The sequence below is a fragment of the Camelina sativa genome, chromosome 14 (assembly GCF_030686135.1).
Source record: "Camelina sativa cultivar CO46 ecotype springtype chromosome 14, ASM3068613v1".
Classification (NCBI taxonomy): Eukaryota; Viridiplantae; Streptophyta; class Magnoliopsida; order Brassicales; family Brassicaceae; genus Camelina; species Camelina sativa.
Window position 1 is genome coordinate 11,770,983 of NC_141893.1, and position 61,642 is coordinate 11,832,624.

General features: G+C 34.7%; 6 protein-coding genes and 1 pseudogene across 10 annotated transcripts in view; 3 read left to right on the forward strand and 4 right to left on the reverse strand.

Annotated features, from left to right (window-relative positions):
- The window catches only part of LOC104741263 (tetraketide alpha-pyrone reductase 2), a 1,771-nt gene extending 1,110 nt beyond the window's left edge, over positions 1-661 (reverse strand). Inside the window, exons 1-2 of one of the 3 annotated variants that reach the window (XM_010462073.3) lie at positions 354-661; positions 40-218 (exon numbers count right to left, since the gene is read on the reverse strand). In XM_010462073.3, the coding sequence (XP_010460375.2) occupies positions 40-218; positions 354-504 (330 nt within the window). In that variant the 5' untranslated portion in view covers positions 505-661. Of the gene's footprint in view, positions 1-28; positions 219-353 lie in introns of all 3 variants that reach the window. The other 2 variants (XM_010462072.3, XM_019235696.2) reach the window with 2 other exon arrangements.
- A 3,030-nt stretch (positions 662-3,691) lies between these two features.
- LOC104741265 (3-ketoacyl-CoA synthase 5-like) lies at positions 3,692-5,730 on the forward strand. The gene is made up of 2 exons (XM_087483447.1): positions 3,692-4,897; positions 5,095-5,730. Exons 1-2 carry the CDS (start codon positions 3,868-3,870, stop codon positions 5,541-5,543), a joined length of 1,479 nt encoding a protein of 492 aa, XP_087339573.1. The 5' UTR covers positions 3,692-3,867; the 3' UTR covers positions 5,544-5,730.
- Positions 5,731-18,738: 13,008 nt separating this feature from the next.
- Positions 18,739-20,803, forward strand: LOC104741266 (zinc finger protein CONSTANS-LIKE 16). The gene is made up of 2 exons (XM_087483448.1): positions 18,739-20,230; positions 20,327-20,803. Exons 1-2 carry the CDS (start codon positions 19,232-19,234, stop codon positions 20,585-20,587), a joined length of 1,260 nt encoding a protein of 419 aa, XP_087339574.1. The 5' UTR covers positions 18,739-19,231; the 3' UTR covers positions 20,588-20,803.
- An 11,021-nt stretch (positions 20,804-31,824) lies between these two features.
- On the reverse strand, positions 31,825-32,648 carry LOC104741267 (CLAVATA3/ESR (CLE)-related protein 43). The gene has a single exon (XM_010462080.3). It carries the CDS (start codon positions 32,388-32,390, stop codon positions 32,097-32,099), a length of 294 nt encoding a protein of 97 aa, XP_010460382.2. The 5' UTR covers positions 32,391-32,648; the 3' UTR covers positions 31,825-32,096.
- A 4,698-nt stretch (positions 32,649-37,346) lies between these two features.
- Positions 37,347-38,221, reverse strand: LOC104741268 (uncharacterized). Its single transcript, XM_010462081.3, has one exon. It carries the CDS (start codon positions 38,015-38,017, stop codon positions 37,673-37,675), a length of 345 nt encoding a protein of 114 aa, XP_010460383.1. The 5' UTR covers positions 38,018-38,221; the 3' UTR covers positions 37,347-37,672.
- Positions 38,222-40,801: 2,580 nt separating this feature from the next.
- Positions 40,802-43,161, reverse strand: LOC104776702 (uncharacterized). Of its 2 annotated transcripts, none has more exons than XR_015580085.1 (6): positions 42,936-43,161; positions 42,620-42,752; positions 42,424-42,527; positions 42,273-42,329; positions 41,886-42,026; positions 40,802-41,487 (listed from the first exon to the last, which is right to left on the reverse strand). XR_015580085.1 is itself a non-coding variant. In XM_010500811.3 (6 exons), exons 1-6 carry the CDS (start codon positions 42,983-42,985, stop codon positions 41,125-41,127), a joined length of 963 nt encoding a protein of 320 aa, XP_010499113.2. In that variant the 5' UTR covers positions 42,986-43,102; the 3' UTR covers positions 40,802-41,124. The 2 variants fall into 2 exon arrangements, 1 of the variants encoding a protein (XP_010499113.2); XM_010500811.3 differs by having other exon boundaries at positions 42,158-42,329; positions 42,936-43,102.
- A 1,570-nt stretch (positions 43,162-44,731) lies between these two features.
- LOC104741270 (adenylate isopentenyltransferase 6, chloroplastic pseudogene) lies at positions 44,732-48,804 on the forward strand (annotated as a pseudogene). Its single transcript, XR_015579305.1, has one exon. The product of XR_015579305.1 is annotated as an adenylate isopentenyltransferase 6, chloroplastic pseudogene (transcript).
- The last annotated feature ends 12,838 nt before the right edge of the window (positions 48,805-61,642 follow it).

The following is a 61,642-nucleotide window of genomic DNA, read 5'->3' on the forward strand; positions in this document are numbered from 1 at the left end:
AAAAAAAAATCAAGCAAGTTTCAAAAACCTGAGTCTGACCATATTGTTGTTGTCTAGACCAACGGTGGCAACAGAAACTCGGGATGCGATGTGAAAGACTCCATCAACACCGTTGACAGCTTCGTCAAAGCTTCCTTCTACCGTTAGATCGGCTTCAAAGATCTTCAACTGTTCTTTTGCTCCTTTTAACTCCCACAAGAAACCAACCATTTCTTCATCTTCTTGACCGCAAGATACAAAAATATATATATATATATATATATATATATATATATTCAAGAATCCATAAGGAAAAGAAAAAGAAAAAACTGTTGGAGCAAAAACCTGAGAATCTTTGTCAAAAAAATTAGTACCTGAGTCTCTAACAGTTGTTCTTACGGAATGACCCGATTCGAGAAGTGCCTTGGTGACGTGAGAGGCTATAAAGCTTGTTCCTCCAGTTACCAAGTACTCTGCCATTTTTTTTATTAGGCTCTGATTTGGTGTATTGACAGACAAGATCATGCGATTATATGCTCTAATTTTATATTTTGGATTTCAGATGATGTCCAATCCGGGATAATCTAGTTTATGTTTGTCCTTTTTTTGTAGTCTTTGAATAATACTTAGCTTTGGGCTTGAAGTAAAGCTAATGAACTAACTTTGGGCTTTTCTAAGTCTCAAAAGAAGTTTATGAAATATGATAATTGTGAATGGTCTTTGTATCTCCTGAAAGTTGGTCTCTTAGACACACAAAAAAAAAATATGTGCGCAGACCTTTGATTAGATGATCAACAGCGAAGGAGGGATTACCAATTCAAGTACAGTCACAAAATGATTAAGCATCTTGCCAAATTGGGGAATCTTGATGCAGCCATGAAGACTTTGATCAAGTATTTTTTTTTTTTTTTTTTTTTTTGTGCAAAGAAGACTTTAATCAAATATAGTTTGATTTTCACACCATACATTAATTTTATCCGAACAAATATTTAACTAAAGAAGCATATTGGACTGCATATTTGTTAGGGCAACAAAAAAAGAGAGAATCGAATATATATCTTCTTAGTAGTAAAATATTTAAACAAATAATTTGAACTGATATAATTTGAGAAAGACAATGAACAAAATTAGGAAAACACAAGCTATTGAAAAGAAAATCTACATATACATTTTTTAAGTTCATTTTGGGTTCTACCCTTTTATTTGTACTTATTTAAAAATTTATTTACAAAGTTAATCCTATAAAAATTTTCAAAAATAGCATCACTTCAGATTTTGTTTTCTAAATATTTTAAATCTCATTCAAACTAAGAAAAATACAGCATAATCAATATGGAAACAGAAAATATGATATATTTAATCACACTTTCTATTGTGTATTGAAGATATTCTATCTCTGAATTCTTTGCAAACAAAAAAAAAAAAACAGTTTGATTCCTATTTTGTTTTCCAAAACATATGAGCTTTGATTTTTGACGTAAGAAGAACTTCGATTCACATTTATTTAAATATTATAATTAATATATATAAACTTAACAAAATTTTAAAATATCATGAATATATAGAATTAAAAAAAATACTATATAATATGGTTATATAATAGATAAGTTATAAAGAAGACACGTTAGAATTAATAAAAATCATTTTATTTGTGCTAACATAGGTTAAATCCTCATTTTATTATTTGTCAACACTATTAATATTAAAATATTTGACATATAAAAATTAAGTTGATTTAACTAAGTATGTGTAAAATAATTAAATCATTAGGAAAAATGTGACTTAATCATAGCGTATAAATGACTTAATGTGTATTTAGATCTTTTAATTTTTATTATAATAATTAAAAATCTAAATAGAATCTCAAACACTAAACAAAAAAACTAAATATAACAAACAAATAGTCATGATTGCGGGTTAACAAATTAATATAAACATTTAGCCGCACAAACGATCGGAAAATTTAGTTATTCCTTTATTTGAAAAACATCCAATATTTAACAAACAAATATAATATAAAATAATAAAATTATATGCACGTGGTGTACGTGAGTTAAAATCTAGTTGTACTAAAAATGTGAGTAACCTATCTGAAATATACTATTAAATTATATTTAGTGTATTTCATATTGATATAACACTATTTATAACGTTTTATGATTCAATCTGAGTAAATTATTTTCTTAGGCAAAAAATTAACAATAACATATCGAAGATGTTTTCTTTTACGAGTCTTGATTACAAGATGGTTTAGTTTATGGGAAACAGAGACAAAGATCGATATGAATAAAAAAAAAGAACGAAAATATAGTCTCTTTCTTGTCCAACATTTTCTTTAGGCAGAGCTTTGTTGAGTGAATCCAAAGTTAACACAAAGGAAAGTTGAAGGAAAAATAAAGGAAAGTTGAAGGAAAAATGTGATGCTTGTCCTCCGTTGGAACATATATATATTCTTCCTAACAAGTTGCAATGTATCTAGTATGTCATTTTGTGGTAAGTTGTTTATCAAGTTACTACTACAAGGAACAAAAGTGCCAGTGCTGAAAGTAGAAATAACAATCGTCAACATCCCCAACCGCCTTAACATTAAAAACCAACAAATAAGAATAAACAACCCAACAGCAAGCAATCCTGCAGGAAGATTAGTTTATGTGAATGAAAGATAATACCAAACTGTCACGTAGTTAAAAAGTTGCCGTGTATATATATTAACTTTAATTCAAAAATATATGGTTAGCGGCTGGTTGGTCCGACACCCCATTGATTTAGTTATGTATTATTTATCCATTATCCGTATGAAGTTATGAAGGACCATTGATTCATATTAGAATCGTCTACACGTGGATGGTATCTATAGTCCACACCAAGAATACTATCGTCTCTGACTTTGGTGGAGAGTTTAACATAAATGATTAGACGATGATACGTCAATGTAATACCAATCAATATCATTGCTATTGTATCCCACATTCCCACTAACGATATTCAGGCAGTGATATGAGGCGGTTTTGGAGATATCGCCTTCGGATGCAATAATTTTTCAAGCCATAAAAAACAGCTAAACATTAATTCCCACAAGAAAACCATACGTAGCTCCACTCTCTACTAGGAGTACTACAAAACTTGGATACATTGAATCGAGTTTTATTGAGTAGACATAAATGTGACAGAATTCACGTGAACAACTGCTCGAGAGTGAGAAGTTTTTATTTGCTCTTCAATTTGGTGATCTTTAACATCGCCAAGTTTAGGTTGCGCATTTATTTATTTTATTTTATTTAAATTTGAGTTTAAATGCATAAGCGTAAAATTATAACTAAACAAAAAAATAAAAAATTTCCATATGTTAAATTTCTTTGTTAACATTAAATATGTGTGGTGGTGGTGGCATTACATCTTAAACATGAAAACATCAATAAACCAATATTATTGATCAACATCCACTGTTATACATTTTGTATTAAAACTTTCTCTACTGTTAAATTTTGGTAACCTTTGAACTTATTACAAAACCGAACATGCATGTAAACTACTGAGTCACACATCTCTAGCTTTTTCTCTCCTTTAAGTTTTTACGTATTCTTTCTAGGCTCGATGAGATGAATTTAAAGAGCAAAGGTGGGTAAAAGTCTTACCGCCCATAATCATTTGCTCCATAAATGACGTTTGTCTGGCCACAACTGGAACAAAAGAAAAAAAAGCAAAATTGAATAGAAAGACGAAGCGAGAGAAAAAGAGCGTTGAGTGGCATGAGAGTTTGAGTCCTAACATTAACTCCTCTCATCTGCCCAACTTTCCTCTGTTTCTACTTTATATTACAACCCTGTTCTCTCTTTCCTGTCTCCCTCCAAACCTCATCATAGCTATACCAAGAAGACTCTTTCCAAAATGTCTGATATCTCGAGCTCCGTGAAGCTTAAATATGTAAAACTCGGTTACCAATACCTAGTCAACCACTTCCTCACTCTCCTTTTGATTCCATTCATAGCAACCGTCGCCATTGAGCTTCTCCGAATGGGTTCCCAAGAGATTTTTACTGTCTTGTACTCACTCCACTTCGAGGTTCTTCATATCCTTTGTTCCTCTTTCCTTATTATCTTCGTTTCAACCGTTTACTTCATGTCCAAGCCACGCACCGTCTACCTTGTAGACTACTCTTGCTACAAGCCTCCCGTCACGTGCCGTGTCCCGTTCTCTTCGTTCATGGAACACTCTCGCCTCATCCTCAAAGACAATCCCAAGAGCGTCGAGTTCCAAATGAGAATCCTCGAGCGATCAGGACTAGGGGAAGAGACTTGTCTCCCTCCAGCTATTCATTACCTCCCTCCAGCTCCAACCATGGAAGCCGCAAGAAACGAGGCCCAAATGGTCATATTCACCGCCATGGAAGATCTCTTCAAGAAAACAGGTCTTAAACCTAAAGACATCGACATCCTCATTGTTAACTGCTCTCTGTTCTCACGAACGCCTTCTCTCTCCGCCATGATTATCAACAAATACAAGCTCCGAAGTAACATCAAAAGCTATAACCTTTCCGGTATGGGATGCAGTGCCGGCCTTATCTCCGTCGATGTAGCCCGTGATTTGTTACAAGTCCATCCTAATTCCAACGCAGTCATAATTAGCACTGAGATCATTACTCCTAATTACTACAAGGGTAATGAGAGAGCCATGTTGCTCCCAAATTGCCTATTCCGCATGGGAGGCGCCGCCGTTCTTCTCTCTAACCGCAAATCCGACAGGTGGCGAGCTAAGTACAAGCTCTGTCACCTTGTCAGGACTCACCAGGGTGCTGATGACAAGGCGTACTACTGTGTTATGGAGGAGGAAGATAAGGAAGGTAACGTTGGGATCAACTTGTCTAAAGATCTCATGACAATCGCCGGAGAAGCCCTGAAGGCTAACATCACTACCATAGGTAACTAACAATACTATATCGTATAACTTAATTTATTCTATATATGAATCATGAGTCTAAATGTCTAATGCTTGGATTAGTTTAAACTTCAAACTCAATGCGTTTACATGAAAAATAAAATATAAAATCATTTTAGTTTTAAATAAAATATTTTTACAAAATGCTAAACATAATGGGAAGAAATTTTTCTTAACTAGGTCCTCTGGTTCTACCCGCATCGGAGCAGCTTCTCTTCCTCTCATCTCTTATTGGACGTAAGATCTTCAATCCAAAGTGGAAGCCGTACATACCAGACTTCAAGCAGGCCTTCGAGCATTTCTGTATCCACGCAGGAGGAAGAGCAGTGATCGACGAGCTTCAAAAGAGTCTGCAGTTGTCAGGAGAACACGTGGAAGCTTCGAGGATGACACTACATAGGTTTGGTAATACGTCGTCGTCTTCATTGTGGTATGAGCTTAGCTACATTGAGGCTCAAGGGAGGATGAAGAGAAGCGATAGGGTTTGGCAGATCGCGTTCGGAAGTGGATTCAAGTGTAACTCCGCTGTGTGGAAATGTATCCGTACGATCAAGACACCAACGGATGGACCATGGTCGGATTGTATCGAACGATACCCCGTCTTTATCCCTGAAGTTGTCAAACTATGAATATAAATAGTTTATAAAAAAGGTATCGGAAAACAGAGAAAAGAAAAAAAGCAAAAAGATACGACGAATCAATTCATATCTGCGTTTACTTTTTCATTTTGAGAGTTTTTTTATTTATTGTACTATTTAGTTTTCAATGATGTGAGTTGTGATTTATCAAATACTACGATTTTATTGCGGTGAGAAATACTATGAAACAAACGGAACAGAGGAAGCAGATTTTAAAGTATTTGGATTGGAGTTCTCAAAAAATATAAAAAGTGTCTTTGAGATTGACCAACAAGGGATTTGTAATAAATATGGGTGTAGCGAGGCCATGTGGTCATAAAGTTGACATAATTGAAAGCTTACTTAAATCCTTGTTGACTTTACGCACGAGAATTCTGATGAGAACCTTTAAAGTGAATCGTTTTACAGTTTAACTCTGTTTTGGTTTTGATCATATCCGTATTTTTTTTTCTTTTTTCTTACGAACTTATGACTGTGTGTGGTACACGAATGCAACAGGTTAAATGAGCTCAATCCTAAAAAAAATACTACTACATCACATTCAAATTTAAGTCATAGAATCCAAAATAGAAGAACGAAAACTGAAAGTGGAGAACTTTTAAGTCAGGAGTACCCATCTTCAGGTTAGGCAAATTTTTACTACACAAAGAATAAACGTCTAATTTGTAAGTTTAGACCTTTATTTCATTTGTTTTCAATTAAAAAAAAAAACTTTATGAGCAGCAATTTCGCTGCCTATGTAGGTTAGCACCGCCAGAAAAATTGGTTCTCGGCTACAAACTCTCTGTTATGAAACCCTTTCTAAGGCTACTAAATGAGAATATTAACTGCTCTAAAATGGGGCGGTATTGCACATGTAACCCACAAAGTTACGTATATATTTTAAATGAAATGTTGTTTAGGCTTCAAGAAAATTTTAGTTATGCTAAATTAGCATTGCTAATCCATTCCCTATATGACTGTATACTTACATCGTATCATTAGTTCAATGTAGAGTTAATATAATTTCTCCAACATTCTTCTTTTTTCCTCCACCAACTCTCATTATTTGATGGAAAGCAAAACTGGCATATTAAATTAGTCCATTATTCTAGGACAGACATGAACTAACATGGAATTGTCTTCCCTAAAAAACGTTGAATGTGTGAGCGAAATACTGAATAATATTAGACTACATAGTATATATACAGCTAAGTAGTAGGGTTTAGCTTAATACTAATTACAATTATAGCCTCACTATATACATCTCCTAATAGAATGAACACTTGTGGGAAGGCGTAAGAGAAATACGGTGTCAGTCTCACACCACAATTTAGAGTGGGATAGGCAAATTGCAACAGGCTTCGGCGGTTCTTTAAATTTTGTAATAACTAGAATGCAGCAATTTGTTGTTACGTAGCCTGTACGTAGTCGTAGTCTATGCATGTGGTTCATGCTTTTACTCTCTCTACCCAATGCTTTTATTTTAGTTTCTGCAGCTGCTTATTACCCCATGCCCATTCCTATATGAATCCGGTGAATAAACTTATCGAATACTTTCGATGGATGGTAATCCGTGAAATTTAACGGTGACGTACGTACAACTATTTTTTTTCTTTCTAAAACTTCGTATTTTTAAAGTTCGGTAAATTTCAATGAATCGAATACAAAAAAGCAAAGAAAATTAAAATAAAATAAAATTATGTGGTTAATACGAATAAAACTCACATAACTACATTTGACCGGGAAATCAAAAGAGACGGTTTAAAGTGGAAAAAAACGGATTTCTTTATTTATAATGAACGATTTAGGGCACTTCCATCGGGGAGTGCTCATCAAAAGACTTATCAATAAAAAATTAATATAGAAATGAGAGAAAAAAAGAATAGAGAAAAAGCGATATTCAGATTGTTTGAGGAGAAATCGTTTCTCAAAAAAAACTGACAGATGTCGTTCAGGTTAATGGTTACTTATAATAAATATATAAATATAATTAAAATAATTAATATATTTTTTAAAAGCAACCCTCTAACGTTGCTGCTGCTGGCGATGATGGTCTTAGAGATTCCAAGAAATTGACCCGCTTGAGTGATTTGCAAGTTAAGTTTCTCTAGAATAAACTTGAGCCAAGGATTTTTGTGTGTCTTCTTAAGTGTCGTCACTACATGAAAACAAGTAAATAGTGTCTGCACTATTAGTCACTATTTAGTAGTTAAACGGTGTGTTACGACTAAATAACGACTAAATCCAGTAGTCGTAAATTGAGAGTTTCTAAAATAAATAGTCGTAAAATTAGTCGCTAAATAGCGACTATATTACGATTATTTTGCATAGTCGTAAATTTAGTCATAATGTAGTCACCAAATTAGTCATAATGTAGTCACCAAATTTAGTGACTAATTGATGACTAATTTACGATTATGTATTTAAATAATATTGTATTTATACAGCATTATATATATATATATATATATTCTATTTTAATAATAATATATTTATATTTATTATTTATTTTAAATATATATATATATATATGTATAAGCTATTGAATAATGGTTTGTTTTTGGAATGAATTGATATTAAAAATAAAAATACTATATTTATTATTATGAAACCATGATATAAAAAAAACTATATTACAAAATAAACCTAAAAACATAATTTAAAATAAGAATACATCCTACTACTAAAGAAAGAAAGTAAATATTGGAGGTATCTTGGAGTAAATGCAGAAAAATCAAGGGTTAATGGCTGAGCTTGAAGCGAGGGAAAAGGAGGTTGCTTTGCTTTCCCCATATGAGAAGTCTTTTGCTTTTGAGATGAATGTTAAAGATTTTGACCTGAAGCAAACTGTAGAGACCGAGAGAAAAAGAAAGGAAGCTGAGCTGATGGAAGCATCTGTTAAGGAACATAAGGCGAGGGAGAATGAGCTCAGGTTGCTTAATGACACCATCAGAGAGAAATCAGCTGAACTAGAGAAGAAAGAAGTTTGCTTACATATACCTAAACTGGATTTAACAAACAGAAACGAGGGAGAATGAGCTCAGGCTGCTTACATATACCTTGAAGCGAGGGAGAATGAGCTCAGGTTGCTCACTTATACCTCCTAAACTGGATTTAACAAAACTAAACAACTTTGGTTAACAACTTTGAGTCGATATTGTAGAAAGGTGAAACTCCGTAGAGATCCTTGTATTCACTTCAATCATATATATAGTACATTAGTTGTGTCTATCTAAATATACAAGAGATATACATTGGAGAGATCTTAACATATCCTATAAAGATTCATGTATATCTTTATCTAACACTCCCCCTCAGACTAAGTGGCGGTTGTCGGACGCTGAGGCTGTGTCGGAAATCAAGAAACAGAGGAGAAGGCAGCCCTTTAGTGAAGATGTCGGCAAACTGGCGTGCAGACGGAACATGGTAGACACGAACATGGCCGAGAGCAACCTTCTCTCGAACAAAATGAATATCAATCTCCACATGTTTAGTGCGCTGATGCTGGACCGGATTAGAAGATAAGTAGATTGCAGAAACATTGTCACAATAGACGATAGTCGCACGGTGAAGTCGTATATGCATTTCGAGGAGGAGAGTACGCAACCAAGTTGCTTCGGACACTGCATTGGCGACGCCACGATACTCTGCTTCAGCACTGGATCGAGAAACCGTGTGTTGGCGTTTGGAAGACCAGGAGATGAGATTATCACCGAGGAAAACACAATAACCAGAGGTCGAGCGGCGGGTGGAGGGACAGCCAGCCCAGTCGGCATCAGAATAGGCGATCAGGCCAGTAACGGAGGAGCGGTAAATGTGAATGCTGTGGCGAATAGTGCCCTTAACATAGCCTAGGATGCGTTTAAGGGCCTTAAGATGAGCTTCCCGAGGGTCATGCATAAACAAGCAGACCTGTTGTACCGCAAACGCAATGTCCGGTCGCGTAAAAGTAAGATATTGTAACGCCCTGGCCAAGCTACGATATAACGTTGGATCAGAGACCGGTGGTCCGTCAGTGGCCTCGAGTTTTGTCTTTGTATCAGCCGGTGTAAGACAAAGGTTACATCCAGTCATGCCTGCCCGATGAAAAATGTCCGCAGCATAGTTTTGTTGATTTAAAAACAGACCCTGTGAATCTCGCTGAACAGAGATTCCAAGAAAATGATGAATATGGCCAAGATCAGACATATCAAACTCAGAACTGAGTTTCGCAATAATCCACTGTAGGAGATGAGAAGTTGAAGCTGTAAGGACTATGTCGTCCACATAAAGCAACAGGTACGCACAGTCAGAGCCACGGCGTAGGATGAAGAGCGAAGCATCCGACTTACTCTGGGTGAAGCCGATGGTCCGTGCAAACGTGGCAAAATGAGTGTACCATGCGCGGGGGGCTTGTTTCACACCATATAGAGACCGCTGGAGAAGACACACATGATCAAGCTTCGCAGGATCAACGAAACCATGTGGCTGGTGCATATAGACGGTCTCTTCAAGGTCACCGTGAAGAAATTCGTTCTTCACGTCCAGTTGATGCAATGGCCAATCACGGGAGGTGGCAACACTAAGAACTGCACGAATGGTAGCCGACTTGACCACATGACTGAATGTTTCGTCACAGTCGATGCCTAGCTGTTGAGATTTGTCGTTGGCGACAAGCCGCACCTTATACCGAGCCAGGGTTCCATCCTCCTTAAATTTGTGCCTAAATAACCACATACATCGAATAATATTAGTAGGTTTGGGCCGTGGAACAAGTTTCCACGTTTTACGTTTAATAAGAGCATCATACTCTTCAATCACGGCCGGAGTCCAGTTAGGATCTTTAAGAGCCTGCACATGAGACAATGGTAAAGTAGAGATAGTGGTATCGGAGTGAAGACAAAGCGGAGTGCGAGGTTTAAAAATACCACTTTTACTACAAGTGACCATAGGATGTAGAGGCTGAAAAGGAAGAGAAGGAGGAGGCACAGAACTTAGTGGTGGTGGGGGCGAGGGAAGAGGTGGAGAAAAAGGGGGAAGAATTGGTGGAATAGACGGTAGGACCCGTGGAGTAGCTGTAGTGTAAGTTGGAGATGGAAGAGAGGAGAAAGGAAACAAACACTCATTAAACGTGACATGGCGGGAGAGTATGATTTTTCCTGTCTTTGGGTGAAGGCACCTGTACCCGCGATGGTCCGTGGGGTACCCGAGAAACACACACGGGGTTTAACGAGGGGCAAGCTTGTGTGGAGATGTTGGCAACATATTCGGGAAACAGAGACATCCGAATGTCTTGAGGTCGTTGTAGCGTGGGACTTGACGAAAAAGCTTGATATGGGGAACGTCATTAGCAATGGCAGACGAGGGAAGCATGTTGAGGAGATGAGCAGCGGCATTAAGAGATTCCACCCAGTACGTGAGGGGCCTAGATGCCTGAATAAGAAGAGTTCGGACCATGTTGTTGATTGTCCAAATCATGCGTTCGGCTCGCCCATTCTGCTGCGAGGTATAGGGACACGAGAAGCGGAAAACGGTGCCGGTAGATGCCAAGTAAGCGCGCATGTCACGGTTATCATACTCTCCACCGTTATCACACTGAAGAGCTTTGATATTGCATTTAAATTGGGTCTGCACATACTTAGAAAACTGAACATAGGTTGAATAAGTGTCACTTTTGCAACGAAGAGGAAAGATCCAAATATAATGTGAGAATTGGTCAAGAAAGAGAAGATAATATTTGATGCCACTAATACTCATAATTGGAGAGCTCCAAATATCTGAATGAATTATATCAAAAGGATGGTGAACAATAGTTTGTGAAGAAGAAAACGAAAACCTAGTGGGTATACCCAATTGACATGCTTGACACAAACTTGTCAAGTCAGTCGGACTGCAAGAAAGAGATAGAGAAGAAAGAACTTGGTGAAGAACTTGATCATTGGGATGACCGAGTCTTCGATGCCAAAGAGATGACGGAGAGGAAGCCGTGAGAGCAAGAGGACATGAGCGAAGAGACGACAGAGTGACGGAGTAGAGAGGTCCTGAACTATCACATCGGAGCAGAGGAGTCTGTGTTTGTAGATCCTTAACAGTGAAACCAAAAGGATCGAAATCAAGTGAGCAAAAATTGTCTGTTACAAACTTGCGAACAGAGATAAGATTTTTTATTATAGATGGACAAACGAGAACATTACGAAGGTGAAAAGGACGAGAGGAGGAAGAGGGAAGAGTACCATTACCAATGCTTGTTACATAAGCTAGAGATCCGTTACCAACCGTAATAGAAGGTAAAACACTCGAATTAAACATAGAACAAAGAGTACCTGGATGTGATGTTATGTGGTTTGTGGTACCAGAATCCATAATCCAAGGAGAGTTGTACGGATCAACAAGAGCCATGGTGTTGAACGCATGAGTAATGTTCGCCGGGAGGTACGACGAAGACGACAAAATTGTGTGGTCGTGCAGCAGATGAGCTTCGTGAGTGGGCCGAGCAGGTGGTGGTCCAAGAAGACTTGGTTGTCCAAAACGATTGTTATGGGCCTGAAATTGCTGGTTGGAGCCCATTAAGTTCATCTGATTAGGGTAAGCCATCAGAGAAGGTGAGAGAAAATAGGACGGCAGCCATGGTGAATTCCCGATCTGCCAAGGCAGAGAGAAGTGTGATGGAGGCCAGGTGGTGCCAAATCTGCCGCGACTGCGACCACGGCCACAGCCACGGTTGTTATTGTTGTAGCCGCCGTGGTTGTGGTTGTTGAAGCCACTGGTGGTTGTTGTTGAAGCCACTGGTGGTGTTGCCGTTGTTGTTGTTGGAAGAGCGAGATTGATCAGAGGCCGTGTAAAGTAGAGCGGGAGCAGAAGCAGTCGAGAGAGGTAGTGAGGAAGTCTGTTTAGAAAGTCGTTTTTCCTCCATGGTCAGCATCGATCTTGCCTCAAGGAATCCAGGGAATGGGGTCTTGTGTTTGATAACATTAATAATGTCATCAAACTTGTTAGAGAGACCATTGAGGAGATGGATGATGAGAGCTTGATCAGTAACAGGAGAGTCGAGGTTAGCTAGGAGGTCCGCAATCGACTTCAGCTTCTGACAGTAATCGTGAATGGTGAGGTCACCAATCACCATGGTGCGAAGCTCATGTTCAAGCTCAAGGGCACGAGCCTCCTTGTTGTCTCGGAAAAGACCTTCAATGGTGGACCATAGATCCCGAGCAGTCGCCTTGGTGGTAAGGACAATATCTAGGATTGATTCAGATATGGTATCGTAGATCCACATCTTAACCAGTCCGTCACGTTCCTGCCACGTTGTTGCAGTCCCGGGAGTCGAAACAATGGTGCCGGTGAGGTGGCCGTGAATGCCAAAACAGGTACAATGGGTTTCAAAGAGTTCTCGCCAGGTTTGGTAGTTGAGCTTGGTCATGTCAAGTGTGATAGGAATATAAGCTTTGATTTGAGAGATGGAAAAAGGTTTGTCATTAGGAGAAGAGACGGTCGTCATGATGACAAAAGCAGAGAGAAAAGAGCAAGGGAAAAAGAGAAGAAAATTTGTAGAAGAAGAAGAACAGGAGCAGAGAGGATCGATTTGCTTTAGCTTGGTGGCTAAGAAGCGTCTGATACCATGTAGAAAGGTGAAACTCCGTAGAGATCCTTGTATTCACTTCAATCATATATATAGTACATTAGTTGTGTCTATCTAAATATACAAGAGATATACATTGGAGAAATCTTAACATATCCTATAAAGATTCATGTATATCTTTATCTAACAGATATGGTCATATGAATTCTCTTATGAAGTGGATTCCCTTGGACTAGGCTCAAGCAAATATACCTTAGCCTTGGAGTGCCCAACATGAGAAGGACGGAATAGAAATTGCCTATTCAGGTTACTGACTTCAATAGTGTCCATGTCAATCTGTAACACAATGGAACCCTAACTGTTAGATGCAAAAATTGATCTATGTAGCTTCTTGACAGGTTGAATACAACGAAGGGTGCTGCATTGGTTTAAACATGAAAGCCACTTGCGCAAGCAAGTACTCAACTTTTAACTCATTTGAACCCTAAAATATATCTGAAAATTTTGAAGGTAAGGAAAAAATAACAGAGAGCACCTTTCCGGTGGCGCAACCGAAGCCGCCAAATTCAGAGCGGTCAGTATCGTATTGACGAGCTTCGCTCTCGGTGACATAAGGGGAAGCTGAACTTGGGCTAGGATCAAGTAATTGGGTTCGTTCTCGGAAGTAGTCTTATATGTATATAATGGTTATGGTTTGGTTTTATGTGTATATATATATACATATAATGGTTATGGTTTGATTTTATGGTTTATGAATTAATTTATAAGATTAAGAATTTAAACTTCAAGATTTACATTTGATGATCTAAGTTTTGAAGTTTGGTTAAGGGTTTGGGGATATAGGGTTAAGATTTAAGATTTGGGGTTAAGTTTTGGAAAATTAGATTTTCTTTTTAAGTATTAAAGCTTGGTTTTATGTATATATAAGAACTACCTTGCACGGAATCGTCGGTGAAGCTTCGATTCTCGCTCCGGAATCGGGATCGGAAGCGGAAGCGGTCAGAATCGCTGGGAAGCGCAAGGGAATCGCGATTCCCAGAAAAGGCGATTCGAAACGTTTTAGAATCGTTCGATTCGGTGATGGAAGCGTGATTGATTATAAACCGGAATCGTAAATGGTTTCTTCGTCGTTGAGGTTGTTTCATAAACCAGACAAAGGAAGAAGATGATTTATTCTTCGTCCACGTGCCTTCAGATTTTTTTGTCTTTTATTTCTTCTTGGGCTCAAGCGAGGCCCATTTGTGTTTTTTTTTACCAATTTACTTTTTTTTTCTTTTTACGTTTCTTGTTTTGTGTTTTTTATTTAAATATCAAAAATACAATTATTTTTAAACAACTAATTCTCATACTAACTTACATTTAAAAAAAAAAGTATAACCTTTAAACTTATTTTTTAAACGTAAGACCTTTTTCTATTAGAATTTTGATTCTAATCTTGTACATAGTAATTTAAATACATAAAATTATATGTTTTAGACTATATATTATTATTATTAACCACATATATATATATATTTATATATTTAAATTATACGCTTCCAAAGCGTACCCGATTCCAATATTTTTCATAAAATATGCTTCAGCGTTTCCAAACGTACCCGCTTCCACGTACCCGCTTCCGATTCCATGCCGCTTAGTATAAGAATGGTTATGTTTTAGTTTTATGGTTTACGAAATAATTTTTAAGATTAAGAATTGAATGTTCAATATTTAAACATTAAGTTTATGATTTAGGTTTTGGAGTTTGGTTAAGGGTTTGGAGTTAAATTTTAAAAATTTGATTTTCTTAAATAGCGACTCATATACAACTTATTGGCGACTTTTACCATGATACGCATTTTAGTCGCTAAATTAGCAACTATTATATGACTAAAATCTTGTAGTCATAAAATGGTCGCCAAATAGTTGCTAAATAGTCGCTAAAAATGGCGATTACATATATAGTCGCCATTTGTAGTCTGAAAAATCATGTTTTCTTGTAGTGCGTGCATAGCGGATGAGCTCCTCCTTTTATATCTTCCCTTGTAGTTATTTCATTATTTATACATCATATTAAATCAATATACTTAAATAATTAAATAATGAAATAACTACATATCAAAAATGTTTGAAATATTGTTGGTTCAGTTTTTATGATTTGATTTTGTTAATTTTAATTTTTAATTCTAACTAAACTATAAATTTAATATGATGTATATAATGTGTTTAATATAAAATATTTAGCACTGAATATGGTTTATCTGATACGGACCTTAATATATCTAACTTCATACGAAAATGCACTACGCATTCTGAGAGGAGTCTATTCCACATGAAAATGTCGGACCATATTGGTGAATTCACTGAGGAGAATCAACGTCCAACTATTATTATTGCCTTATGGACCTTATCTTATTGACAATTTCACCGCCCATCTCTTGACTGAAGAACATCAGGAGAAGGTAATCATCAAGGAGCCTAATCGTTACATTTTTGTCTTTTGGCTTAACTATCTTTTTTTTTATTTCCCTTACACACTTCTAGTTTAACCCCAGTGTTTGCATTTAGCCAAGCAGATATTGTCCTGGTTGCCCAATCCTCCTCGGTGTGTTCCCTCAGCTTCCCTTGATTCCCATCCAGCCAATGTTACTTTCATGGTGAGAAAGTCGTGTTCTAGTAATATCTCACAACGTTTTAACTTTCTGAATTCATTTGACCCCCATACTGTTTATTCTTTTGTTTTTTTTTCAAGGATCCGCTGGATCACTTCTCCGACCAGAAGGAGGCTGTATTTCACCGCCCATCAAAGATCATTAGGAGATTGTAATCATCAAAGATCACTACAAGAAAATAGTGATATTGCAACTTCAAAAATTATTGCAAGAGATCAATATATTGTTGCAAAAAATAGAATTGCAACAATATTCCAACCAATTACATGTTTTGCTGATTGGGCGTTGCAAATTCTTGTTTGTTGCATATAGGTTACAAAATTTGCATAGAACGAATCTCTTGCTATATTTGTTGTATTAATGCAACAACATTTTTCTAGTAATTTCGTTGTATAATTTCAACATACATTTGCAACTTGAATTCTCGTAAATTATTGCTATAAAAGGTATAGCAAATACCGTAGCAAATTTGTGATAACTAATTTGCAAGATGTTTTTCTGGCATAATTTTTAAAACGATGACCTGAGCAAAATTAAATTGCAAGTATGATCATGTGATCTACAGCTAATACTTACTTATTTAGCATTATGATGACAAAATATGGTCACTATCACTTGATCGACATATATTAAGTGTCATCAAAATAATTTTGTAATATTATCTATTTGGCATGTGAACTATAGTTAAATTAAAAAATAAATCAATATAACCCTTCTAAGTTATTTTGAGTACTACATAAACCGCAACCGAATCTTCCAAGTTCCAACACGGAAAATTAGATTATTACTCTCTTTATTTAACAAAAAGTGTTATTTTGATAAAATTCACACAAATTAAGAAAAAAAACAAAATTATACATAACTGTCCATATTTAATAAATGATTAATGGTTTAAATTCAATAAAAATGAGTTTTGGGTAAAAAGGTAAATTAGAAAATTTAATGTAAAAAACACATTAGAATTATAAAGTGACATTATTTGTGAAACAAATAAAAATCTCTAAAACTCTTGAGTAATAATCATCTTCTTGACTTCTTGTATCATCGATTAAAACGAACAATCAAACCAAAAGTGAGGTCTACAGTTTCCCTAAGAAATTGTACAATTCTCGTGGGCTTAAAATAAGGGCCTTGTATATGTTTCTTTCACATTATGGAGCTTCTACTAAAAGTCTAAAATTTATAAAGTAAATTTCGTTTCAAGAGTTCTTGTACTTATATCGGCTCTCGCTCTATATATATACTAGAATATCACTCGTGCTAAACACGGACTGAAATTTCTTTCTTTTGTTTATTTGGTAATTTTTATTTAAAATATTATATATATATAATTATTTTATTTGTTTTAAAATGTTTTTTTGGATGGAATACTATGGCATGAAATGATTTATGAAAATAACATCTATTCTCTAGAAGATATATTCTAGTATATCTAGATTTTGACCTGCGGTATAAAACGGATTAAGTTGTGTGATGAAAAAATTAATTTTTGTTTGTTAATTTTATTTGATTTTTTTTAGTGTTTTAAAATATATTGTATTTTGATTGTTAATTCTATGACTTAACCTATAGTACAGCGCATATTAATTTTAGGACCAAATACGTAACATATGTTTGTCAAAATCATCGTGACCGAGAAAGCTTACCAAACAACATTATTCTAAACTTAAATTTAATCTGAGAAATCATATTTTTGAAATATTAACCTGTGCTCTAGCAAAAAATCATATTTATTGAATTTTTTTCCATATTATAGTGACATATTATTGAACCGTGCTATCACAAATCAAATTATAGTGTTTATAATTTTTTACTTTCTGATCTATCATATATTTATGATATTCTTAAAACTATCAAATTAAACTATTTTAAAAGATTCCAAATTAAATTATTTAAAAAGTTTATTATAGTATATAAAACTATATAATTTAACAAAATAAATATATAAAATGAATTTAAATATTTAAAGTTTGATCCGTTACTCAGTCAAAATTTTCTGATAAAGTTAGATAAGATTTTATTCATTTACGGAAGAATGATTAATTTCTATTAATTTCTGAGATTTTTTTGTTGGTTAGTTAAATATTTGAGATTTTATTTTATTCTTTGGAATTTTTTTTTTAAGAAGATCATAATACTAAATCTATATAACCTATCAAATAATTAATCCATATAACCTATCAAATAATGAATCTTAGTTATAACCTACATTAATATTATATAGTCTACCAATTTAAAGCCGTGTACTTCTATTTTATTAAAAGGGGATATATTTGAGTTTTGAGCCACACACATTCTCTAGCCCGGGGATCAATGCCTCTAATGTAACACGATGAGTCCTCCCTTATCTTTAGGAAATTGTAACGATTTTGAATAAACCATGTGTACTGTAATACAATCTGTTTGCTTCTCTCCTTGACAAAAACCTCGTGAACATGAAATGAATTCTATGGATAGTACTTGCGATATGATGAAAAGTCCTGATGTTACATCCTTTATTAAAAAAAAAAAAAAAAAAAATGAATTATGTGGACATTAATGATTTTATATGAATGATTATCTACAAGAGATAAACTCGATAATTAAGGGCACACCCGATTAAATTGCTATTTGGAAGTTAATGAATAATTATGAAATTTTACTAACATATTAAATAAAAGGGAATTATATCCACATAAATTAGCTTGAAAACATTCAGAAAATTACATGTCTTCATGTAAAATAGTAAGCAAAAATTAGACGAAAACATTCAGAAAATTACATGTCTTCATGTAAAATAGTAAGCAAAAATTAGTGTTTAATTTTGTCACCAAATTAAATGGGCTTAAGGATTAGTGCATGGTTCATATGATGCCGAGCTAAATTAGTATTAATTTATTAAAAGCATAGGGAATACTATATACATGCAGTCTTTATAGAAAAAATGGTAGACGAGAAAGAAAGAAAAAAAAAAAAAAAAAAAAAGACAAAACAGAAACCTTTGCTACCCAAAAAGAAAGAAATAACAAAATCCACAAAAAAAAAAAAAAAAAAAAAAAAGATAAAAAAAAAAGGCGAATAGAGAAAAATAAATAACGAGGGATTGGGCAAGGAAAGCGACAAGATGGACCACACTAGAAATCCACTGGATAAAGAATCTGACCAATTAAAACACTATTACGAGGATCATCTTCTGAACTCAACCAATCACATATCAGATAAGGCCTCAACGTGGGGTCTTAACTGAAGACATAAACACCCAAAAAGTGCATCAAATAATTTTTATAACTTCAAAAATCCACTGACACAAAAGAGTACGCACTTCTTCCGGGACATCCTCTTCAATCTCAAACACTCACTGCCCAAATCCTTCTAGGACGACGACACACACACACAAAAAAATCTTACTTGTAACGCAGAGCAATAATAGATATCAGTTATTGAAACTGTTCTGTCGAAATCAAAGCTCTCGTGCTCTTGTCGTTGATGTTGGTTTTACAGTTTGTAAGAAGATGAAAAGTTTGGCGAATGCTGTTGGAGCGAAGACGGCGAGGGCTTGCGATAGCTGCGTGAAGAGACGTGCACGATGGTATTGCGCGGCCGACGATGCTTTTCTTTGTCAATCTTGCGACAGTTTGGTCCACTCAGCAAACCCTCTCGCTCGCCGGCACGAGAGGGTCCGTTTGAAGACGGCCAGCCCGGCGGCCGTGAAGCATAGCAACCACTCATCATCAGCTTCTCCTCCACACGAAGCAGCCACTTGGCATCACGGGTTCACTCGTAAAGCTCGGAGGCCACGTGGCTCAGGTAAGAAGAACAATTTGTCGATTTTTCATGACTTGGTTCCGGAGATTAGTGTTGAGGATCAGACCGACAGCTATGAGCTAGAAGAGCAGCTGATCTGTCAAGTGCCGGTTCTCGATCCTTTGGTGGCTGAACAATTCTTGAACGACGTCGTTGCGCCGAAGATCGAGTTTCCTATGATCAGTGTGATGATCGATGAGGACGAAGACAACGCTGAGAGTTGTCTTAATGGTTTTTTCCCGACGGACATGGAGCTTGAGGAGTTCGCTGCTGACGTGGAGACTCTGCTCGGTCGCGGGTTAGACACTGAGTCTTACGCCATGGAGGACCTAGGGTTTTCTAATACAGAGATGTTTAAAGTCGAAAAAGACGTGATTGAAGAAGAAGAAGTAGAAGAAAAGAAAGCCATAAACATGGAAATATTCGATGATGATGATCGGAAAGACGTGGATGGAACGGTACCGTTTGAGCTAAGTTTTGATTACGAGTCGTCACACAAGACATCCGAAGAAGAGGTAATGAAGAATGTTGAAAGTAGTGGTGAATGCGTTGTCAAGGTGAAGGAGGAAGAAGAGAAGAATGTTCTGATGCTGAGACTAAACTACGACTCGGTTATATCTACTTGGGGAGGCCAAGGTCCACCGTGGACTTCGGGAGAGCCACCGAAACTAGACATAGACATTAGCAGTTGGCCACCTGTTTCCATGGTATGTTATACATATATATAGTCATTAGTCTTTAGGATTCCATTTCTTTCCTCTCATGATAGTGAGTTTTATTTAATTTTGAATTGTGTGTTTTAGAGAGAATTTGCGGGAGATCAAAGTCATCAGAAGCAGTACGTTGGTGGATGTTTACCATCAAGTGGGTTAGGAGATGGAGGTAGAGAAGCTAGGGTTTCGAGGTACAGAGAGAAGAGGAGGACAAGGTTGTTTTCTAAGAAGATAAGGTACGAGGTACGTAAACTGAATGCGGAGAAAAGACCACGCATGAAAGGAAGATTCGTTAAGAGAGCCGCACTCACTGCTGCTGCTGCAAATTCACCATTAGGTGTTAACTACTGAATAGTGAATGTACTCAAGTTATATCTCACTTTACAAATTTTAGTGAGTTTTTTTCTTCTGCAACGACAGAAGTTAATTTGGCACTTAATTGTGCTTCGCGGCTTGGTTTATGTACATAGAAGTGACCAATAATGTGACTTTTCTTGTATTATAAATATAGCACTGATGTATATATTTGGTAATAAGAATGTGCAAAGGCATTTTGATTGTTGAAAATACTCTAGTTAAACATGCTTATGACCTCTCAAACCCGATTTGAACGAACATAACTTCTCAAACCAAAACTAACCGATAACTCTTCTCAAACCGTTATTCTTATATAGAAGAACAAAGCGAATGAAGAGTAAGCCGGTAACATGTTTAATTAAGGTCTATATACCAAACTAAACCAAACAAACTATAGACCAAGACTCATATATTTTAAATTCAAATATATCACTATTAAAATATTTACTTATAGTTTGGTTACCCAAAATTAAGCTGAAGCCAAAAAAAAGTTTGTGGACCGATTATATTTGAGTCTAATTTGTATAAACCACACGGAAACGAAACTAAGGATAAAATCTAATTATTGATCATCCTTAAGAACTTTAAAATAATAATAGTTAAACAGACTTAAAAAAAAAAAAAAAATTTGGAGCGTCTATTATAGTCTTAAAAGAATCAGAACTGGGATTTCATAATAAAATGTGGCTTGACAGCCAATTATAATAAGCACAATAAACAAGTTAACCGTGAATCGTCGTCCTTGCCAACTGATGTAGCATTTTTTCTGTATAGTCCAAATTCCTTTTTAATTTCTAGCTAAGATGAAAAATGGCTACTAACTACCACACAAGCGTATATTGTATTTGGATTAAATATCTATCGGCGTTAATATCGTCATATCATTATCAACGACCCGTTAATAATTTATATCTGTGGTACATAAGATATGTTAATTTTGGTGGTGCTAAATTTTTTGGTAAGTTGGATAATTTCAAACAAGTTTTGTTTGGAAGTGCTATATAATATGATTATCTAAAGCTACTACGTAGAACAGGTAAATAAAGTATAGGTATACATTAAATAGAGTTGTGAGAAATCTTTTTGTCTTTGTCGTCGTAAGTGATACAAAAGTCCAATTCATAGAAAGGGCGCAGGACACAACTAAAAGATGTAGAAGTCACATCGTAGGATGTTGTTGTGTAGCATGAGAGTTGGGTCCGCACGAAGGAGCCTAGAGAGAGACTGAGAGACATTGGCCTCATAAGTTATATCACATTCAACTTTCGATTTGCCGCTTCTTCTATTACAGTTACCGGATTAGATCAAATGAACGATCAAATATATGTACGTACTTAAGTATTAATTTTTTGGGTCAACCTGTACGTACTTTAGTTATAAAAGTATTATATTGACGAATATAATATTTAAAAGAAATTATCATACTTATGGTTTTCTCCTTTACCTTTTTTTTTTCCCCCAAATATATTACATTGCGTTTACAAAGCCACCTAGTAAAATTTGGAAAGACATCTTAAGATTAAAGAAGTGTCTTCCTAATTGACAAGAACAAGAACGAACCCTACTTGTTGTTTCCACTTCCCACTTGGGAAAAATGATAGAACCGAGATAGAAAAATAAGATATTCATTTTTATTGGCATCATCAGAAGAGAGAAATTAAAAATTTGAATTATTTATGTCAGTATGTTTTGAAAACTAAAAACGGTTAAAGCTACTTTTTTATGGCTTTACCTGTTCCTTCCCATATTTTTTATGGCTTTACCTTTACCTGTTCCTTCCCATATTTTATGGCTCAACGTTTGGTTTGATGGTTTTGTTTTATTCATATGTACAAACAGAAAGAGAGTTTGGATAACTTTAGGAAAACTGAAAGTAGTAATTTTTGTTAGAAAATTGGAAGATTGTTAAATAATTGAAGACATAATTAAGAATATGCTTTCGAAAATTCAACAGACCATATAAAAAAAAAAAAAAAAAAAAACTGTGTAATAATAATTGAACCATGTCTTATTTGGACCAAATCAATAGATAGATTTATTAAAAAGATTGAAAGGGCAGTTGGACCCACCAAATTAAAATGAAATTTTGGAATTTTGTAATAATTTAATTCATATTAGGAAAAGGGTTGGCTCGTGGGAGGCCTTTTGGGCTGAACAATGAAATGACATGTTGTTTGTGGTCCTCTCCTCGCTTCTAAAAACTCTTTCAATATTCAATTTTTTTGAAAAAATGAGTAAATCCCAAAACGTCAGTGACCGTCATTTTGATTAAACCCCGTTTGGCATCCCCATCTCCTATGATTTTTGTGGAAACCTTTCCAAAATATCTTATACTATTGGAGATGTCATCCTATGGATATTATTATGCGTTTACAAATGAAAGAAATATAGGAAAATTTTAATGCAGTTCGAATATATAGTACCAGAAACTTATACGTATATATAGATCATCTGATATTTTCCACTCAGCCTGGGGCATTACGATTTGGTATCATATCACAACCCCGTTTTGGTATCTTACGAGGGCCTAACAAAAAAAAAAAAGTTCACACAAAAATTCTTGGACCAGTGAATAAAATGAGGTATTGAAGCAAATTTGAGTTTAGGGTTTTCGACGGGGCTCATAAATAAATTAAAGCCCAACTACCTAGTCAACTGACTCATTTCGGCCCTCTTCTTCGCCTTGTGATGTTTGTTTATGTGAAATCATAGCCAGTTTATATATCACTTACGCAATCATTGCGCGGGGTTTAAGTGTTAGAACAGCTTTAACAAATAATTTTAAATGCTGGTAATTTTTTAACTTTCAAATTATCTCGTCTTTTGAGCTGCTTATATTGTATACTCCAACTCCAAATGATGTTGTCGTAAGTTTAAAACAAAAGAAAATGAATATAAGAGTGTTATTGGTAATCTTAACCAGTTGAGCTCAAATATTTTTTTGGAAGAGTACTAGACCTGGTGTCGAATTCAAAGTTCTTACGCCCCAAAATATTCTTAAGGAATTTATTCGTTACAAAATCAACCTTTAAGGATAGAATTCCAACATTGATAGTTTAGTTAGTCAACCTAGAATCATTATTTTAAAGAAGAGAATGTCTTAACTTTTTAAAAACGATCGTAAAGAAAAATAATACTTAAATCCTTTTTGACAAACTTTTGTTTCTTTCAAATATGTACCAACGAATTTTCTTTCAGCTTTAATAATTGAAATTTTTGTATTTCATACTTTAAGCTGGCTGTTTTGTTGTTTTGTTTTCAACTCTACATCCTCAGTAACATATTCTTCAAATATTTAACCAAATAAAAGCATATTCTTCCAATATACATTTTTCGGCATAAAAAAACTTAGAAACATCAATATAAACAAAAATTAAACTGTTAATATAGTATACTCACGTTGATTAATTCCAAATAAATACTGTGTTAAAAAAAAAAATCCAAATAAATACTAACCTACATTCATTTCCATATGTCAACTAGTGCAATTTTTCAATAATAATTTTCTTAAGAGCTATTTTTTATAATTACATACACTTTACCAAACCAACAGAAGAAAATGTGGAGATAGTTTTTTCGCAATTTTATCCAAATTTATCTTGAACACGCTACTTCGACAAGCCTCTCCCAATTATTGAAGGAAAAATATGAACACTTACACTATTTTACTTTTCTGACGCACAAAATTTAGATTGGGTTAATATATAATTCGTGTGATTGTTAGCTAAATTCGTATCTTTTTGTAGTTAGTAAGATGTAAAAGTTCTTGTGCTTTTAATTTTATCAATAAAATTTGTTAATCTTCTTTTCTTTTCGTATTTAATATTACATTTTTTTTGTCAACTATTTAAGAATACAGTTTAAAAAAACAGAGATTGATTTAAATCACTTATCTTGCTCAACAAGGAAAGAAGGCTGTGATCGGAGACCACCACGAGAGAAGCCGACGGAGGCACAGTACGAGGCGGCGGATATGTAACGAATCTCCCTCCACCAGTAACACCGCCACCTCCGCCTCCACCACCAAGTGAAGTCATCATTATCATCACCACCACGACGGCTACTTCTTCGTATTCTTCCTCAGCTGGTTGTTACCGGGAGAAACAATTGAATAGAGATAGAGAAGAACGGAGCCTGGCGGAGATCGAGGAAGTGCGATGGCGGTGAATGTATTGATTCGCCTTTCGGATTGAGAGAGAAAAGAGAGAGGATCGCGAACGAAAGAAGGAAGAAAGTGAAAAAAAAAAAAATTATATTTACTCATCAACGTATCAAAACACGCCATGTAACGTTGTTTATGCGTTGCTTAAGTTCCTTCCTGCAGAAACGTTTCTCCGTTTTTGTGGACCCAATATTAGGATTTTTATTTTTTTTTGGGATAAAAGAAAGAGCAATTGGGAGAGAAACTTCCAGTGGCCATACTCTAAGGTTGTTGCAGTGAGTTACACCCTGATTCAATTAAAAAAATGATATAAGAAAACTTCACTTATGTTTTAATCACTTAATTGCACATGAAAACGTTAGTGAGAATAAAACTTACATTTACAACCGAGATCTCAATGCTTCTATGTCAAAAGAAAAGGATGATATTAGCAAATTTAAAGTTTTGTATTCGTAACAGAAATAGTTTAAGAGATTAAAACTGATTTTCCAATGGACTTTTCTAAAGAAAATCAGTTATTTAGAAAGACAAAAACTAAACAGCAAAGATAAAACAAAGTAAAAGTAGTTTGGATAAATAAATTAAAAAATACATTTTGTTGCACGATCCCACTCTTATTGCCATGATTACAATTGAGCTGCAAAAAAAAACAATTAAGAAATGTATATTAGTGATGCAGATTATGAAAAAATCTATCATTTTTTAGCAAATAAGAATTGGGGAGAAAAAAATAGCAAAGTAAGAATGAAGTTATTTGGTATATTCACGTTCATAGATTATTTATAGTGTTATTGGTGATGATAAAATTAGATGTGATATCAAATCAAGTAAATATTGTTGAGCAAACAAAAAGATCTTTGAAAATATGATAATTATTATGAAAAAATTTAAAAGATTTAATATTTACATAAGGAAGATAAAATTAAATAGTCGTGTGTGTTTTAGTTAGTTTCTATTTGCTATATTTTAGGATTTTGTTCAACATTATTATATACCAAATCTAAGTTTTTGATTAAAAGTTTTTCCATTATAAGAAATCAAAATCTTGAGAGAATAATATGGTTTATGTAAAAGATAAAATCAGTTAGTAAATATTAATATATAATATTAAAAATATCGACATTGAATGTGTAAGATATTATTATTTCCATTTTGAAATCTAAAATATTCAAATCTTTTAATTTAAAAGGAAAAGAAAAATTGACGGCATAAATAATTTAGGAAATAATTGAATTTTTCATATTTTAGGTATATTATTAGTATAATCGAATTTGATTTTCCATATTTTACTTATTGATTTTTTGCAAATATGTAGGGATCAATTTTGTAAATAAAAATTTAAATAAACAAAACTAAAAGGGTAGAACCCAAAATTGTAATCATTTGTTACTCAAATTCGGCTGTGTCATTTAAATTTAAGAGATCATACGGTCTCTAAAGATCTGTTAAAATAGGTTTGTAGATTTTTATGGGATTAAAAATTAGTGTGTAGAGTTGTTTTTGGAAAAATAAAAATGTATAGATGTTGTCAAGATATTTATGACAATAAACGTATCAAATTAAGTCGATTTAAATAGTTCCATTAATTGAGTTTCTACGAAATGTTATTTTAGGAAAATCGTTAAGGGCTAATGTTGTAAATCAAAGATATTAAATAAGCAAAACTTAATGGGCATAAACCAAAATGTATTTCAAAAATGTTAATATAGATATATTGAACTAAAACCAAAACAAAAAACAAAACAATTAAACCGATCAGACCCTAACCAACTTGATTCTCTAAGTAAATTAACAAGATTACCAGACCCTCTAAAAAAACCAACTCGAGCTGGTTGTTGGGTCGGTTTGGTTATACTTGTTTGGTTACAAAAATCTTAAAACAATTTTTAAAATATATATTCGTTTATAAAAATTCAAATCACATCATATGCTGAAAAAAATCTAAAATTTTATTAACTATATGTATTAAATAGTAATTCAAATAATTAAATATAAGATTAAATAAAAGTGAAAGGAGAATTATATTTTAATCTAACATATTGCTTTAAATAAGGTAGATAGATTTTAAGAAATTTGAAATTAATATTATTAAATAATTTAAATGATTGTGTTTGGTTGTAATGATTGTAGAGAATTTAGTTGGGACTTGTTTAGATACAAAGATAAAAAAAGATGGCACAAAAAATGTACTCCAAAAATGTTAAGATGAATCAACAAACTATATCTATCTACGAAGATAGTAGAAAGTCACTATATATATATGGAAACAACAGATCTACATTACCGGAGGATTTCTCTCCATGATTCGAGCCAATCCAGAGCAGCCACCGAGACAAAAGACTGAGTCGAAAAATGGAAAAAACACACAAGAAGAGTCGTATCCTTCTTAAATAAAATATCTAGGGTATTAGGGTTTGAAGGTTTGGTATCGGGCCCAGAGGCGGCGCAGAGATTTGGGCGACAAGCCCAAAAAAAAAGAATTTTAGCTACTATAACAATTTAAAGGGCCTCAAGCCCAAACTTTTACTAAAATTGTAATTTAAAAATAAGAATAATAATAAATTGACCTAAATAACCAATAAATAATATATTAAGCGCTTGAAGGGTTAAATTCTCAAGAGCTCTCTACTCTCCACAAATAAATCTGAAATGCTCCTTTTTTTTTTGGTAAGGGAGAGGAGGTAAACTACCTCCTATACTTTATTAAGAAACGAAAAAGCAATTACAACCGAACATTACGAGCAAACGAGGTCCTGTTCATGTCCTCCAAAAACAGCAAATGGACCGCGTCCGACCATTCTTCTAACAAGTGAAAACAAAGTGGCAAAGTGAACGCATAGTTAGCTAAACCATCAGCAAGACGATTAGCCTCTCTATACACATGAGTAACCCGGACTAACCAGTCTTTTGTAATAAAGCCATGACACAACCATACCAGGAAAGCTAGAGGGTGAGACTCGTTCACCCCGACTCGAAAAAGACTCACCACCCGCTCAGATTCAACCTCCAACACCACACGCCTCCATCCACGCTCCCAAGCTACCACTAAACCACAATAGACGCCCCACAATTCCGCCAAAGAAGCAGAGCATACCCCAATATTCAAAGTGAAACCGCCCAGCCATTGGCCACTCCCATCCCGGATAACACCCCCGCCATAGCCCGACCTGGGTTACCCCGGGACGCTCCATCCGTGTTCACCGTTACCCACCCGTCCGCCGGTTTACTCCACACAATAAGTCTCTCAACGTGACCCCCCCGTATTCGACTCACCATTCACACTCAAGTGTGCTTGAGCAACCTCCGGTGCTACTTTCTTTATAAAACCGAGTCGATCCTGACATAACCCTCTCTCTCCAAACACATCACAACATCTCCACTTCCAGCCCCACCATACGGCCATTCCAAAAACAGTCGGCCAGATCTCTCCTCCCGATCTCCCTCTATCCGACAAGTTGACGAACAGCCACTCCAAAAGGGATTTCGCAAAAAATTCATGCCTCTCCCGTATCAGCACCAGCCGATGCCACAAACCAGCCATTGCCGGAAAATCCCTCAAGACATGTAAAATCGACTCTATGGCCCCATTGCACATTGTGCACATGTCCGATTCTCCCATGTGCCTTCTGAAACGTTCCATATTCGTAAGGATCACTTGGTTCCCGACGAGCTAGAGGAATACACGAACCCGTTCCGGAACCATAGCCTTCCAGATTCTATCAAAAAATAGAGCCATACACTGTGTCGCCTCCCTCCTTTCGCGAGTCAACATGTACGCAGATCCCACAGTAAACCGCTCGTTTGCTGTTCCTGTCCAGGACATCGTATCCTCTAGCCCCAGTACCCCTTTCAGCACCACCGCGTACAGCGCCAACCGAATATTCTCCGGCAAGAACTCACCAATACGAACCATATCCCAACCAACTCCCTTAATCCAATACTCCTCAGCCTTCCTTTGTTTTACATCCTCCGAAAGATTACCGACAACCCAGTCAGCCGATGGAGTCTCCAACAACCATCGATCCGTCCAAAAACGTATGTTCCTCCCGTCCCCAGGAACCCATCCCAAACCTCTTACGACGACTTCTCTTAAACCAACCCCCACACTCCGCCATGTTGACGACCATGTCCCTTTCGGCTTTAACCAGCTACTATCGTGAATATCCCCAATCTTATACTTACAGCGCAACACTCGAGCCCATAAGCTATCCTTATCCTTCAACACCCGCCACCCTACTTTTGCGAGCAACGGCCTGTTCATATCTTTCGCCCTCCAGAGACCTAAACCTCCTTCCTGCTTTGGTCTACAAACCCAATCCCATGATATCAAGTGGATACGCTTCCGCTCTGGCGTACTCCCCCAAATAAATGAGCGAGAGACTCTATCAAGCCGTTCCAACGTAGACGCCGGCAATAAAATAGTGCTCATGGTATGCACTGGTATCAACGACAGCACCGCTCTCGTAAGTGTTATCCTCCCAGCCAAACTCAGAGTCCGACTCCGCCATCCAGCCAATCGTGATGAAACCCGCTCAATGACTTCTCCGAAAGTCTTCTTATTTATCCTCTTATGTAAGATCGGCATGCCAAGATATTTGCCTAGCTCTCTTGTAGCACCTATCCCACTCTCCGCCGTGATCGAGATCTCCATATCCCGGCTCACATTCGACGACAAGAAGATTTTAGATTTCTCTAGGCTTACTTTCTGTCCGGAGGCCAAACAAAAACTGTCCAAAACTCGCCTGATAACGCGCACCTGAGCCACTGATGCTTCCGCTAGCAAGATGATGTCATCTACAAAGCATACATGAGAGACCTTCGGACCCCCGCGTGAGAGTGTAATCGGTTTCCACTCCTTTCTTGCGACTGCTCCATCGATAAGGTGGCAAAGACGCTCAATACACAACACAAACAGATAGGGCGACAAAGGGTTGCCTTGTCGCAACCCTCTCTCTGGCATAAATGGGGTTGTTATCTCACCATTCCACAATAAACACATGGACGGGTCCTTCACACATTCCATTATCCTCCGTCGCCAACCCTCTTCCAGCCCCGATCGTAAGCTTTCTCAAGGTCTAATTTCAACAGCATCCAACCCTTTCTCCCTTTTTTCCTCCTCATGGAGTGAACCGCTTCTTGCACAATCACGATATTATCAATACTCAAGCGACCCGATATGAAACTTGCTTGTGCTGGTCCAATCAACATATGAATCACACTCTTCAGCCTAATCACCATCATCTTAGTAATGACTTTAAACAAAACGTTACACAAACTCACTGGGCGGAACTGTGTTATCCTCTCCGGATTCGTCACCTTGGCCAACAACACAATCAACGCATCATTCGTTGCCGGCGGCAAAACCTCTGTCTCAAAAAAGTCTAATACAAACTTTTTCACTGAACTACCCACTTCCTCTCAACAATGCTGATAAAAAATGGGCTGAAAACCATCAGGCCCTGGTGCTTTAAACCTGCCCATACTCCTCACCGCCACACTTACCTCTTCCTCTGTAAACGCTTTAGCTAAACCCACTTTTTCGTCGCGAGTCAGTCTCGGGAATCCCGCAGTAGGCAACACTGGTCGATCAACACTTAGACCCTCCAACGAATAAAGCCGCTTAAAATAATCCAGCGCCAAAATCTCCAGTTGGCCTTTATCTGAAACCCATCTATCCTCTGCATCACGCAACATCTCCACTCGGTTTCTTCTCCAAATTTGTATAAATTCAAATCAGTTTCTTCTTTCTGATTGAATTTTGAATTTTTGTTCTCAAAATCGTGTAACTAAGAATCGATTGGTCTATATTGCAGGATTTATGAGAGAATCGATTGGTTTATAGGTTTGTACAAAAACTCTGAGCAAACTTGGAGACTACATTTGTTTAGATGCAGTATAATTGATCAAAAGAAGAGTAGTCACTGAATCCAATTGATTTTAAAGAAACAAAGCTAATATATTGGAGATTCAACGATATATCTGTTAACTCTAGACAACTATGTATAACTTGATATAACTATATTGATTTTGTAACTTAGAAGTTTCAGAAACTAAAAGGTACAACTTCGTAAAACTTGGTATAACTTTGTAAAACTTGGTACAACTTCGCATCTCAGTTGTACCAGTTGTCATGGTTCATTGTTTATCATGTTTGTAATATGTTTTTATTACTAACAACTATTACTGATTCGATGTTCAATACTGGACTCTCATCGAAGACTTTCCTTTTTCTGGCAAATTTTTAACGTTGATGAGATACAAACTTTGAGCGTGTTCACGTTAATTTAAGTGGGTCCTTCGTCACAACCTTTGATATTATTTTTCAACCCTTATATTTTTCAAATGAATGCCTTCGTCTTCTCTTTTTCTCTTGTAGAGGTCTTGGATATTCAATTATTAATTCTCCTATTCTCTATTTTGAATTTTGTGATGGCAAGCTTAATGCCGTCAGCTCAACTTACTACTATTTAGTGGTAAACATAATGGATAATTTGCTGATACAGAAACTTACGCCTGCATCTTTAAATTTCACTTTTTTTTTTAGTCTTCATAGAACCACAACTGAAAAACATAAATTTGTGAAAAAAGAGTCCCAAAGAATTTACCTAAATCTGATATATGAGAAATCAGCAGAGCATATACACACACACTTCTTCAATAACTATTTCCATATATATGAAAGAAAGTGTCACTTATTAGTGGTGTAGATACCAAAGATCATTTACTTTTACTTCATCATTTTTTCTTCTGTTTTTAATTCCGATTAAATATATATATATATATTAGATTACTGCCCACAAAACTCAATCGTACATGTTATGAAACAAAATAAATGGATCAGGAAGAAGATTAATTTATTAATAAAGATATACTATTAAAAATGTTATGCATCTAGCTAGCATGGATGTTGAAGAAAAAACAAAGATATTGATTGTAGCTAAAGTGGGAGTGAATGATGACTTAATTTTTCTCTACTTGAAACACTGTCAAGTTTGATCAAATTAATAGAAAACACGAATATGAATGAAACAGATAATCGAAGTGTGAAGGTGCGTATAACTGATCATAATACCGTAATAATTTCCATAAATATTTATTTCTCATCAAGTGTATACATAAATCAATGCAATAACCGATTACAAAAAAAAAAAAAAAACGTTCCGGAGTTTATTACATTTACCGTATGCACATTCCTTTGAATCCAATGCCAAGAAAAAAACAAAATGCTCTCGTTTCTTACCAGAATATCTAGATAGCAGCTTTACGAGTAATACATACTAACAAAATGAGGCAAGAGTCCAAAAGAATATAGAAAAAACTAAAGAAGGCACGACGAACTAACTAGTTGTGAAGGCGGTCAGGTGAACTAGGGATCCTTCTATTGGAATCTTCAAAGGAAGGATTTGTGTTGTTTACACCAAAAGATTTTCCCTTGAAATACCTCTGGTAGAGTCGTTGATGAACATCGTCGTCTTCCTTCTTGTTCTTGGACGAGAGCAGGGCTTCTCTGTCTTTTCCGAGTTGGTCTTCCGATAGTTCCGGAACTTGTCGTCCTTCCCGGAAAAGCCAGATCTGGAACAAAGATATGAGTAAGAGAGCGACGGAGAAAGTCAACAGAATATCTCGACAACCCATACAGAAACGGAGATGAAGAAAGAGAGAATGTTTCGATGAGGGAAAAAAAAAACGAACGTGAGAGATTTTTTTGTTTTCTTGATATGACAAGAACGGTCAGAGATTGTTATATTCAGACATGAGATGAGACAACTCCAAATCTTTCTCTCTTTCTAACTAGTCCCTCTCTATGTTTTAATGTGGTGGAGCAGGCGCAGCCCGGAGGGAAGATGACGGGCGTGCTGTGTCATTGACTCATTTGTAATTTGAGTGAGTCTCTGTATCTGTCGTTTTCTATGTCACTGCTTTGTTCTTTTTTTGTTCACATATATATATCTCTTTCTCTAACTATAATTGAAATAGCTGTTATGTATAAATATACAACGAAGTACCTATATAATGTGTTGTAATTTACAAGGAAGAGTTTATATACAATTTTTCTTTTGGCAGTACGTATATCACATTTGCTCAATTATGGCTTTGAATGGAAGAACAGAAAAATAGCAGTTCACCATTTCATGTAGTTCTTCTATCACTAAGTTACCATTCAAGATTTTTTTTTTTTTTTTTTAAATTATTGCAGTTCATCTGTGTGCAGTTCAATTTTTTTTGTCTTTTTGTGGTAAATGGAGGAAAAATACATGCAGATCTGATCTACAGCTTTTTTGATGCTGTTCACTTTTGATCTGCACTTGAACAACCAAATATTTGATCTACTTTTATTCTGCTTGATCTGCTTGAACTACATGATCTGTTCTGCATGATATGCCTTCTCCATTCAAAACCTATGTTTTAGATTTACTGATTTGGGTTTCTTGTCACATGCATGTTCCTTAGATATTCTCTGTTTATTCCTCGGTTAGCTGGTCCAAAAATTTTAAATTATGATTCATTGTTATAGAAACAATGAAGTGGTCCAACAAGAAATGTATGCAAAAAAAAAAAGAAGATAATCATGAGTTGCATTCCCAAGATAGGTGCCATTTTCGTAGCGTTGGGAATTGAATGGATGCAATTTATTAGGCAGACTATTGATTTTTTAAGCTACCCGATGGAGATGTAAAGAAGAAAATGTATACAACAAAAATGGAAACATAGTAGCTATAGAAAGCAAAACGAAGAAGCTTGCTTAACCTACGTTTAAGTGTGTCGGTGATCAAATTTGAAGAAGACATAACGATCGATGGAGGCGAACTAGCAATGTTGATATTATAATCACGCAAAATGTTTTCTGTAAGGTAAAATGATATATTTACAACAGAATAAACAAATTATGTTGTCTAAATGAAACAAATTAGTATATGTTAAAGTGTAGTACAACAAATGATATATACATTTCTTGACAAACAGGGATATCTTATATATATATAATATATGAGAAGGTTTTTTCTAACTTTTTTACTCATATTGCAACATTTGACATTCTCTTTTAGTTACATCTGTCATTTTTTATTTTCATTTTATTCTTTTAAAACAAATTTATATAATTCTCAATTCCAAATAATCATATTTCTCTTTTTAATGTTGGTACAATTGACATATATTTTTAAATCCACTTTTATCTCTTAAGTTCTTTTATCAAGCAAAATCAGATTTTTTTATAATAAAATCTCATATTATATATATGATACAAAATATAATATTCTATAATATTTACTAATAAATAACTGATATTTGATACATCTATTTTACACATTTTTCTTACATTTTATTTAATTTGTCTTTCATCCTTTAAAGTAAAAAAACACACGCTATATTATATATGAGAAGGTTTTTTCTAACTTTTACTCACATTGCGACATTTGACATTCTCTTTTAGTGACATCTGTCATTTTTTATTTTCATTTTATTCTTTTAAAACAAATTTATATAATTCTTAATTCCAAATAATCATATTTCTCTTTTTAATGTTGGTACAATTGACATATATTTTTAAATCCACTTTTATATCTTAAGTTCTTTTGTCAAACAAAATCAGATTATTTTATAATAAAATCTCATATTATATATATGATACAAAATATAATAATCTATAATATTTACTAATAAATAACTGATATTTGATACATCTACTTTACACATTTTTCTTACATTTTATTTAATTTGTCTTTCATCCTTTAAAGTAAAAAAACACACGCTATTTTATAATAAAGAAAATATCATAATAAAAACCATATCTTGGATGAGAAATGAAATAGTTTAAATATATGATTATGATTAAGCTTTTATATAATTTTATAAACCTTAATTTTTACACATCATATAATATTTTCTTTCAGTAATTGAGTAGGCAATAAAGTTAGTCAGCTCCACACTTCCACTAAAATCCAATCTTATATAATATGAGAAGGTTTTTATAACTTTTACTCACATTGCAACATTTGGCATTTTCTTTTAGTGACACCTGTCATCTTTTATTTTTATTTTATTCTTTTAAAACAAATTTATATCATTCCCAATTCCAAATAATCATATTTCTCTTTTTAATGTAGGTACAATTGACATATATTTTTAAAACCACTTTTATATCTTAAGTTCTTTTGTCAAACAAAATCAGATTATTTTATAATAAAATCTCATATTATATATATGATACAAAATATAATATTCTATAACATTTACTAATAAATAATTGATACATGATACATCTACTTTACACATTTTTCTTACATTTTATTTAATTTATCTTTCATCCTTTAAAGTGAAAAAACACACTATTTTATAATAAAAGAAAATATCATAATAAAAACCATATCTTGGATGAGAATGAAATAGTTTAAATACATGATTATGATTAAGTTTTTATATAATTTTATAAACCTTAATTTTTACACGTTTTAGAATCATATAATATTTTTTTTTCATTAATTGAGTAGGCAATAAAGTTAGTCAGTTACTACTAGTATGTTATAAATGGGGATGTTTTCATCCCATAAGGCATTATGAACCCGAGCGGTGATGCAGATAGGCTGTAAGAACCCTACCGCTCCCAAAATGTACAGATCTCCCAGCATGCCTCTTACATGCAGAAAACACCTAAGCATTGAAAAAACGTCTTTACATTTAAGATTTTGGGGAACTTGAACGCCCTCAATATCCAAAAAAAATCCAATTATCATCAGGAGGATCCTGAAAACATTTGGAAACGTATGAAGGATTAAGGATCTATAGGATTACGAAAATCAAAGAAGATATAGCCCTAATCTCAACATCACCAAAAGTCTCTATGCCTAATCTGATAAAACATCAACAAAGATGTATAGATAGATAAAAATGAACCAAAATGAACGATTAATGATCTATATAGAATTACGAAAATCATAAAGTCATCATCAACAAAGATCTATAGATAGAAGAAAATGAACCAAATTACCTCGTTCACCTCGTTCTCCATGAAATTTCGAGCTGCCACCGCGATAGTCTCACCAAAAAGAACCGATAAGAGAGCATAACAACAACTAAAAATATATAGTAAAAAAAAATTGCATTCCCCTGTAACTCTATAAAGATTTTAGAATTTGAGTTTTTGGATTTTGAATTTTGAAAAAATATTAACAATAACTGGAATTAAAAAAGAGATTTTCATTTTTTAGATTATGGCCATTTAATGGTTTTCACGTAGATTTATTTTCTTGTTTTTAGTTTTTAGATTTTGCAAAAGAAAATTTAAAAAAAAAAATTAAAAATTACCGTTTGAAGAAAGTGAAAAAACACAAATATTTGGTTTTTGGATTCTTAGTGAAAATTGGTAAAAAAAACCTGATAATCTATTTTTACAAAAATCTTGATTGGGTAAATTACTAGTATATATATACGTATATGTTTTGGGTAAGGAGTCAATTGGTCACATGGGTATGTCTAAAAAGAAGAATAATGATAGAAAAAAAGCAAATGTAAAATTGATTTGAAGAGAGATCGAATATCAAATTCGGGTTGTCTATATAACAATTTGGGCTAGCTGATAGCAATAATTTGATTCAGTAAGCAGTCCCGTCTTCGCAGATCCATGAGACCTATTTCTTGGGTAAAATCTCTTCCCCAAAATGAACATAGAGATGATCCAATCTCTCACATTATAGTAGCATCTACGATAGATCAGTGAAACTATATACTTAACAGAAATAGAAATATTAAATTACTAAAAATGTGGTAATCCAGAGATTTAAATATATAAGAGTTTGGTGGTTGAAATAGTTTCTACTTTTCTATCACTGTTGTGAGGATAGTTATACAAAAAACGAGAGCGTGAGGACTATTTGATGCATGCTACGTATTCTATATAAGTATGTTCGATTCATTTTGAGTTTGATTAATAATCGAGAAAGCAGTAAAAAACAAAAAACCAGAATTTTGTCTTCTCTTCAACTTCTTTCGCCATTTTCTTCTTGTCATTGTCTCAAATTTATTGTTCTCCCTTTGATCCCAGACATTATTTTATTTGTTCAGTTTTAAATCTTTTGACTTCCATATCAGTTTAGAAACTTACTTACCTCTATGTTTATCTTAAAACTACACTTTAGGAATTACATGACGACTAAGCATATGGAAAAGCACAGAGTAAGATTAGGGCTAAGTAAACATGTTTTTTTGTTTTTTTTTGTAAAAGGGATAACATTGGGTATTTATTCTGTTTAATCCTAGAATCGAACCAAGGAATTATAAGAGACCTCTACAAAATAACTAAACATGTTACCAGAGATGTTTGAGTAACGTAAGCACAAATGCAATTAAAGTCGTCATATCGATTTCAATGCCTACAAGCCACACCACTTCTAGATTTTTCTCCTCCATGTGGCTTTTTTTCCCAAATGTATTTTTTAGATTTATGGAAAAATTTAAAACTATTTATTGTTTTTGTTGGTTAATGTTTACGTACCCTATAGTGTGGTATGATATGCATGGATCGGAGTCTAGTTTAGTAGAACGGTGTGGCTGCTTCTAAGAACCAACTTAACCAGGATTCATGTCGGGCAAAGATAGGATCCGAAAAATGAAAATCAATATAGAAAAAGGATCCAAATTCATAAACAGACTTAGTTCGGTTTACTGAACCGGAGTAAACCAAAAACTTATACTAAACCAAGAGAAAAGCCAAAACCTGAAAACCAAGTTGACCCTTTTTAGAAGAAATAAGTCCTCAAATTAGGTAATACTTTTCTTTTGACAAAAAAAAAGTTTATGATCTAAAGACTAGAAAGATTAAAACGAAACCACACCAAATCAAAACAAGTAATTTTGATTACAATATGGTTCATACTAAAACCGAAAAAGATCCCATAACCGAACCGATTGGAAAAAAACGTTCAATCTTGTCTTATGTTATCTAACGGAGGAAGCTGAGTGGAAGAAGTGTTCAAATTCCAAAGATCATCGTCCCACAAAACATCATTATACAAAACTTCATAATTTTTCTCAACGAACTCAACGTCCCAACATGAAGGCAACCAAACGGTGCTCCAAGTCATCAGCTCATCGACCACACCATCTCCCGCCTTGAGCCTCATCCCCCACAATTCCTCCTCCTCCTTCACCGCCGCAGCCGCAGCCACCGTTGCTGCTGCAGCCAATGCATCTACCACCACCACCTCCATCTTTATCTCTTCCTTCTCCTCCTCCTCGGGTTTTTGTCTCTTCCTCTCCCTCTTCATATAGAAATATATATGATTAATGTATGTTTGAGTGAAAGGAGAGAAGGAGACGCTATTTAAAGGAGGGATCGGAAGAGAGGAAATGAGTTTTTGTAGAGAATGTGTATGTATGGAGACATAGGTTTAGGACATGGAAGAGAGAGAGAGAGGATACAGTTGCTTAATCACACACCATCTGTCTGTTCATTCGGCCCTACGTGTCCTCCATTACTTTTTGATACAAATATCTTTGAGGAGAGAGTGGTTCACCAGAATAATTATATAAACTCGAGTTTTTTCTTTTTAATGTGTTGAAATAATCAAAATGCCGCCCAGCAGAATTGAAACATCCTGCACGTACTTTTTTTTTTTTTTTTTCCTTCTGTTGTTTCTGTAAAAGAAGAAAAAAAAAAAGATTCGTTATAGTACTTTAGAAAGTGGGGAATGATATTAGAAAATAGTGGAGATCCCACCTGGACAAGGAAGTAGACCTAACGTACATGAGAAAGAGACAAAATTGAGCAAAAAAAAAAAAATGTAAATTTTTGGAAAGGACGAGTTGAGATTGTGTGTCTCCGAAGGGGCAAGTCGTAAGTGGACCTTTTTCTCACACAGTCACACGCACACGGTCCATGACGATCGATGTGAATATATCATCACTATTTTCTTTTTTTCTTTTTCTTTTTTTTTTCTTGTTTGAATACATAAATTTTTCCACTTAAGTACGTTTTATATCCTATGGCCAGTGAAGAAATAAGAAGGCTTTCGTAATGCAGCAAGTTTGACTTGGGTCAATAATAAAAACTGTATATGAACTCATTGAAATTAAGGTCTTAATGGTAGTTGTTGTTTTTAGGATGGTTTTTGGTTTTTTGTTTTTCAAAATCCATTTAATTATGTGATCAAAATCTATACTATAAAAGATAGCCAACTCTCTCCATTTGAGTGACACGTATGCAGTGGAGAGATTGCCATCTGTCTATCTTCATTAGAAGCAAACAAACTTAAAGTTAAAGAATATGAAATATCTTTCATGTCTTTTATTCTTTTTTTTTATCACAAACAGTTTTAACATTTACATAAGAAATTTAGAGAGACTTAAAACATGTCCAAAGAAAATAGATGCATCACCAAAAGACAAAAAAGCATCGAGAGTGAATCAAAGCGCCACTTCTTCCTCTTGGCGTAAACCATGAATGTATGGAAATATGATTTAGGCGTTACAATTTTGTCAATAGTTGAAGAGTTGCACCAGTGATAGAGATATTTGTTAATATTTTAGAAAAATTCATGAAAGTTTGTCCCTACAGAAATAAAATTTTCTATATAAAGAAGATTGGTGTTTTTTTCACTATCAAATGGAAGATAGTTGAATAAAACCGTAGAATGTTGGTTTAAAAAAATACAGAGACAAAGAGGGAGATAGTTGAATATATTCATGAATGTTGGTTTTCATATTCTAATATTTAGAAGTTGTCAAAAATTAACTGAATGAAATTCTTATTAAAAACTAATTAAATTATAGAGTTAATTATATTCAAGAAATTGAAGAGCTGACATGAAAGGAAGATGTCTATCTTAATTATATATATTAAATAGTTAGCCAAGCTGCAATTCTTGATAAAATAAAATGTTAGTGTTTCATAGTATTTAATTGAGAAGGTTAAGTATGAATATATCTAAATATATATTTTTTTTGAATAAAATATAAAACTTATTCAACCAAAAAACTCTTTATTTTAAAATATGTATCTTTAGATCAAGCTTTCATTTAAAATATTTTCTTTTGAAGTTTTAGGCAAGAATTGTTGAATATTTAAATCTCTCAAAACAAAGTTGTTCATGCATGTATCTAATAATTCAATTACAAAATAAGAAAACTTATGTGAAGTATTAAAACAATCAACGTCAAATTATATTTTTCAAGATTTCTAGAATTAAAAGAAAACAAAGATAAACTCTACATGAAAAATAAATTAGCAGCAAAAAATTTTAAAAACGGTAAGGTATAAGCCCGCGCATAGCGCGAGTACTCATCTAGTTATAGAAAAAGTAGTTTCCCTAAATATAGGGAATCTAGATTTTGACAGTTTTCTACAAATTTTTTAATAAAATCTAAAACCCCACTTTTATGAGTTTTTAGAAAATGGTACAAGATTTTTTTTTTATTTGCAAAATCCAAAAACAATTAAATCAAAGGCCCTCAATGGTAGTAGTTTTTATGGTGATTTTCGGATTCTTGTCATTATGCATGTAAGCATATTTTCTTGTTAATATATTACACTTTTAACAGGAATCTCGTCCTTGGACGATGAATTACTTCCTCTCGTTCTTGTTTTAGATGTAAAACCTTAAGGACGATATGTCAGACCCTTCACTGCGTTTGAAGCTGAGACTTCAGAGTCAAGTCCCAGCTTTACTCACTTTATGTTTTGAAAGAAAAAAAAACAGAGGATGTGTCACATTAATGTTTGAATAGACAGTAAAAACACATTGCATTATCTAAAAGACATAACTAGGTGTTCTTGAATATCGGATAAAATCTAAGAGCAAATAAGATCACATTCGCAGAAGATTTGTCGTATGATGGAGCGTGCAGACGCAGATGTGATGAAGAGACAAAACAATAGATAATAAAGGGATGGTGTTTTTGTTGCGACTCGTTATGTTTAAGGTTTTGTTGTGAATGAAATATTGAAATCTATAGTCTATAAAACAGAGACTAGTGAGAGTTACGTATATAGTAAGAGAGATTTGCATTCGGATGCTTCTTGGAGGCTAAAAAGTTCAGATAATAAATGCGAATTTTACATGATAATGTTGTTTTTTTCTGCATAGTTTCTGTAAAACTGGCAAATAAAAAAGTTATATCTGTATGGTTGATACGGTGGTCACATTTAACATCATTGAGACATTGACTGCTCAATCCACCTCGAGTTTGTTTAGTTGACCAAACTCCCTAAAAAAGATAAGTTACAAAAAATCACAAGTCACAACACTTTAGCATACTCATTCCCAAACCTATGCATGCACCCAAGAAAACAACGTTATCCTTCTCACACTGTATGAACTATGAAGCAAATACAATTGCTTTTATTCACAAATATGACGTGACAACTACATTCATGTCAAGGTTTCCCTTCTGTCGCTGCTACTGTGGGTGCAGTAACCCCATAAGAGACATTCACTAGTTGCGCTGCAGCACGAGCAGCTGCTGTTGCACGGTCAGCGCTAGCTAGAGCATCCCGGGCTCTCTCCATTACGTCAGTCTGATCCCGTCTAGTATCTGGAGGTACTTGAGAAGCTGAAGTCAATTTAGATGATGACACGTTTTTGCTCGCTGGGTTTTGGGCTTGAAGCTTTTGGAATCTCTGTGTGGCCTCTGCAGGCAGACTTTCAACTTCCCTAGAAACTGAAGACTGAGTGTAGCCGTGCTGGGATGGCTGAGATTCAGAGATACCATCTTGACGATGTATTTGCTTAGCTCCACCCTACAAATGACGTTAGAACAAAACTATCAACTTTATAAACCGACTTCATTTGTTAAAACATTTCCTAAACCATTTGCTAAATTGAAGCAAACTCAGCATTTGTGTACATTAACAGCTAGGCATCAGAAAATTATCAACTCATTGCTATGCATACATGTATTGTTCCTTTCGCCCTATTAAATATCTACCAGACAAGTAGTTCTTAAAAATTATAGTTGTAATTTCTAATTCAATGACATGCTGCTTCCATTTAGGGAAACAATTTTTTTTCCTCAGTGACACAGCTGAGTAGTATCAAAGATTCAAATTTCACATCTGATTTAGAAGACCGATGTATGTCAAAATGTTACCGACTAGCTTTCCCTAAAATTAAAAAACCAGGGTTCAGAGAATAGTACCAGTAGATCTTCATGGCTCTTCATGAATTCTGCTTCCGTGGCAGAAGAATCCCAATTCAAACTGTACTCCTGCGCGATATCCTTCAACATCTTGAGCCTTGCTTCTCCCGATGGACTAGTTAGAGAAAGCTTTTCAATGATCTGACCAAAAAGATAAAACAATCAAACTAGTAAAACACTTCATTCAAGAGTGCAGTTCTCTAGATATGTACACAAAACATAAATAAGGAAGAAACTAGCGCCCCCCCCCCCCCCCCCCAAAGTATACTAACAGTACGATTGACACCAGAATCCGGACGAAGCTCAGAAGCAACCATGATAAATTCTTTTCCATATTTTGTACCAAACAGATTCTTAATTTGCACAAGATCAGGCACTTCAGAGCACCTTGGAGCAGCAAAGATGATACTAGCAACAGCCTCTCTCAACTCCCTCGGACATTCCCTATCCAAAGAAACAACACACATAACATAATAAGGATCATCCCACCTAATCCGTATTGTAAACTCCAACACATATGAAAACCAAAGACTCTCACTTTTCACTTTCAAGAATTGGAACACGAGCAAGTACAAACTCGCAGAACAGCTCCAGTATCTCATAAGCTGCCCATAAATTCATTTCTCTTATCACATGCTCCACCTAACCTCAAACAAGAACATAAACAACTTGATTGTTCATTGTAAGAACTAACATACACAAATCAAACTGGGATGGTATAAAAATGAACGGACCCTGATTCGAGCGATAGGTTCTTGTCCAGCTTGCAAGAACTGAGCTATCTCCTTCTTCATATGCTTAAGCTGCATATCTCTCTTGTTTTGCAGCAACTTCATCCGAGCTATTGCCAAATTCAAGCTTGTCTTGCTGCCAAAATTTACTTAAATTTCTCAAATTTTGTGGAAGATCAATCAAAACCATAAACTCTAACTTCAAATTGAAGAAAACGATGGCATCAAACTTTTTGAAGAACCCTAGTTGCTTTCTTCAAATCAAAGCCCAGATCCTAAACGAGATAAACGTATAATAATAAGAAGAAGAAGGAGATACCATTTGGCGCCAAAGATGCCACGGTTGAAGAGTTGGTTAAGCAGCGACATTGAATCAATCGGAGCAGAGGAATCAATACGGAGGTTGCCGATTTGAATTTGATCGTCGATTTGGGAAACAGAAGACGAAGTGAGTGCATATAATATCCTGCGACGTGGAACACGGATGTTACGGTACGCGCATAACCTTACCCAGTAAGAAGCGTGCGTGAAACTTCACTAGTGACAACGAGAGTGGGTCACATATAGTAATAAATTAATTGGAAAACAGAGAGGCCAATATATACACTAACTCTCTTAACCGAATCCGAACCGGAAAACCAAAATTCTCGAGTCGGTTTAAATGTTGATCCATTAGGCCATCATTAATGGGAGAACACCCTTGGTGTTCTAAGCCCAAAAAAATTAGAAAAATAATGAATAGTGGCTTAGAACACTTTTTTTAGTTCTTTATGTAGAACTGATTTAAGCCCAGTCCTTATTTGACGTGGCATCATGTGATTGGACGAGATTTTTTGGAAAAAAAGAAAATATTTCATTTATATAAGTATGCAATTTAAATATTAATTTATAAGTTTTTATAATTGTAATATGTTTAAAAATATTATATTAATTTATAAGTATACAATTGCTTTTATATAAGTAAGCAATTTAAATGTTATTTTATAAGTTTTTATAATTTGTAAAATGTTTATGAATATTATATTAATTTATAAGTATACAATTGCTTTTATATAAGTACGCAATTTAAATGTTATTTTATAAGTTTTTATAATTTGTAAAATGTTTATGAATATTATATTAATTTATAAGTATACAATTGCTTTTATATAAGTAAGCAATTTAAATGTTATTTTATAAGTTTTTATAATTTGTAAAATGTTTATGAATATTATTTCACTATATCTTTATTCTAAGAACACCATAATTAGTTCTCCCATTTTTTTTACCTATAATCTTAACAACTGATCTAACATTATTTTCACTATATATTTAATCTAAGAACACAAAAAAAAGTTCTCCCATTACTGATGCCCTTAGAACTTAAGAAGTCAATGTAATTTACACGATTTTTTTTTGTTTTTTTTTAAAATAACGAACAAGTTAAATGTCGGATCGAATTGTATCATTACCAATTTCTGTTTCATACTATTTAAATTGTAGTATTTGAAATATTGAATTGGCTTAAACCTCTATTTGGTTTCATGATCAACTCTGTGAAAGAAATGTAATTATAGTAATGATTAGACGACACACTAATTCTCGGCCAGTAACCTAATTCCAGGGATCGTATGTTAATGTTACGATAAGTTCCTTGGATCAAAGTTATATACGAAGTTTAAAAGATACTGTATATTTTTTTCTTCTTTCTAGTAAATTTAGAATACCAAAGTATACGATCTAAAAAAGAAAACAACTTAAAAACTAGCACATCCTGTTACATACAAATATTGTATAAATTTATATATCAAAAAATAAAATTAAAACAACATTAATCACATTTAAAGCGTTCGCAATGCTATCAACATCAATTCTATTGTCCAGCAACAAATTTACTTTTATTTTTTTATAAAAATATTTACAAAAACAACATTAATCACATCATAATACGTGTTTGCAATGCAATAAACATCGATTCTATCGTCCCACGACAAACCTACTTTATATCTTTAAAAAAAATGTAAATCGAAAAAAAATCAAAACAACATTATTCACATCGCAACACGTGTTCTCAATGCAACAAAAACATTGATTTTATCGTCCAACGACAAATTTACTTTTTATATAAAATTTTTGCAGATAAACAACATCACTCACATCATTACGCGTGTTGCAAGAAACATAGATTCTATCGTCCAAAACAAATCTACTTGTATATAAAAATGTAAGCATAATAGAAAACTTCCTAAAGAACATTTCATACATTTTTCTTTTAAATCTTCAAAAACAAATCGGAATGAAACTACTAAAAATGAAGAAAAGAGGTAAAGAGACACAAATCGTGTTGCTCACTATGACAAGAAATCAAGGAGCGAAGCTTGCTCGATAGTCGACCAACATCTAGCCTCCACAAAGAACGCGATGGATGCAGGTAATTTGTAAACAGCTGTTAAAATTTTCGTGAATTGTTGAGCTATGAAAATTTATTGATTAGAGAAGATGATGTCTTGAAAAAAGTTTGTTTAGAGAAATTTTCATGTGATGTTAGTCAATGAGATGGTATTCATAAAATTTTACATATTTAACTAAACAAGAGTTTGGTCAAGTTTTTCCAATCACTTTCATAATTTCAAAATTATCTATATTTCTACAATTGATTTTATTTGCATGTGTTACTTTAAGTTTCTTTCAATCAATTTTAACTTAATACTTTGCTAACATCTTGTAAAGTTCTTAAAAAAAATCAAGCGTAATAACTCAACTAGTAAAGATTCTCTGGCAAAGTATAGAGGTCGCCGGTTCGAGTGACAATCCTTACGAAGGGACCATATAAAATGCTTTGGTCCCTTGCATGAGTGCATGTATGGGGACTAGGCGTAGAACTTCTTAATAATTCAAAAAAAAAAGTTCTTAAAATCTCAACAATTTTCAAAGATATTAAAAGCTTACCTTTTCAAAGTTTTACACTTTCAATCATCATATATTAATGCTTTGGAATAATAATACAAGCATAGACTTTCAAATTAGAATTTATAATATCTTAAACACTTTTTAAAAAGTAAAAGGAAAACACACAAAAACAGATCTTTAAAGACATTAGTATTGAAATAATATAATTTTGTTTATGTTTAAGAAGGTTAATATGGATTTAGATCCATATATTCTCTTAAGTCAGTGGCACTCGATCTATGGACTATGGCCTCTAGGACTCGTCATTGATGTTTTTCATTGGGGTGGGCATTTCGGTTTAAGTTCGGGTACGGTTCGGTTCGGTTTGTTCGGTTTTGTCAAAACTCTAACCAAACTCAACCAAAGTTAGTTTGGTTTGGTTTGTGTTCGGATCGGTTTATGTTCGGTTCGGTTCGGTTTAGATTGGTTTTAGTTTGGTTCAGTTTTAATTCGGTTTAAGAATCAGTTAATGTAACAAAATAAAATTGATTATGATTTTATAATAGTTAATTAATCATATAAATTAGAAAAGATAGAAAATTAAAATTAATATCTAATATTAAATATAATTAAATTTATATTTATATTCAGTTAATTTTATTAGAAAAATTAAAATAATGTAAAATAGAAATATAATACAAGTGGTAATAGATAAGATCACATGTTTATAATTTTAACAATATTATTAATTAATTTAAAAAATATATTTGGTTACTGGTTCGGTTCGGTTTAAAACCGAACTGAACTGAACTATTTGGCTTGAGAATAAACATAACTAAATGGTTAGAGTGTAGAATTGGGTTTGGTTTGGGTCGGTTTGAGTTCGGTTGGTTCGGTTCGGTTTAAATGCCCACTCCTAGTTTTTCAGTAGAATTAAGGACACTAGCTAGGTAATATATAATTTCTTCATATATAATATCTAATCAAATTTATCACATTAAAATATCTTTGATTTTAAAACACGCTCGTAAGTACATCTAGTCTCTTACGATTGAAACAAAAGTTCAGTTCTTTTAAAAACATTTGTTGACATTAGAAAATATGATAGGGTGAAAATCAATTTCTTACAGATGCTAAATTATACTATTTGATATCATTATCAATTTCTAAGAATCTTTCCTTCGTAACCGTCCTGCTCCCACTCTTGGAAATGACACATATCAAATTCTGTGAAATGGTTATTAATGTATTTCAGTAAACGTTTCAAAATCAGAAAAATTAACTATATATTGACCAAAACAGTTTGTTTGAGTCTTCAGATTTCTCTCCGGGTTCTTTGAAAAAGCATTTGAATGTATGCGTTACTACTCCCTCCTGATCCCCTCCTTTAAAATGGCAGTTAGTGATTTAAACTTCACCTTATAAATCCAAAATATTCACATGTACTCTGTTTCTCCTCCCTGACACGCAAGAAATTTTTCAAAAGTAACGTATTAACAATAAATACTTAATTATTTATACTTAAAATTTAATTTCTCACTGAGGCATCTCTTTTAATTCCCACCTTGACTAATCTCTCTGGAACTTGGAAGCTTCCAATATCTCTCTCATCATCCAAACATTAATATGGCTTGTGGTTTGGACGGTTACATGTAAGCTGTTTTAAAACATGGGCATGGTCGAAACTTGTACGGTTCTTGGAGCCAGTCCAAAAAACAAATTCCTCGTTATAAGGATGAATAAATAAGGATGCATGCAATGTTTAAAAGTTAATTTGAATTTAGTTTTTAAAACAAACTAGAAAAACAAAATTTCTTCGTGCATGTCAGGGTGACAAACATGAAACATGCGTATGCATCTTTGTTTTTTGGTCTTCACTTAGTAATACATATATAAAAACAAAGAAATTAGCAATGGAGTGGACATAATTTGTCAAAGATGTTTATAAGCTTAGAAACAAAATCATCATATATATTACACATTTCCAATACTTCAGTTACAATTTTCTCTTTATGTGTCTACACTACTATAATATATAGGGATATGCATGCATGTACGTATTTGCATTTACTAACATGTTAAATATTATTTATATGAACGTACGTACTATAAATAAGAAGGCTACACCACCACTGAGGGGAGAGCTTAAGTTAAAGCGAAAAAATTTCCTTCAACGACAACAGAAAAAAAAAGCCAACTCACTTTCGTGATCTCTACTCTACCAAAAAAAATGGCAGCACTCATCACCTTGTCATCATTCATCACCTTATCATCATCATTTTTCCGTTTTCCCCTTTCCACCGTCACTACCATTTCGCAGCGACCACGATCAGTGACCATGTGCATGGGCAAATCAGGGCCAAACACTCCCAAGGACAAGGTGGTCCTCATCACGGGTACTACCGGCACTGGCAAGTCACGCCTCTCCGTCGATCTCGCCAACCATTTCTCCGGCGAGATTGCAACAAATCTCATCCCACTCAATGAGCAAGGTGGAGTCCCGCACCATCTTCTCGGTGACTTTCGTCCGGAAGATGGTGAACTTAGCCCAGGAGAGTTTCGCTCTTTAGCGACATTGTCTATCGCTGAAGTTGTTTCCAGAGGGAAACTCCCTATCATAGTTGGTGGGTCCAACTCATTCAACCACGCTCTCCTTGCAGAGCGTTTTGACCCGACCATTGATCCTTTCGCTCCTAGTTCGAGTCTCTCAACCATATGCGCCGACCTGAGATACAAATGCTGCATCTTTTGGGTGGATGTCTCAGAGCCGGTTCTGTTCCAACACTTGCGCAACCGAGTCGACAAGATGATCGAGTCGGGGCTGTTCGAGCAGCTGGCCGCTTTCTATGACCCTATAGTCGATTTAGGTCCCAGACTTGGGGTTCGGAAGACTATAGGCGTAGAGGAGTTCGATCGGTACTTCAGAGTGTACCCAAGGGAGAGGAACACAGGAGTGTGGGACTTGGGAAGAAAGGCAGCCTGCGAGGAGGCTGTTAAGGGCATGAAAGAAAGGACGTGTCTGCTTGTTAAGAAGCAGAAAGAGAAGATCATCAAGCTGATAAGAGGTGGCTGGGAAATCAAGAGGCTTGATGCCACGGCGGCTATCATGGTGGAGCTGAATAAGAGTTCAGCAGCCTTGGGAGAAGGAAGGAGTAGTTCGGAGATATGGCAGAAGGACATAGTGGAGGAAAGTGTGGAAACTGTGAACAGTTTCTTGTTGCAAGAGTAGTTTTTTTTTTAATTAAATAATTTAAATGTGTGTTTTAAAAAAAAAAATGTATGTTAAAAATAAATAAAATTCTGTATGATTTGAAGAAAAATACCATGTTATGCTTTTATGTGAGTACTTGAACACCTTTGCAATATATCAGCTCTACCATATTTATGAGTCTGCGGTTCATAGGAACTTAAGCAAGCCACGTTTAAACAATGGGGTCTTTTAAAGCAGAGATTATGACCAATTGTATCAAAGTACGACAATTGATTTTGAAACTTTCTTCGACAATGTCCTTCTCCCTTTGTCGTACTTTGATATAATCAGCCATAATTGTCGCTTTAATAGGTCCTAATAAACTTAAACACAACATTGGCTACTAAAAACATAAATTTTGGTAGAGCTCATATGAAATGCAAATGTTTTTAAGAACTCATATACAAGCCTAACATGTTTTTTTTTCTCTAAAACATACATTAGAGTTTTATTGAATTTTTACACACAAATTACAACTGTTTTTTAACACACATTTTATGTATTTAAATAAAAACAAAAAACTACCCTTCTAGCAAGAAGCTGTTCACAGTCTTGACGCTTTCCTCCACAACGTCCTTCTGCAAAATCTCCATGCTACTCCTTCCTTCTTCCAATGCTGTTAAACTCTTATTCAGCTCGGCCATAATGGCACCCATGGCGTCAAGCTTCTTGATCTCCCAACCGCCTTTTATCAGCTTCATAATCTTCCCTTTCTACTTCTTCACCGGTTGTCACGTCCTCTCTTTCATCCCTTTCATAGCCTTCTTGTACACCACTTTTCTGTAAAGCAGAACAACACTGCTCTTGTTGTTTCGGTCCAATAAGGTAAGGAAATAGGCTTTGTGAATGATGTCCAGCCCATTACGATCATGAGTCGAGAAACACTCTGCAAAGGAAACGGTAACAAAATAGAGCCATGTGCACCTTGCCGTGCACCTTGTCGTACAGTCAAACCAGTGAAGACAGCTCACTCTACAGCTCACACAACGCTCCAAACCATGAATAGATTTGTTCCTCTAGGCTCTGCAATCATCTGTAGATGATGACATGTGTCAGGGATCAATCTAGTCGTTTGTAAACCTAGTCTCTACTATAAATAGACTATGCAATGTAATGAGAGACAATAAGATGGAATAATACTTTTGAGCCACCATATCTTCTCGTTTACGAGGGTTTATGACTCTTGCTTTCATGGTATCAGAGCTCCGGTAATACGATCTATGGCTCAAGAAGACTCTTTTTCTTTTTCTCTTTCTATTTCTCAAGTTGTGACTCTGAAACTGTCAGAGTCCAACTATCTCTTATGGAAGACTCAATTTGAGTCCTTTCTCTCACCACAAATGTTACTTGGTTATGTCAATGGTTCGATAACGCGTCCTTCTGCTACTCGACCCGTAACTACTCGTCCTGCAAATGCTGCTGAAGGTCCTTCTGAAGAGCCTAACCCAGACTTTGTGAAGTGGATTCGTAATGATCAACTGGTCATGGCCTGGATCTTCAGCTCACTAACGGAACCAGCTCTGAGAGCGGTGTACGGTATGCAATCTGCACATGAGGTATGGAATGCTCTAGCTAAAAAGTTCAATAGGGTGTCTACCACTAGAAAGTTTGAGTTGCAGAACCGTTTGCGGGATTGTCTTAAGATAGGAAGAACAATGGAAGAGTATCTTAGTGAACTGAAACAGATATATGATCAGCTTGATTCTATTGGATTTCCTATGAATTATTTAGAAAAGATTCATGGTTTACTGACTGGTCTTGGTAAGGAGTATGAATCGGTCACCACTGTTATTGAACATTCTATGGATTCAGTTCCTGGTCCCTGTTATGAAGATGTTGTGTTTAAAGTCATCTCTTTTGATGATAAGCTGAAAACGTACAACACTGCTCCTGCTGTTTCGCCTCATTTAGCCTTTCAAACTGAGAAAGGTTACTTTGATAGAGGTGGCTCAAACACCATAGGAGGTCGTTCAGGATCTGGTGGTGGCTACAGAGGCAGGGGAAACTATTCTACACGAGGCCGTGGTTTTCAGCAACATAGCAGTGGTCAGAACACTCAATCAAATACCTCCAGACCTACTTGTCAGATATGTGGGAAGTATGGACACAGTGCATTTTCAGGTGTTACAATCGGTACAATGAGTCTTTTCCGGAGCCAGAGCTGCCTTCTGCATTAGCTGCTATGCGTGTGTCTGATGGAAATCAACACACTGGCACAGAGTGGTTACCAGATAGTGGGTCTACGGCTCACATCACCAACTCTGCATCTAATCTGCAACAAGCTCAAACCTATCAAGGTAATGATTCGGTGATGGTTGGTAATGGTGAATTCTTACCCATTACTCATATTGGTTTGGTTCCTCTGCAGACTGTATCAGGTACTTTTCTTCCTCTTAACGATGTGTTAGTGTGTCCAAACATTACCAAATCTCTGTTATCAGTCTCCAAGCTCTGTGATGATTATCCTTGCTCTATTAAATTTGATTCTGATAGTGTACGTGTAAAGGCCAAGCATACCAAGCTGCTCCTCACGACCGGAAACCGGAGTAAAGATCATTATGTTCTGGCTAACCCTGCGTTTGGTGCTTTCTACTCTACTCGACAATTAGCTGCTAGTGATGAAGTTTGGCACAAACGGTTGGGGCATCCAAGTGCAGAAGTCCTACAACTCCTATCTAATACTGAAGCGATTTCAATAAATAAACGCACCAACAAGCTGTGTGAATCTTGCAGACTTGGAAAGAGTGCTCAACTTCCTTTTTCTTCTTCTACTTTTGTAGCCAGTAAACCTCTTGAGAGGATACATTGTGATTTGTGGGGACCTGCTCCAATCACTTCTGTTCAAGGGTTTAGATACTATGTTATCTTTATTGACAATTACTCTCGTTTTTGTTGGTTCTATCCACTGAAGAATAAATCGGAGTTCTACTCAGTTTTTGTGTTGTTTCAAAAGTTTGTTGAGAACCAGCTTAATCAGAAAATCATGATGTTTCAGTGTGATGGTGGTGGTGAATTTGTTAGTTCACAGTTTATCACTCATCTTGCAAATTGTGGAATCAAGCAACTTATCTCTTGTCCTCATACTCCTCAACAAAATGGTTTAGCAGAAAGAAAACATAGACACTTGACAGAGTTGGGTTTAAGTATGATGTTTCAGAGTAAAGTCCCACAATAGTACTGGGTTGAAGCTTTCTTCACTGCCAACTATCTGAGCAACCTACTACCTTCTTCAGTACTTGCAGATTCAAAGAGTCCATATGAAGTCCTCTTTACACAGAAACCAGACTATTCTGCATTACGAGTTTTTGGCAGTGTGTGTTACCCAACTCTTCGTGCTTATGGGAACAACAAATTTGACCCCAAATCCTTGAAATGTGTTTTTCTCGGCTACAATGAGAAATACAAAGGATATAGGTGCATTCATCCTCCCACTGGTCGAGTCTATATTAGTAGACATGTTCTTTTTGATGAACATGTTTATCCTTTCGTTGATGAGTATGCGGCTCTAATTCCTGCAGCAACAACACCGCTCCTGTCAGCTTGGCACGTGGTACTCTGCCTCCTCCAGCACCGCAGTCTGATGTGTCTCCCTTAGCTCATGAGGAGATTGCAGGGCCACACTTGGTTACTCCAGAGCTTCCTCAACCTACATCTGAGCAGAACAACACTGCTCTTGTTGAAGATCCAGCTCCTGTTCCAGACAATGTTTCACATGAAACCACTGAATCAGACTCTGATAGTGAGTCTCACCATGATGGTCCTCCTTTATTCTCAGAAGCAGACTTTCCTCCACTTGTTGCTCCAACAATCAATGAACACTGTATGAGAACGAGGGGGAAAGATGGTGTAAGAAAACCTAATCCGAAATATGCTCTCACTATCACTCAAACACCGGTTAGAGAGCCTAAGACAGTAGCATCATCACTCAAACATCTAGGGTGGATAGGAGCAATGGGAGAAGAAGTAGAAACCTTTGTGGAGACCAACACTTTTGATTTGGTTCCACATGAAGAAGAAATGAATGTTCTAGGCTGCAGGTGGGTTTTTAAAACAAAGATCAATGCAGACGGCAGCTTGGATAAGCTTAGAGCCCGTCTTGTGGCAAAAGGTTACGATCAGGAAGAGGGGGTTGATTTTCTGGAAACATACAGTCCGGTTGTAAGAACTGCTACAGTGCGTCTCATCCTCCATGCTGCAACAGTTCACAAATGGCCTTTGAAGCAACTTGATGTCAAGAATGCGCTCTTGTATGGGGACTTAACAGAAACAGTCTACATGAGACAACCTCCTGGTTTTGAAGATAAGGAGAATCCATCACATGTGTGGAAACTGAACAAAGCAGTCTACGGACTAAAACAAGCTCCACGAGCCTGGTTTGACAAGTTCAGCACATTTCTTCTAAAGTTTGGTTTTACATGCAGCTTGAAAGATCCATCACTCTTCGTGTATGATAGAGGTAATGATATCATCGTGCTGCTTCTTTACGTTGATGATATGGTCTTAACAGGAAGTAATCCGGAGCTGATCAACAAGCTTCTCCAGAATCTAAGTGAAGAGTTTCGCATGAAAGATTTGGGCAAAATGAGTTACTTTCTTGGCATCCAGTGTCACTATCATCATGATGGATTGTTTCTCAATCAACACAAATATGCAGAAGCTCTTCTCATTGCTGCAGGAATGACTGATTGTGCTCCAGCAGCAACACCTCTACCCTTGGAGCTACAAAAGGTTAAAGGGCAAGGGGACATGTTAGACAACCCAACTTTTTTCAGAAGTCTGGCCGGCAAACTATAATATCTAACTTTGACTAGACCAGATATTCAATTCGCAGTTAACTTGGTATGTCAACGAATGCACTCGTCTACGGTAGCAGACTTCAATCTACTCAAAAGGATTATTCGATACATCAAAGGAACCATTGATCATGGTCTCTCTTTCACTCAGAATACTGATTCTACATTACGAGCATACAGTGACAGTGATTGGGGTGGCTGTCAAACTACTAGTCGGTCCACAGGAGGGTTCTGCACTTTTCTTGGCACCAACATCATTTCTTGGTCAGCTAAACGCCAGCCATCGGTCTCACGAAGCTCAACAGAAGCAGAGTATCGATGTCTGTCTGACACTGCAGCTGAAGTTAACTAGATAAGAGATCTACTAGACAACATTGGCATGCCTCCAACTCAAACTCCGGAGCTGTATTGTGACAACTTGTCTGCTGTGTATCTTTCTGCAAATCCTACACTGCACAAACAGTCTAAGCATTTCAAGACACACTATCACTATGTCAGGGAACAAGTTGCAGAAGGCTCACTAACGGTTTATCACATTCCGTCGGCTTATCAACTGGCAGATATCTTCACCAAGTCTTTGCCAATTCATGTGTTCAACGATCTCAAGTTCAAACTTGGTGTAGTCTCACCGCCCACACAAAGTTTGAGGGGGGATGTAAAGCAGAACAACACTGCTCTTGTTGTTTCGGTCCAACAAGGTAAGGAAATGGGCTTTGTGAATGATGTCCAGCCCATTACGATCATGAGTCGAGAAACACTCTGCAAAGGAAACGGTAACAAAACAGAGCCATGTGCACCTTGCCGTGCACCTTGTCGTACAGTCAAACCAGTGAAGACAGCTCACTCTACAGCTCACACAACGCTCCAAACCATGAATAGATTTGTTCCTCTAGGCTCTGGAATCATCTGCAGATGATGACATGTGTCAGGGATCAACCTAGTCGTTTGTAAACCTAGTCTCTACTATAAGTAGACTATGCAATGTAATGAGAGACAATAAGATGGAATAATACTTTTGAGCCACCATCTCTTCTCGTTTACGAGGGTTTATGACTCTTGCTTTCATTTTCTTCCCAAGTCCCACATTCCCATGTTCCTCTCCCTCGGGTACACTCTAAAGTATCGATCAAACTCCTCTATGCCTATGTCTTCCGAATCCCAAGTTTCCGCCCCAAATCTACTATAGGGTCATAGAAAGCGCTGAGCTGCTCGAAAAGTCCAGACTCGATCATCTGGTCGACTTGGTTGCACAAGTGCTGGAACAGAACCGGCTCTAAAACATCCACCCAGAAAATGCAGCAATTGTACCTCAGGTCCGCACAGATGGTTGAAAGACTCGAGCTAGGAGCGAAAGAATCAATGGTCGGGTCAAAACGCTCGGTAAGGAGAACATGGTAGAATGAGTTGGACCCACCCGCTATAATAGAGAGTTTCCCTCTGGAAACAATATCAGCGATGGACAATGTCGCTAAAGAGCGAAACTCTCCTGGGTAAGTTCACTATCTTCCGGGCGAAAGTCACCGAGAAGATGGTGTGAGACTCCACCTTGCTCATGGAGTGGGATGAGATTTGTTGCAATCTCTATCCAACTATATACTTGCACCTTATCCGAATTTATGACACTGTCGCTAAAGAGCTTAACTGGCTCCAAACAAAACCAGCTTCTTCACAAGTTTGTATCAAAGTTGCCCGAAAACCTTGTATACATTCATTAGTAGATCAAGATATCAATAGATATTTATTTACATAATGAGTCGACATACATACTCCCTAAAATTTGTGTACGAATATCACAAACGCCCGGCCTAACTTATGAAGTAGGTGGTCTTGATCCTTGCGCCAAAAGTTTTAATAAGATTACAAGACCATCTCCAATATAGTGGCAGGTTACTATTTTGAGACTTATAATATTTTAGTTTTAAATTGTGTACTTCTTTTTTTTTCCAACCATTGAACTACAACTGGCCAGCCCATTAGCTAAATTTCTACATAAACGGGATTCGATCCTTGGTGTGATGGTGTCTTCTACAATTAGACTTACATTCTGCCACTACACTAAGGTCACTTTACTTTAAATTGTGTACTTATTTTAAAAAATAAGGATTTTTAGTTAGTTAATTAAAATTATACTCCTCCAATAGTAAAACTCTAGGTTTCTATTTTTGAAAAATATTATTTTCAAAATATAAATATTTTAAGTATAACATAATTAGTTTAAATGGTTGAAATTTTTAGATTTTATAAAAATGGAAAATTATTGCATTTTATAATTTTTTAAACATACAAAACATAAAAGCATATTAAAAATAAAAGTACAAATGATAAATGGGGAAAAATATTAGTTGTAATCTTGATTTGTGCCAAATTTTTGTCATATATAAGTAAAAAAAAAAATCTTTTATAACAAATACTAAACCAACCATATAACAACCCATACACAATAAGAATTAGGTATTAAACTTGTTAAATAAGAGGCAACTCTTATTTTTTTCATCAGTTAAAATTTATTTTTAATCACTTTTGAAATAAGAGTGTGTGTTAAATCCCTCATTGGAGATAAACTTAGTTCTTTTTGTCACCACTCCACTTCTAAAAGTATATATATATATATATATATATCAACCATGTCATACTGTTTTATTAGTTGTATCCTTTATCATATAAAACACAAGTCACTATACCAATAAAAACTCATATCTGTAAAACCAAACTTAAAAAAAAAAAAAAGGATTGTTGAGTGAAAAAAGGAAGAAAAAATTTTACCTAAAAAGAAAAAAAAAATATTTATCGAAAAAATCGTATGTAACTTTTCTAACTGCTTTCCCATGCCTCCATGATCGTCTACACAATAACTACTTTTCTTTCTTTTACTATATACTAGGATGTCGATCAGTGCGTTACCGCACGGAAAAGTGAAAACTTGAAATGGCTAACATTGTTAATTTCATATTTCAAATGAAAAATTTATGGTTAACCTTATAGTATAAAAGTCATAAATAATGACTAAGATTAATCAACCAAATTAGTTAAATAAAATATTTGTTGTATATATAAAAATAAAAAATCGATTCAGTGACAATAAGAGAATAATGTTAAAGATATATAAATCTGAGTTTACTGAATCATACTCAGATAATCAATTTTGGAAGATATTCACATAAAACAAAATTTCAATCATTATTCTTTCGAAATTTATAAAAAAAATAAGAGAATCAGGGAGAAAGAGCTGATAGCTACAACCAACCATATTGATTAAAGATAAATCTATGAAAAATTAGAAATCACAATTAATTACCTAAATTAATACTTGGAAGAGATGATCAATACATGTTAGATGGAAAACAACACCAAACAAAAGTTAGATGAATGAATCAATAAATAAAAAAAATCCAATTTTTTTAACAAAGATGAGTGAATCAATGTTGATTAATAACTTGAAAGAAAATAATACTCAGAATTTATAAATTTGGAGGTGTTAAATAATACTCAAAAAACAAAAACTCTTTTCAATGTCCATAAAAAATATAAACAAAGAGGTGTGAAACAAAAATGTGCGAAAATTAACAAATGTGAACATTGAAAGCTGGGACTACAACGAAGAAACACAATTGTTGGATCAAAAAATTACAAGTTTTAAGATCATTAACAAATCTAAACAGTTATATGAGATAATAAAGACAATCTCATATGTTATATTTAAATTGACCCCTAAAAGTGTGTTTGCTATAATATATAAACATATAAATCTATGAAAAATTAGAAATCACAATCAATTACCTAGATTAATACTTGTAAGAGATTATCGATGCAAGTATAAATGGAAAACCACACCAAACAAAAGTTAGATAAAGAAATCAATAAATAAAACAATCCAAATTTTAACGAAGATGAGTGAATCATGTTAATTAATAAATTAAAATAAAAGAATACTCATAATTTTTAAAACTTAGAGGTGTGAAACAATACTCAAAGAACAAATACTCTTTTCACAGTCCATAAAAATCTGCATAATGTATATATAAAAACAAAAAAGTGTGAAAACAAAGAGGTGTGAAACAAAAAAAGGTGTGAAACAAAAAAGTGCAAAAACTAACAAGTGCAAACATAGAAAGATAGAGGTACAACAAAAAAACACAATTGTTGGATTAAAACATTGCAACTTTATGTAAACAAAAATGTGTGAAAACTAACATGTGCCAACATGGAAAACTGGGGGTGCGAAAAATAAACACAATTGTTGGATCGAAACTTTGCAACTTTTGAGATCATTAACAAAGTGTGAGATCATTAATAATACTCAAATAACAAAATTTCTTTTCAAAGACCCTAAAAATCTGTATATATATAAAAGCAAAGAAGTGTGAAACAAAAAAGTATGAAACAAAAATGTGTGAAAAAAAATTGTGTGAAAACTAACAAATGCAAAAATTGAAAGCTAGGGGTACAACGAAGAAACACAATTGTTGGATCGAAACATCGCAACTTTATATAAACAAAGAGGTATAAAACAAAAAAGTGTGAAAACTAACGACACAATTAATGGATCAAAACATTGCAACTTTATATAAACAAAGAGGTGTAAAACAAAAAGGTGTGAACTAACGGGTGCCAACATGGAAAGCTGGGGGTGCGACGAAGAAACACAATTGTTGGATCGAAACTTTGCAACTTTTGAAATATCAACAAAGGGTGAGATCATTAATAATACTCAAAGAACAAAATTTCTTTTCAAAGACCATAAAACTCTGCATATATATAAAAACAAAGAGGTGTGAAAACAAAGAGTTGTGAAACAAAAAAGTATGAAACAAAAATGTGTTAAAACTAACAAGTGCAAACATTGAAAGCTAAGGGTACAACAAAGAAACACAATTGTTGGATCAAAACATTACAACTTTATATAAACAAAAAAGTGTAAAAACTAACGGGTGCCAACATGGAAAGCTGGGGGTGCGACGAAGAAACACAATTGTTGGATCAAAACTTTGCAGCTTTTGAGATCATTAACAAAGGGTGAGATCATTAGTAATACTCGAAGAACAAAATTTCTATTCAAAGTCCATAAAAATCTGTTTATATATAAAAACAAAAAGGTGTGAAAACAAAGAAATTTAAAACAAAAAAGTGTGAAACAAAAAAGTGTGAAAACGAACAAATGCAAACATTGAAAACTAGGGGTACGACGAAGAAACACAATTGTTGGATCAAAACATTGCAACTTTATATATAGAAAAATGTGTAAAACAAAAAGATGTGAAAACTAACGGGTGCCAATATGGAAAGCTGGGGGTGCGACGAAGAAATACAATTGTTGGATCAAAATTTTAAAACTTTTGAGATCATTAACAAAGAGTGAGATCATTAATAATACTCAAAGAACAAAATTTCTTTTCAAAAACCATAAAAATCTGTATATATATGAAAACAAAGAGGTATGAAAAAAAAAAGTGTGAAATAAAAAGGTGCGAAAACTAACAAGTGCAAATATTGAAAGTTAGAGGTACGACGAAGAAACACAATTGTTGGATCAAAACATTGCAACTTTATATAAACAAAGAGGTGTAAAACAAAAAGGTGTGAACACTAACATGTGCCAACATGGAAAGTTGGGGGTACGACGAAGAAACACAATTGTTGGATCGAAATATTGCAACTTTTGAGATCATTTACAAAGGGTGAGATCTTTAATAATACTCAAAGAACAAAATTTATTTTCAAAGTCCATAAAAATATGTATATATATAAAAGCAAAGAGGTGTGAAAACAAAGAGATGTAAAACAAAAAAGTGTGAAACAAAAATGTGCGAAAACTAACAAGTGCAAACATTGAAAGCTAGGGGTACGATGAAGAAACACAATTGTTGGATCAAAACATTGCAAATTTATGTAAACAAAGAGGTGTAAAACAAAAATGTGTGAAAACTAACAGGTGTCAACATGGACAACTGGGGGTGCGATGAAGAAACACAATTGTTGGATCAAAACTTTGCAACTTTTGAGATCATTAACAAAGGGTGAGATCATTAATAATACTCAAAGAAAAAAAATTCTTTTCAAAGACCATAAAAATCTGTATATATATAAAAGCAAATAAATGTGAAAACAAAGAGGTGTGAAACAAAAAAGTATGAAAAAAAAATGTGTGAAAAAAAATTGTGTGAAAACTAACAAGTGCAAACATGAAAGGTAGGGGTACAACGAAGAAACACAATTGTTGGATCAAAACATTGCAACTTTATATAAACAAAAAGGTGTAAAACAAAAATGTGTGAAAACTAACGACACAATTAGTGGATCAAAACATTGCAACTTTATATACACAAAGAGGTGTAAAACAAAAAGGCGTGAACTAACGGGTGCCAACATGGAAAGTTGGGGTTGCGACGAAGAAACACAATTGTTGGATCGAAACTTTGCAACTCTTGAGATCATTAACAAAGGGTGAGAACATTAATAATACTCAAAGAACAAAATTTCTTTTCAAGAACCATAAAAATCTGCATATATATAAAAACAAAGAGGTGTGAAAACAAAAAGTTGTGAAACAAAAAAGTATGAAACAAAAATGTGTGAAAAAAATTGTGTAAAAACTAACAAGTGCAAACATTGAAAGATAGGGGTACAACGAAGAAACACAATTGTTGGATCAAAACATTGCATCTTTATATAAACAAAGAAGTGTAAAAGAAAAATGTGTGAAAACTAACGGGTACCAACATGGAAAGTTGGGGGTACGACGAAGAAACACAATTGTTGGATCGAACTTTGCAACTTTTGAGATCATTAACAAAGGGTGAGATTATTAATAATACTCAAAGAACAAATTTTCTATTCAAAGTCCATAAAAATCTGTTTATATATAAAAACAAAAAGGTGTGAAAATAAAGAGATGTGAAACAAAAAAGTGTGAAACAAAAAGGTGCGAAAACTAACAAGTGCAAACGTTGAAAGCTAGGGGTACTACGAAGAAACACAATTGTTGGATCAAAACATTGCAACTTTATATATACAAAAAGGTGTAAAACAAAAAGGTGTGAAAACTAACGGGTGCCAACATGGAAAGTTGGGGGTGCGACGAAGAAACACAATTGTTGGATCAAAATTTTACAACTTTTGAGATCATTAACAAAGGGTGAGATCATTAATAATACTCAAAGAACAAAATTTCTTTTCAAAGACCATAAAAATCTGTATATATATGAAAACAAAGAGGTGTGAAACAAAAAAGTGTGAAACGAAAAGGTGCGAAAACTAACAAGTGCAAACATTGAAAGTTAGGGGTACGACGAAGAAACACAATTGTTGGATCAAAACATTGCAACTTTATATAAACAAAGAGGTGTAAAACAAAAAGGTGTGAAAACTAACGGGTGCCAACATGGAAAGCTGGGGGTGCTACGAAGAAACACAATTGTTGGATCAAAACTTTGCAATTTTTGAGATCATTAACAAAAGGTGAGATCATTAATAATACTCAAAGAACAAAAAAAATTTTCAAGTCCATAAAAATCTGTATATATATAAAAACAAAGAGGTGTGAAAACAAAGAGATGTGAAACAAAAAAGTGTGAAACAAAAAGGTGCGAAAACTAACAAATGCAAACATGAAAGCTAGGGGTACGATGAAGAAACACTATTGTTGGATCAATACATTGCAACTTTATATAAACTAAAACGTGTAAAACAAAAAGGTGTGAAAACTAACGGGTGCCAACTTGGAAAGTTGGGAGTGCGGCGAAGAAACACAATTGTTGGATCGAAACTTTGCAACTTTTGAGATCATTAACAAAGGATGGGATCATTAACAAAGGGTGAGATCATTAATAATATAATACTCAAAGAACAAAAACTCTTTCCAAAGTTTATAAAAATTTGTATATATATAAAAACAAAGAGATGTGAAAATAAAGAAGTGTGAAAGAAAAATGTGTAAAAACTAACAGGTGCGATTTTGAAAAGATAGGAGTATGATGAAAAAACACGATTATTGGAAAAAATCTCTTGCAACTGTTCGAATCATTAATAATTCTAAAGTGTTAGATGAGATAATAGAAACATTTTCATCCATCAGATTAAAATTGACACCCAAAAGTGGATTTGTTATTATATATTATA

Excerpts from the sequence above, each read along its gene's own strand:
- LOC104741267 (XM_010462080.3), bottom strand. The coding sequence starts at position 32,390 with ATGGGTTGTCGAGATATTCTGTTGACTTTCTCCGTCGCTCTCTTACTC.
- LOC104741265 (XM_087483447.1), top strand. The coding sequence starts at position 3,868 with ATGTCTGATATCTCGAGCTCCGTGAAGCTTAAATATGTAAAACTCGGT. Across the intron at positions 4,898-5,094 it reads GGCTAACATCACTACCATAG|GTCCTCTGGTTCTACCCGCA; the intron begins GTAACTAACAAT and ends TTTCTTAACTAG.
- LOC104741268 (XM_010462081.3), bottom strand. The coding sequence starts at position 38,017 with ATGAAGAGGGAGAGGAAGAGACAAAAACCCGAGGAGGAGGAGAAGGAA.
- LOC104741266 (XM_087483448.1), top strand. The coding sequence starts at position 19,232 with ATGAAAAGTTTGGCGAATGCTGTTGGAGCGAAGACGGCGAGGGCTTGC. Across the intron at positions 20,231-20,326 it reads GTTGGCCACCTGTTTCCATG|AGAGAATTTGCGGGAGATCA; the intron begins GTATGTTATACA and ends TGTGTGTTTTAG.
- LOC104776702 (XM_010500811.3), bottom strand. The coding sequence starts at position 42,985 with ATGTCGCTGCTTAACCAACTCTTCAACCGTGGCATCTTTGGCGCCAAA. Across the intron at positions 42,753-42,935 it reads GGCATCTTTGGCGCCAAATG|CAAGACAAGCTTGAATTTGG; the intron begins GTATCTCCTTCT and ends AAATTTTGGCAG. Across the intron at positions 42,528-42,619 it reads AACCTATCGCTCGAATCAGG|GTGGAGCATGTGATAAGAGA; the intron begins GTCCGTTCATTT and ends GTTTGAGGTTAG.